Source organism: Brachyistius frenatus, unplaced genomic scaffold, assembly GCF_029030835.1.
Source record: "Brachyistius frenatus isolate BFR_SWC_R1_liver_20210118 unplaced genomic scaffold, ASM2903083v1 Contig_2, whole genome shotgun sequence".
Taxonomy (NCBI): Eukaryota; Metazoa; Chordata; class Actinopteri; family Embiotocidae; genus Brachyistius; species Brachyistius frenatus.
This window is the reverse complement of record NW_027210601.1, coordinates 6,194,975-6,267,063: the sequence shown is the minus strand read 5'-3', so window position 1 is coordinate 6,267,063 and position 72,089 is coordinate 6,194,975. Positions and strand designations below refer to the sequence as shown.

General features: G+C 39.9%; 1 protein-coding gene across 1 annotated transcript; it reads left to right on the top strand.

Annotated features, from left to right (window-relative positions):
- The first annotated feature begins 21,046 nt into the window (after positions 1-21,046).
- triqk (triple QxxK/R motif containing) lies at positions 21,047-45,392 on the top strand. Its single transcript, XM_069696402.1, has 4 exons — positions 21,047-21,227; positions 24,451-24,525; positions 34,840-34,925; positions 42,886-45,392. The coding sequence occupies exons 2-4, from the start codon at positions 24,465-24,467 to the stop codon at positions 42,991-42,993; spliced, it is 255 nt and encodes an 84-aa protein (XP_069552503.1). The 5' UTR covers positions 21,047-21,227; positions 24,451-24,464; the 3' UTR covers positions 42,994-45,392.
- Positions 45,393-72,089: the final 26,697 nt, after the last annotated feature.

Genomic DNA, 72,089 nt, shown 5'->3' with positions numbered 1-72,089 from the left:
GAAAAAACAGATGTTAATCAAAAGCTGCGACAAACAGATTTTGAGTTTAGTTTTTGAGTGGCCAGCATCGTCTAAAGTCTCAGCTCTTCTGGCAGTTTGTTCCACAGTCCAGCAGAGTAGAAGCTAAACACAGCTTCACAATGGCTCAATTTCACTCTGGGAACAACCAGTAATTTTGTCAAGTAAAGTATTTTTCAATGATATGACACATTGCCAGTGCTGTTTCCTAAGTCAGTAAGAGGAAAAACATGTATAAAATACATTGTGCAGCACAGTGTACATTAAAACCCGAAGCCTGAATAGAGTCCTCGGCCTCTGCTCTTTTCTGAACAAACCCACTCAGTGAACGGCGCAGCCAGACACACAGTAAGGTTTGTTTGTGTACTAAAAACAGCACCACAATTTTCTGCAATCAGACACTGTGTATGGGCCATGGCACCTGGGGTGCTCTGTGTGTGCTCCTACCCTGCGGTGAAATTGCTGTCAACACTTTTTCCCCCTCCTTTCAGCAACGGTAGACTCTGGTAAGCAGCCTTGCTCTGTCCACTATCCCCACCCCTCCCCCACTGAGAGGAACACCATGCTACATTGACAACTCCACATTTACAACCTTCAGATCTACAATGCTCATTGAGAAAACGGTTGTGGTTTTCTTTAAATCTTGTTTTTCTGTCTGTACCACGCTGTCTTTCGTTTTGTGCGAGTGTTTGTCGCTCACACTTGGTGGGACTTGGCTGCAGAAAACCAGTAGTTCGAGAGCAAATTGGTTTTACAACTTGCTTCGGATTGGAAGTGAATTAGAAAGAAGTGTCCTGTGAATTTGTACCATGATTTTTATTTGCTACTGTATGAACTGCCCTGTTAACAGAAGATGCTACTTTACTGCAGGCAGCTGCAACCAACATTAATATAATAAAGGAAAACAAATGCTATGATGTCCAGCATTAAAATTGAATCAGTGTCTTGACCACAACAATATTCAGCTTGTTTAAATTTCATAAGAGACAATTAATTAGCTGCTAACTTTGTCCCGACAACCTGTACAATTCTGTGGCTTTGACATGTGTGAGTGGAAGAGCAAATCATTGATTCAGACCATTAGTAAGATAATGTAGACAGCTGTCAGGGAGAGAGAGGGAGAGACAGATAGGTAAAGAAAGAGAGAGATCCCCACTTTGCATTACACCACAGTCCCTCTCCCTCCCCCTCCCTTAGGACAGTGTGGAAGTGGTGTCATGAATAATGTATAAGCGCTTAATTTATGGCCAAACTTTAAATAGCGCTGAAACACAGGAGGCGCCACTGTATGAAAATCCATCTTGTTACATTATTTGCTTAGCTTGTATGCTTTCAAACCCATCTAAAGCAGTCATTAAACAATATCCCATCATTGAGTTTTGGATGTTTTTTAATTCCTGCATATTATTATGGTCTTATAAACACCACTTTCTGTTCACTAACATCGTCCCAAGTGAACTGCCTGGTTAACGAAACTGCAGAGGAGTTGTTAAAGTGACATTAAATGGCAAATTCCAATGATCTTGTGTGCATATAATGACACAGCACCATAAAGATCACAGTGTAGCAGCACTTCAATACTGAGAGTATCAAGACATCGATGTAAAATCAATAGTACATCCCTTAAGTGTCGATTCGAGTTCATGATTCCCACCTCTTCGTGAAATCAAGTGTTTTTTATTTTACTTGTCAGCTCATGGTAACTTTTATTTCTGGAGGCTATGGAGCATGCAGAAACTAAAATGTGATATGCAGTGCATGAAAAGCAGCAACAGGGAGCTGATTGCAGTCTGTGCAGCCTACCTTCAGCCATCCGCTGCTCCTCTCCTCCATGGTAATGAGGCGATGAATGGCAGCATGTCTACAGGCAGGGGAAGCAGACGCGCCATACAGCTGTGGACTCCTACGCATGAGACACACATACACGTTTCTTTCCATCCCTCAGGCTCCCACCTGAGGGCCTGGTACTTAAATGTCAGAGAGGTGGAGGTATAGTAGGCTGGATTGGTAGAGACTCTGGTATCCTACTGTGGCGGCAGGGAGGGAAGAGGAAAGGAGGGGGAGGTGTGACCGTGGCAAGTGTGTGTTGTTGTCTTTAGTTCTTTTGTCTTTCTTGAAGAGTAAAACAACGTATGTTCTATATTGTGTCTTTTATGTGTCCGTAATGCCGAGCTGGTTGATTATTCCTAACGTATGTCCACGTTTGTGTAAAGGGTCGTGAAGACGGTAGATATCCTGCCACCAAACCAGCGTTCTTCATAAGACAGCGTGATCTTATTTACCTTTCACTTGATCCAATTCAAATGATGGATGCTGTCAGAACGTCAATTAAATTCAGAGCCAAGATGACCTACACCGACTGGAGGAAATTTACAACCCTTTACTTTCCTGTCATTTGCCGTCACATCAGGCTTTCCGGGCAATTGTTTGACATATGGTGACAAAGTGCTTTGCGCTCAACCTGCATTCTGTGGAGATCTTCATTTAACATTGTTTTGATCTGGTGGATCCTCAGCTTCCTAGTATGGATTTCCACTTCTCTCCCACATAGGCACAACCTAGAACAAAACATGGAGAACCTCATGCTCTGGGTGCTCTGCCACACAGCAGGAATCCTGTCATTATCCTCTTGTAATTGTAAGGGTAGGTGGGAAATGAAGCTATCAGTGAGCTGCCAGCAAGACAACAAAAGGCCTTAACCTACAGCAACAACTAGGAAAATTGTGACCTCACAAAGAGCAGAGAAGGCCCAGAGAGAGACCGTGAGTTTGAATCTAGGAATGATACAGTTAAAATGTGACTCATAAAATGAAGCATGATTTAGCAGCATATTGCTGGCCTGCAGGGGATATTATGAGAGAGATTACCTACTACTGAGACCAAGGTGATGTCATCTTCAACGTGACACACACACACACACACTTGCTGGGTCCTTTTGTTGGCAACCAAACAGGAATGTCAGCACCTCATCAAGCTGACCAATGTGACGAGTTTTGACGTCAAAGTTTATAGTGTATGTATTGTAGAGTGGAGTTGAAGTAATTCTAATAACAATCTGCAGTATAGAGGTACAATAATAGAAGTGCATTTGAGCGATTCTCACTGTGACTGACAGACTACTGAACTGCCGTATAAACGAATTGCTAACCATTCCCGAGGCTTAAAAGGTTTTACTGTATAATCCATGTGTGTTCAGACAGAACGCAAAGCAAACTTTCAGACTGATTGCAGAACTCACCACAAACTAGACTTTTCTGTGTTGTTTTGGAATTTTCATTTAACTTTCACAGCTACATTGACTATACACAGAATTTACTTTTGCTTTCCTCATGTAAAATTGACATTTAAAAAAAAACATTTATGCAGTCTTCTGATGTGTGCACAGAGCAGCCACGAGCCCACCATCTACCAGTGGTGGTAATGAAATTGCACATCACCGATAACGGGGTGAGAAAAACACTGCAAACTGTGGTCAACCCTTTTTAAGTCGGATTTGTTTCTTTTCAGTTTAACAGTTTGGAGTTAGACAGTTTTATCTGAGCAAGTTTCAAATATGTAATCGTGAGCATGTACGGTACTCAGAGCTGCCCACTAACAATGTGTTCCCATTCGCATGGTGAAAACCTGTCTGTGTATTTTTATTTATTAAGTATTCAGCTGCTGGCATCTACAATTTCCCTTCCTTACCCTCTGCCCTCTTACATCCAAACCACCAGCTATTCCGTATGCATCGTTTGGTTTTGAATGGATAGTTTGTTGAATCTTTCAAATGTCCTTCTGAGTCTCAGTATTACATTTATTTTCACCAGCTTGATCAGTGCAACAATATCAGGCAGTATGCACATCCACTTGTAATACAAACCTTTTTCATACAAAAGCAAAGACATAAAAACACAAATGAAAACTAGATAAACATGACCTTGAAAAAATATTTTCTCAAACTCGTCTACAAACCTTTTGAATATGAACCTGGGCAGATGTTACATGTAAAAATCTGTCTTTCTTTATTTTTCAGGGAGTATTGACATAAAAGCTGGAGAAGAGATGCACCTTCTTAACACAAGCACTGCATAATCACTACAACAGGAAGCAATGGGATGATAAGCAAATCAAAGGAACAGATGGAAACTTTAGCGGTTCAACATTGAATACAATGATAACAGCGCTACATGACAAACCTGTCCATCAGGGGAAAAAAAAAATCCTCTCTTCTTACAAGCACTCTTTTAGGTAAATATCGCATCAAAAGAAACACCCACCATAAATCAAACATCTCAAAAGTCATCATATTTTATACACAGCTCATTTTTTTCGCCCCTCTGTCTCTCAGTGATGCAGTAAAAACATAGGATTCTCTGAGGGGAAACCTGTGATCTCAAAGAAATATTTTTTTTTTTCATGCTGCGAAGCAACTCATCTGAGATGCTTCAGAAAATTGCTTCTATTCCCCGTCAGTGAAAAATGTCTAAAAGACTGTATACAGCTTGCTGCATTTGAAAATGAATCCCCTGTGGCCTTTTTGGCCACTCCTAAATCCCTTAGTTACTTTCATTGTTTGTGTTGGCGTTAATATTTCATAAAGATGTTTCAATATTTATTCATCTTTTTTCTCCACATAGATAACTGTCTCACTAACTCCCTTGTATCATACATTTTAATGCACTGAGTGATCGCGTCCCGCAAGCGATGTGTGCAAGTTTTTCTACCCCTCCCTCTGTGGTATAAGCATCTTCATTAATAAAACATAATAGATGCCTCTGCCAAGAATCACTCCCTTTCAATGAATATAGCGTACAATAGGCTGGCATAAACACTCTTATCTTTTTAAATGAAAATGACGTACATCTGCTGGGGTGGCGATCAAATTATCAAAAACATTCAAATTTCATATTGAAAATGTTGTGTTATTTATAAAATCACAAGTTATGTGTTTTATTGTGGTTTTTTTTAATACTCTTTGAATTAGATGTTGAAAAATAAATGATATGAAAATATGGCCAGCCATTATAAAGTTGTATGCAATATGATGTCAAGTCATGGTTGAAGAGGCATTTAGCACAGTGTTCCTAAAAAGTCAAAAGTAAACATAGTGGATCAAGAAAAGATGCCCTTGTGCGTATTATACTGTACCAGCATATATATTGATTTATTAATTTATAGTATGTATGTAAAGTAAACATTTTTTGTTGTAGCTTGTTGAGCTATTTCAACATGTTTGGGTACATAATTGGGTACTTTAATTACATAGTTTATTTTCTTTTGAACCCCATTAGCTCCTGCAGCAGTGGTTGCTGGGGTCCAGAATATAAACTGATTACTTGTATATAAAATATAGATTTGTTAAATAACTATTAATTATAGGATAGCTTAAGTAGTAATTTATTTTTGTTCATTTTGTGGCAGTTGACAACCTGTACACACAACACTAACATATTAACACTTTTTAAGTTGATATTGTAAACTTGTTAGCAGACACCAGTTCACCAGCACTAGCTGGGTGCTGAGCACCATGCTGTTTTGTATTTTTTAGATATTTTATGTTCATGTGCTTGGGTGTATGGGCATGAGCACTTAGTGGTGGTAATGGTGGTGTACTCCGTGGTTAGAATTAATTGCCCTCGCCTAATCACCTCTCTTGGCTTTGATGATCAGAAAGTAGGGTGAGCACAAGCATGACATTTTCTGTTAGCTGCATTTTGGTACTGGATTGAGCCTTTTGCAACCTTTGTGCCATTGCTTTTTCTTTGCACTGATTCACAGAAACAACTGTTGTGTATAATCGGTTTCGCAGTGTGTTGTGTTTAAGAAAAATCAAGCCAATGCGGAAGTGCCAAAAGTTCCTCAGAGGCCACAAGAGGTTGGCTCCATTAGCAAGTCTTAGTTTTCACAACTTTACAGTGGAAGTAAACATGTTTACAGTCTGGTACAAATGATGTTATTGCTCTCGATAGCTAAATTCCCTCTTCATGACAACTGTACGGAAGGCACATTTTCAGAAAAATTCTTGAAACATTTTCCTGCGTCTGAAAATGATAATGATTAGAGGGGTGAAATTTATACAAACAGTATAGTTGTGACCCAGAAAATCAACACAATGAGCTGAAAGACGCTAAATCGCTTCATAGAGGTGGGAACAACAGTTGGGTGCTAATTTTCTATAGATTCGTTGTTATGAGCAAGCTTTGTCACATGACACGTAAACCTGTAAGCCATCGTTAAAAAAAAGTATCAACTTTAGTGGCTTAGACACATTTGACCTTTGATGTTCATAGTGAATTACAGAAGTAGAAGGATACATTTTCATCAAAATGTAATTATTGTTGGAAAATAATACATAATTGCTTTTCTCTAGCAATATTTATTTTGAGCCTGAAACTTTACACGTGTGTTTCAGTAAAGATGCAACATAAAGTTTTTGGCTGGACCAGGGATTAGCTAGGTGAGTCTGCTCCAGGTAAAGCTAGAGTAGTCAAACTGGGCACATTGATATTTGCACGGTCCTGGATCGTCTCCCTTTCTTTCTCTGTTTGCCATCATTCCTCTCTCCTGCTCTTTTCATGTTTGCTTATCCCGCCATCCCATGAATTCTTCACAGTTGTTGTTTTCTGTAAAACACACCTGACTGGTTAAAATCTTCTATTCCTAGTTGTTAAAATGCAACACAACACGCCAGCAGCACATGTTACAGCAGAGCTTTGCCATCTCTTCAATATTTAACTTCTTGCCTTCATACATGGCTTGTTGGAGCTAAATCTTTCATACTTGCTCAACAGCCCACATCACAATGTCTGACACAGGTTTACATCCAAATATAGCAGAACCGCAACTCATATGATAAATTATTAAACTTTTTAATTCCAGAAAAGTGCAGATGCATCTTCTATGGAGGGAGGGTCTTTAAAAGGAGGGGACTCAAATACATTTTTCTTTGCCAGACTAAGCTGAACAGTGTAAGTTCAAATAATGGGATTTGGACACATTTTAAATTAGGTCTTAATAGGTAAGTAGAAATACCTGCCCTTTCGAAATGAATGGTTGTCAACTTCACCTAAGAACCCCTTTGATCACCACGCTTATTAAATCTTAAAAAAAAAAAAAAATCAAGATTATAATGACAGGCTTATTGTTAAGAATTAATCCTTTTAATGCCTAAGCACTAATCATGCAGGAAACTTTTGACACAAATGGTCACTCTCCTGACACAAGGGTTACTGGAGAACTGAAAAGGAGTTGATTGTAAATTATCTGCGGCCACTATGGCTTAAATCAAAAGGAACTCAATCACCATTTCTATTTGTGCAGCACCCACCAACTCCTTTTTCCATGGCCATTAGCCCAAGAGATCTGCTCTGACCTCCTTCGCTCTGTAAAAACTTCAGGAAGCTGAAGAGTGAAGATTGAAGTTGGACGGTAGTTTACTGCAGCATGCCTGTCAGACAGTCTTAGGGAAGGGCAGACCCTCGGGGGCTGCAGGCAGCAGCGTTACCCTGCTGCTTCCTCCAAATAATCGGCTGGCGAGGGATTATTTTGTGCTGGAGATGGATTGTTGAACAGGTCAATCTAGTGTACATTTTTTTTCAGACAACTGAGCTGGGTATTTTATTTATTTATTGTTATTTTCTTTTTTTTATTTGACCTTTGCTTACAAAAGATTGTCTCATGAGATGAAACCCACTTTTTGGAGCGAGTGTTGACCGAAAATGCAGCACAAATACGTTACAGAAACCAACACAAGCAGACAGAGATGACAGAAACACAGAAAATATAAAGAAAAAGCATAAAGGCAACACAAAAACATGACTGTCTAAATAAAAACTTTACTGCCTGCAAATCACAAAGAAGTCTTTGAAATTATTACATTCATTAAAATGAATAACCTTTATACATTTTTAGCAGTTTAGATCAACTTTTCTCATGGATGTATGTTTGTTCCCTTTATTAAAAACAGGTGCAGTTTTGACACTTTTTAGTAGCTAGTGGAAGTGACTACAGACATTATCAAACTAATTTCTCAACAACAGGCATAAAAAAAGTAATGCAAAAAAAAGTATGAAAATAATGTAATGCATTGTCATGGTCTGTTTTGTGTCTTTCTGTTTGATTTCTAATTAAAAGATAATTATTGTATTCATCTTTTTCAATGATGAATTTCAGGGGGATGTTAATTTGGAAATAGCCGGCTGCAATGTACAATAAAATGGACTTTAATAAAAAAATTGTCAACAATCTTTCTCTCTATGTGAGTCCATAATTAACCAAAGTTCAAACCAATACAACTGAGACCCAGTCGAAAAAAAAGAACATTAATATTTCAATTTTTCTCTTATTAATTTAATCACATTTCATATGCTGATTTGAATTGGCCATGCTCCACCACTCAGAGTTGACTCTAATCCCAATCTAATTACTAATTATATGGTTGGAGGTTGATTGGACCAAGCCTCCCAGCCAAGGCCAATTTGACTCCCTCTGATGTTGAGCACCTTTCATGTGCGATGTCTCTCAGGTTTTGAGGACACAGTGTTTGTTCACTTTTGTGTGTGTGTGTGTGTGTGTGTGTGTGTGTGTGTGTGTGTGTGTGTGTGTGTGTGTGTGTGTGTGTGTGTGTGTGTGTGTGTGTGTGTGTGTGTGTGTGTGTGTGTGTGTGTGTGTGCACATGTCTGTGTTTTAATCAAATCATTATTCAGCACCCTCAGTCAACAAAAATGTTTTCCTGCTGCTTGGAACTGACAAAAAATTTAAACAACAAATTAAAAGATCTAAACTGAGGAATGTGCTATTAAATGATCTGAAAACAGATTTGTTCTGGGTCAATAACAGTGCCCAGTTTTATCACTAATAAATTATTTACAACAATAACTGATCATTTTAGATAAAACAGAGAGGTTATTACCACTGCAGCTATACCTTTCATTTTTCATATTTCGTCAGGAAGAGTTTTGACAGTCAGAGATGCAAACACTCCAATTAAGAGCTCTGACAAATACAATTTACCTGCTGCATGATAAAGGTAATATAATATTGAGTGTTATTTTGCAGCTAAATGTAATTAGATAGAAATAACAATTTCCCTCGTGGGATCTATTGAGTCCATCCATCTATCTATCCATCCATCCATCCATATGGAACACAATTTAAGTTACTACTGCTATTATTAACGTGTGTTCGTGGGTATGTGTTTGTAGTTGAGCAACTTGCTTCACCAATGAGCACAAAAACTGTTGTTATCTTTCAGGGTTACAGGACTGAGGTCAGGGTAACAGTGGACTGTGATGCAATTTCCTGTGTCAGGCAGATGAGGGTTTAGATCCTTCTTTGAATTGCCTGGTTGAGACAATGGTATCAGGCTGCAGCCAAGATGGGAAGACTAACAAGTATTTGGCACCACTGACAAATGGAATAAATTATGCATTTCAGTGTGTGTGTATTTATAATTTACAGTCTGTGTGTGCATGTGCCCAGGTGAGTGTAAAATCTTTCTTTCAAAGTGCTTTCCACTGCCGGTCAATTTGTTTCTAATGGTTGATGAGAACATGATCATTATTACAGCTGAATTCAAAAGAGTTTGTTCTCCTCCTACAAATGTTTCTCTTGCAGTGAAAAACACTTAATCAAAATTCTGGACTTGCAGATTACAACATATTTCAATTTGCAAAACTTTAACTGCGAGAGACCTGCTATTATAGAGATGATTATGCTGGTAAATAAAGGTAATACATAATTAAAATTAGATGACTATATATGTTTAATAGCTTATAGGCATGGAAATAGTCAAGACCCAGTTAATACTGCACTTTAGATAATCTGCTCTTTTTGAAGACAGTTTGAAGGTCCTGGGAAGCTACATGAATACCCATGTTGTTAGTTTGTTTGGTTTCATATAACATGTAATATATAACATCAGCAACAGTTCTCAATACATGTCATGTAATTAATTCATATTAAGGTCTCCGCATTGTCCAGAGTAAATCGCGGAATGTTTCTGATGTACTTCGTTGTTGGATGTTTTTAACATAATTCCTCCATACTGTGAGCAGCATAAAGAACATGCCATTGTAAAATGAATAAAATCAGTGGATGCCAGTAATGTAAGATAAACGCTTGTCTAAAACACTGTGGTATCCTTTGTGTTTTTCATTTTCAATCCGTTATGTCACAAATAGGCTCAGAGAAAGTGACAAGTAGGGAGTTCACGCAATAGATTCAATTAAATCACTTCAATTGAATAAATAAAAAATAAAAAAATAAAATACAAACCAGACATGGAGTGTGGTAATCATTAACAGTGAATGGATGTGCAACATATGTGCTGTGGAGTTGTTGAAGATCCAAACACAAAAGAAAGTTGATGCCTGATGGAGAAGAGAGAACACATGTACCAGCTTTTATTGCCTTGGACCTCCAGGTGAACTGCATCCACCAACCAATTGCAGCCAATTGCCTTTCAGCGTAGAACTTCTTCTAAGAGCTGTCAAAAAAATAGAATAGTTGAAAACACAGCCTCATGAAGAGTCATTAACATCTGACCTGAGCCTTTGCTCTTCTTTTCCAATGTCAGTCAACCGATAACATAATGTACAAAAGAAAATCCTGTTTTCATTTTTCAAACACCTAAGGACTAGTTAAGTGAATAGCATTTCATTTACAGCTTTAGTTTAAAGTAAAAAAAAAAAATAATAAAAAAAAAATCGGAAAATAAAAACAAATAGGAGCCTCTTTCCTGATCCTCGTTCTCTCTTTTCTCCTCCTGGAAGCACAAGTTGAAAACACTGCAGTGTCATTGCAGTGTCTGGTGTGCCAACCTGCAACTGTGACTCTGAAACACATTCGAGTGCCCACATAACTCAGACTCCTCTGAATTGTGTTCACTGCAAAGGAGGGTGGAGGAATGCTGTAGGTACCATATTGTGAAAGTGTGACTTGTGAATGACTGCAGGAGGGCTAGGGATAAAACATTTTTTACCACCAGAGCGCTGTTTCCAAACATTTCTCTTATTGCCACAAAACTTATAATACTTTTATTTATGGGTCTGTAATTTCCTAATAGTATTCTAATAATTTCTTTTGAAGTTTCTCATAAATAACCATATCATTTTATATTAAATGAAGGAAAACATTGAAATCTACTATCCTCCATTTAAGTCTGAGCAAATATTCATTTTATATTGGAAACTTTATTTTTGTTCTACGTTTAATTATATGTTCAGCTGCAGTTAAATTTGGGCATGTTCAGCCAAATTGCTGTGAACAGAACTCTTTGCAGGTTACGCTGGCAGCTAATTGGAATTCATAATCTGGAAATGTACCATGTAACACTGTTTCTATTTTCCTTATACCTGCATAAATAATTTAAGCAAACATCTGAATACATTTTGGGGAATAATTAATAAAATACAGATCTGTAAAATAAAGTAGTCTGCTATGACCTTACAATTTTTGTTACCCGTTGTACTGACAAACACCCTGGGCTGTAACTTATTTATGGATCTAGAATTCAGAAATTCTATTATTTCTTTTTTAGCTTTCACTATATGTACACTTAAATAATCTATAGAGATAGAGTATATAATACAACAATCATCTTTCCCATGAAGTTGCAGCCTGGCTTTGAAAGTGTAGCTTGAGCTCGATGTTCGGCTCTGCCCCGAACTTGGACTTCCCTAGGAAACAATGGTAACTGTATTAATGTTGCAACTTTGGGAGGAAATTAATTCTTCAGCTGTCTTTGTTTCACTCCTGTTTTCTTGTTTAAACTTCAAAATCAAAACATTTCAGATTTTTGTCTCAGTTTTGGATCAAAAGGGCAACTCAAATATAGAAATCCCAAAAGTTACAAAAATAACGAGAGGAGAAACAATGGAAAATAATGTGGACACAGCTGCACCAGGAGTTCGACTTTGTTGACATAACCTCTAATAAAGGTTTTATATCACTGTTTGGATATGTAGGGCTCCATGGGTTTGTGTGTGTGGCTGTTACTGCTCGAAGCTCACAGCAATGTGTGTATTTGAAAATGTCATCTCAATTAGTTGTTGAGCCTCGAGTCGTGAGAGCCCTGACAGGGCAGTAATGAATGGCTTCACAGTGGGACTAAAAGATACCACGGCAACCGCGAGGAATGACTAGAATATTCTATTTCCTCTTAACAACTTCCTACTACAGTAATTGTGTTCAGGACAGACGGATAACTGTGGACAGTTGATCTGTATGTCACTGGGAAACAGAAAATAGAGAAGCTGTTGTTGTGGTAAAATGTACATTATATCTTCATCATCTTTTATCTTTACTGTTGTGTTTTGAGGTGCAGGGAGAGCTCAAACAATATTTTCAAACTCCGGCTTTGGCACTGTTGCTATTTTTAATTTCTGCCTAAAAATTCTCTGTGTTGTCACTGTTCGCAGCCTCACAAGCGGCAACGTTTTGTGTTACGTTTTTAGGACGCCATAGTATCTGCAATCAGACAAAGATTTCAAATTGTGCTCATTCCCCCTCGATGATGGTATAGATTCAAGGCTACTGTAATGGAGGCTTTGCATGCAGACAATTAGAATCGAACATAATTAAACTGTCTTTTATCTATCACAGTCATTACATAGACCACATCTGACGACAGAATGTGGACATTAAGCAAGTCACATTAAAATGTAATTGACTGGTAAATAACATAAACAAATAAATTATCTCCACAGCTGTGCAGCTCAAGTCAAAGAAGAAGCAAGAAAAAGACTGTTGCCATGGCCTCGACTGCAGAGGCATTGAGCAGTGTATCTTTAAAGCACATTTCTTCTGAGGGTTTCTTGCTATTGTTGCAATGATTGCTACCTCTTCCAACTTCGTTTTTTCCATTTTTCTTCCATTAAGATGAGTGTTTGTAACCATCGGTTAATATAACCATGTGCGTCGCTGCTCTTGACTCCATCCCCTGCAGCTGTAACTTGTGGTGATGTAAGTGTGTGAAGCAAAGAGGTTGCCAGAGGAAACTGTCAGTAGTGACTTTTGACAGCTTGCGTGATGGAGGCTTCCAACAGAGTCATGGGCTTGTTAATGACTGCACCACACAATGGGCCTGATTTAAATGCACCAATCAACCCTTATCTAAATATCAGACTTGATTATTAAGTAGTTCCATATCAGTAGCACTGATTGAAAACATTTCATCATTAATTATTCCAGTAGTTTTAGCTCAGGGAGAAATCGTGTTTCTAAATATAACATTTTTTAGGAGTATCTTTTTTTTTTTTCTATTCAGACGTAATTAAAGTTTGGTTCATTACCATTTTGGACATTTACATTAAAACTGTGAATTCATTGTAATGTATATCAGCCGTAAAGGAGGTTTTTCATTTCATTCGTGGTCAAATTGATAATTTTACCGATGGAAAATAGCGAAATAAGAGAATTATAAATACACACTTGCATGTCCTGAATCTTAAAGAAATTAACAAAAAATAGATAGTTATAAAAGTAATAAAGTGTAGACTAAAGCTGTAATATAATATATATTTTAACCACAATTTGATATATTTGTTCTGAACTGCGGGGGTTGTTTTGGATTTTAAGGGGAACAACCTGTTGTCACAGAGTAAGTAACAACTATTTTGAAATTCACACCGGTATCTTGATCTTTATCTTCCATTAAACATTAAGAAGATATAAATTAATATGACTGACTTGTGACTTTGTTTTATGTTTTCCTCAGAAACCATATTTATTCACCCTTCACCATGACATTACCCAGCCGTGGTGCAGCCAATAAAAACAGCATTCCTGTCTGTGTATTTCCCGTGTTTGTGCTTTGCTCCTTCATACAATGCTGGCCCCGGCAAAACTGATCTGACATCTCCAAATTGCATGGCGATGAAACCATATCACAGTGTTCAGATTTCAATTCTACTCCTTGGGGAAATATTGTTTCAAGCCATTACTCTTCATCAAGGGGACGTCATACCCACTCTATGGAGCTATTGTCCTCCGTGGCCCATGTTTTCAGCTGTGCCCCTGAGACAATGGTGTACGTGATGTACAAGCTGCTGAACTCCTGTCATGTAGCCACAAAAGACCACAGGGCAACGATCAAAATCCTTAAATGGTGCTTGCATAGATATTTCATCATTATTTCGAGAGTAAGCTGCATCAAACACCATTCACTGATGAGGTGATCATATGCTGAAACATTGTCGCTTACAAAGTATTTATAAAAAAGCAGAGTGTCATGAATCACTTGGATACTGTGATCTTCCCCACAGTCTATGCTGAATATGCTCAGTTGCAGTGCGACTGGCACAGCATCAATGATCCATGCCTGTTCCCCATTCATCTTTGCTGCTCACTCTGTGTACAGAATGCCACAAATTACAGCCCTGGTGGATTCATGCTGCTCTAATCCTCAGCAAAACTGCGAGGGGTTATATGGGGAACCCTGCCAGTTACCTTGGGGGGCGAATGATCTCTCCGACCTACCCCTACTAACCCCAGTGGTCGTACCACAACGAGAAAAGATCTATCTCTGCTTATTATTACTTGCACCTCCCACCAGTGGCACAGAAGATGAATCATACCTGTCAATCTTTATCCCTGGTGCAGGGAGGCCATGTTTGTTTATATTGATCGGCAGCATATGTGGCACAGCTGTTGCTGTAGGAGGCTGATGCTGGCAGAGGTTTGTTCACGCTTTCCCTTGGCAACAGTACAGTTGGCAGGCAAGACAGCAAACAGTGCGCACTCGACTAATCAATACAAACAATGAAGCAGCAAATCAAGAATAACATTAGAGCAGACAGAAATGAGGGGGAGAATAAAGCTTCTGATTATTTGGTGCTCAGAAAGTAGTTGGCATTGGGATCCGGAAAAATGGGTTTTCATTAACTATTCTTTGTGTTATTCTCACCTCTCTCATGTGTTTAAGGGACCCTGAACAATGCACGCTCTGTAATATCTATGTAGTTTAGTCAAATGTGTCTTCCATCTCTAAATTTTCTGTAGTAATAGCAGACAAAAGTTGGACTGACCTTATGCTTATGTGCTTTCTCAGTAAGTACAAATCACAATAGCTGATCCACTTCTGACTATGATGGGGTCAAAAATACCTTCAACTTTTATTCCCACCTCAGAGATAAACTACCCTTGCAAAATTAAAATGCTATATCCATGGAGGTCTATAGAAAATACAACAATTTTAGGAAATCAGTGATGCACAAATCTTCCTGGTCAACTGTCTGCGCAAAGATTTAACAAACCATAGAAACTCAGAATCACATGAATGTGTGAAATTGTAAGTGCAAGTGTAGGCAAATTACTCAAGGTGCAGCATCTGGCAATGATTAGTGGCTATTAATTGGTGTTAACTGGTGCTACTAGTGTTTACAGAGTTGAAGGATAATTAGCTGGGGGTCAAGTCGGGGCTGAAATTAACATGTCAGAACTCTGCAGCTGTCTCATGACAACTAGGCAAGGTAGTGGTGGGGTGTACCAAATTCTGTTGGCAGGGCAGCATGGGATTATGTGAAGAGTTGTGTGTGCGTGTGTGAGAGATGTGGATTATTGCAGGTATTTTATTTCGTGAGTGAGTCTGTGTGTTTGTGTGGATGTGTGTATTTTGGGGACAAATAGAGAATTAATGGAGTGTTTATGTGTCTGTGCTGGTGTGGATCACTGCATGAGTCAAAGTGACAAAAATTAAGCACCTAAAGAATAGCTCTCAGCAGGACTAGGACTTGACTTGCCAGAGTAAACAGTGAGGAGAAATACTCTACCTGGTCAGCTAGTCTGCAGTATGACCATTGAGGTGAGCAGAAATCCAGTTACAGCACCTGCACAAACACTGAAACTAAAACTCAATGTGGTTCAGTTACCACTAGTGTTGGGGGGATCACATGTGATTAGATTACAAAATAAAAGTAATTGTATTTGTTACAGTCATAATCTAATTGAATTACAGTTATTATTCAATGTGTTGGTAATTACAAAGGGGTTATATCTAAAGATATTATTTCAGGTAAAAAGCCGTGTAATATAATATTCACTTCACAATCTTTTGCTGTTCAAGAATGTCTTATGTATGCATCAAGACAGGCTCTATTAATTTGGCGGCATGCGCTCAAATTTTGTTTCTGATTGTTCTTTTGCATGCTTGAAGAACTTACATTGAAGAAAGATTTTGATATCCTCTCCTGTGAAGTTAAGAAAATTACTTTAAGTAACCAGGATGGTCAGCATGAATATTTACATTTGACAACTTGTTTTGATTACTTTGGATACATGTCTGCATGGGTGTTGGTTGGCTGTTTGTCCATTTGCAATTGAGATAGTTAGTTTTGCTCTGTTTTATTATTGCAGATGGAAATTAGCTGGTAACTTAATTTGGTATAAACTTTATACTTTATACTATAAAGCATCTTTCCTGTTTTTAAAATGTTATGTATTTTGCATATGGTCTCTGTCACAAATTCATTAAACTAAACAACATTTAAAGTTCGACAGTAATTAGTGATGAGCACTGGTGGCAGGTTTACACTGAATAGCTTTCTGGTTATTTAGAACTGTTGAGCTTCATTTTCTAGTCTAAAACATTTCTTATTAAAAGGTAATCAAATGTAATCAGTTGCATTACTTTAATGAAGTAATTAAAATAGAATTTCTTTTTAACAAGGTAACCAGTAATTTGTAACCTCATACATTTCAAAAGTAATCTTCCCAACTTCGGTAACACCACACAGCTGGGGACATATTAATAGCGGAGAAAATGAATGAACTAACATACTTTATGTTTTCATTCTTCACAAAGACATTTCACAAAACAGATACATACTTGCTCGGTAAAGCCTGTTTTCTATATATATTGATTCGTGATTTTATGATCATCTCTTACATGGAGCTTTACCATTCTTCTCAAGTCTTCGACAGCTGCTGCAGATCACAGAGGGGTGTCTGCTGTGATAGCCCTGACACTTCCAAACCATCCGCACACAGAGGATAACTGCCTGCCATCAGAGTCTCTGGGCTCTGATAGGATAATGACTGAAGCGAAACGGGACTAAATTTATCGTGCGATAACTTATCTCTCTCGGTCTGTGGGACTTTTATTTTTCTTATATGAGGCCTTGCGTTTCATAAACCCCAAATTCATTTCACTCTGTATCTGTGCTGATACAGTTTCCCCGTCAATGAGAGGGAACTCTGGGTCTGGGAGATAGAGAGGGGAGAGAATTCACCGCACACTGCAGACATTGCGGGAAAACTGAGATAAGAATATTAAACAGGAGAAAGAATTGTGTCTTCTCCTCCAAACCAATAACATGACTGCAGATAGAAATGAAAAGGGAACACTCAACTTTGGGCTCTAAGAATTCATATGACAAATGTTAGAGGGCACAATGTGTTTCTGAGTATTTCTGGATTGAATTGTAAAACACTGTTTTGTGGAATTTTTTCAGTGCAATGATGCAGCCTCTTTTGCATTACTATCTATTAAGCCAATCTGAATAAACTATAACTCAGATACATCAGGTTTCTTATATGTTCCTATGAAAGTAAAAACATTTTCCATATAGGCATAATGTGACTGCTGCTACAAACCACATCTACAAAGCAGGCGAGCCCTAAACAGCATAAAATGTAGGGAAATAAACTGGATTCATTTTCAAAACATCAAAGCGACGCAGATGAATGGCAGGAGTTGTTGAAGTGTCTCTGAAAATGTATAAGGAATTCATATCTTAATACCTCAGAACTGATATTGAACAGCTTGAGAGCGATAGTGACTTCAATCTCTCACACAGTCTGACACATAATAAATCCATAACATCTCTATTATTACACAGTGTGTTGTGCCCTTCATGCCATTTTAAAAACACAACTATTTTCTTCTTTTAACAACATCTTCAACTGGTGGATTAACGTCAATGTCTACATGAATGTAGTTTCTTCATTGTTAATCACTTCTTTGCTTTGACATGAAAATGTAGAAAGACAATTTTACTGTTTACACCTGACAGTCAGAAAATTAATCAGTCCCCGCAATGATGACTGCAAATTGCTCAAGATTATGTTGACACATCTTCATTGCAGCATATAGTAAGAGGCGACGGCAGCAGCACTGCCATTTAGCCAGCCAATGGCCCCAGGGGATTCTTCGTCTCTTGCATTCTTTTTAATGTCTCGCAATTAAAGGCCGACTAACTACCGGAGAGGAGGAAAGACGGAGAGAGAGAGAGAGAGAGAGAGAGAGAGAGAGAGAGAGAGAGAGAGAGAGAGAGAGAGAGAGGACTGGGTGTAAAAGAGAGAGGTTCAAAGGGACAGACAGGGAGGGAGAGACAGAGAAGACAGAAGAGAGACACTGACAGGCATACGCACAAATAGATCTGACTGCAAACTACAAACTAGAAGATTTTTTTTAGGAAAACAGCCAAAGCTTAACTCTATTTTGTACTGTTTCTGCAGTCCAGTCACTGACAGCTGCAGCCATTTGTAAAGCTGAAATTCTATTTAATTTAATAAGCGGTGCTCAATCATTGTTGAAATTTTTCACCTAACAGACCCTGAGGGAAACCCACTCATCTTCTATCTATATGTTTCAGTGATGTGCACACGCCATACTCTACGGCTGAACATCGGGTAAATCCATCCTGCCTAGTTTTCATTCACAGTAGCAGTTGATGCTAATGCTTTCCATATCTATCAGTGTGACAGGCACAGCACGTTGGTTTGTTTCACTCAACGGGATAAATTAATCACACACTATTAGTATAACAAGAGAACATTTGAGCTCTGCATTAACTACACTCATGCAGGTTTTGGCCATATTAAGACAATAGTTTCAGGCGGCTTGTTGAGGCTATTTGTTAACAAGCTTAACTTCACTGTCACAGCAGCTTTTGGGCTCGCACAGTTGTATCTATGTCTGTTTGTGTTTACTGTTTGAAATCATGAAATGTAAAAAGATCCCTGTATTTCATGTAATTGCAGGGTCACAGTTAGAAAAGCCTTTTGCAATTTGCTGTGTCCTGGGTAGTATTTCCAGATACAAATATCATTACTAACACACATCATTTGAATATCGAAGGGGCAGTGTTTAAGTGCTCACTATTAATGGCAGCTGCATGTAAAGTAAAGCCTAGTACAGGCACATTACAGACAGATTACATCTATTAGTTACTGCTGTGCCGCATACAAATGGCATGCCCATGGGAGAGCAGACAATCATTTTAAACTTCAATAAGTTACAAGCGGTGGCAAGTCTACTCATAATCAGCACAAAGCCCCAGGCAGCGATGAGGCTGGATGCAATTAGGAGAGAATAAAATTCTACACAGTAAACAAATGAAAAAAAAAAAAAAAAAGAGACTGATGAAAAAGAAATGAGCATTGTGGAGTGATATTGCCTATCTTTGATGTTGTCGGCTGTTGCTTCTTTTAATTGTTGCAGCTGGATGGTATTGTTTTCCACAAGGATGTCATTGGTAATAATCTGACAAGGCAAGAATTACTCGAGGCCAAAATGCCAAACTGACGAGATTATTTTTATCAATAAAACACATCTGTGTCATTCTAATGTTTAACTTTTAAGAAGTCACCATCCTTGCATGTGACATTGAGATGTATACAGTGGTCTTTGTGATAATCTTTTGCAGTGGTGAAAATGTATTCTACTAAAGACACAAAGAGCTTTGGTAGAAATACCCCAAAATACTCAATCACAAGTAAAAACCTGCGCGAAAAATCCTACTTAAGCAAAAATACAGAAGTATTAGTTAAAGTATGAAAGTAAAAGTGCTGTTTTGGTCCCCTTAAGTGATATATGATTATGTATAAAACATCATTAGATCATTAATACTTATGCATCAGTGTTAGAGCAGCATGTTACATATAGCTGCTGCAGGTGGAGCTAGTTTGAACTACTTTATATCCAGGGACAGCAGATAAATCTGAGGGCTCAGATGATTACAGGGAGAGGAAAGAATAAAAAACTAAATTTTGATTCACAAATCTGTTTTGTTTTTTTTTTAAATTTTTTTAGACCTTTTCTCTAATATTTGCTTTTCAGTGAGATATTGGATCATTGGAACTTTTATTGAAATGAAAAACGTGAGAAGATTAGAAGGAAAAATCTCTGCTTGTTGGAGCTATTAACAAATATGAAATGTGACTTTGATTACACACTGCTTTTTGTAAGATGTCAGAAGCCAAAAATAGGTTGGAAACAATTGGTTAAATGCATAACAATATGATGTCATTTAAAAGCTTGTTACATTATCCATTGTGTCAAATCTTCATTTTTACAGTAAGTAAAGCTGTAAAATAAATGAAGAGCAGTTGAAAGTCCATTTCCCACTGAAATGTAGTGGAGTGGAAGGATAAAGTACAATAACACAGAAATACCTATAAAGTGAAGTAAAATTATGTTAAAATTGTACAGTACTTGTTTTTTCAAAAATCTGTCAATTATAATGAGTCTGTTCAATTGAGCTAACTTCTACTACTTTTCACACTGCTGGTAGCAACAACGCACCACTTTTTAAATTTTTTTTTATTATAAACTGATCACATGTCTTGTAAGTAAACTGTTGACCCACAAAGTAGCAAATAATGTTGATGTAATAGAAAAAAAAAAAACCAGTAAGGATACTTTTCAATGCTAATCTTTTGTGTTTTCTATTTCTATCTTTTACAGTTTTCTGTATCACTATAATTTTCATTACATATCAGAAATGTACCCAAAACTGGCTCGGTTTGTAACGTCCAGAAAGACTGAGTTATCCACCGTCATTATAAATGCAATACAGTACTACACCTCACAGTTTCAGGAGCCAGGATGATCTGGAGTGGGATTGTCCGACTCAGCACAGATCAGACCCGCACATCCGTGAACTCCGGTTTACAGACACGTACCCCAGAGTTCCCGGATGTGCTGGTTTGCTCTATGCTCCTGCAGGATTTTGTTCGAGTTTCCCGCCTGCCTTCCTGCTATTCGTCAACTCGAAAAACAACCACGTCTGATTGGACAAAACGGCTGTCTATCATCGTTGTTGACGCGTAAACCAGGAAGTGTTTGTGGAAGAAGCGTTGTGTTGGCATTTTGGAGAGATTTGGATCAAAGTACCATAAAACGGTCAATTCCGCCGGTCTACGTGTCCACGAACGGCAGCCAGGCGTTTCGTAATGCAGAAAAACTTGCACTAAACGACACACTCTCTCGAAAAAACAAGAACTGTGTAAGTATCTACGTGAATGCAATGAATGAAAGCTGCTTGACATGTCCACTGGAAGGTTTGACGTTTTGTTGAATTTTATATACGCCATATATTTGTTCAAAAGCTAACATCAAAGTTCTGCAAATTTAAACGTCAGTCCTGCAAATGCCTTTGCAGGATTATTTTCCTGTACATGTTCCAGAGAGAGAAAAAAGGGGAAATCCATCCGAAGTGATTTTTAGAAACCTGACATCTGTAGTCTTGACAAAAGTCTGGTGTAGTTGGTCATGTCTTCAATGCTGGCCGATACAGAGCTTTACTAAATGTTCCCAAATGCTGTCTGTGTTGGGAAGGTCACTTTTGATTCAAAATGTCATGTGTTTATTTTACTTACTTCATCAGTGTAATATAATTTATTGCATTTGATTACTTTTCTGAGAAAACTTTTAATTAATAAAGCTGGACAGTTCTAAATAATAAATGCAAACCAGTCTGCGTAAACCTCCATACAGCGCTCGACACTGTTTACCGTCAAACCCTAAATATAATTTCTTAAATGTAAAATGAATTAAGATAGAAATTTTATGATTTTTTTTTTTTTTTTAAACCACAACCACCAAAATAAATCACGCCTGACTGCGGTAAAAGAAGAATGCTCCTACACCTTCAAATCAAGTCTGCATTCAGGTCAACCCCGTGTGGGTACTGTTCACAGCTTATTAACCCTGGTTCCTGAATAAATCTTAAAATATCTCTTCGTCTTATCTGATGACATGGCCAAAAGCCTCAGCGTGGTTGCGCTGCAAATTGAAACAAGCGAATCAATCAAAAACAAGACTCCAAATTGAAACTCGTACTTCCCAGAGAATGGAGCCCGTCTGAACCTACACAGAACACACATTTCTGTGCGGCAAAAAGATGCAAAGCAACAGAATGAATGTTTATGCTACACATAAGCATTTTACAGAAAATATTCTAATGTTTAGTTTTATTTATTTTCTTCATTTTCTTCATTTTACTAAAACAACTCTAAATATTTTCTCACTATCATGTAGAGCAGAAAGTTCAATCAACATTTCAAAGCTTTTTTAACGAACCTGAAAACACTATAATTTTTTTAAGAAAGAATGTTTAATTGCAAGCCTACAATAAAGCTACTGCAGGAGTTCCTGCTCAGTGGTCTTGTTTTTGTAATGCCTGAAAGCCTTGTGTATTTGGGATCTTGAGGAAACTCTAGACTGTGTACTCGGGTCAATGGATCTTTTTCACAGTGAGACACTTTGTCATTGTAAGGAAAGCAGCAGTGCACTGATGATGGCTTACTTCCGTTGAAAAGTAAGCCATGAAAGTGAACCAACACGCATAAAAGCAGGACCAAGTAGAATGCAGAAATCTTTAATATACCTGTTTTTCCCTACAGTGACAAGTCAAAATGTCTGCAGTTATAAAGGTCTGTTCTTTTTTTTTTTTTTTTAGTGCAGTTTATTTGTGAGCATCTGATATATTTACTATTTACTAAAAGGAAACTTGGGTGTTTAGTGTGTCACAAGTAAATCAGAATCAGAAATACTTGATTGATCCACGAGGTGAAATTGGGTCACAGTTGGGTTACAGTTCCTCACATTGTAAAATAAAAAAGTTAAAAATAAAGAATTATAAGAAAAAACCGAATTCTTCCAAACAGTCAACTATTAGGGGACAGCTCAAATTGTTTTCATTGATTATTTTCTATCTTATGTTTTCCAACAGGCAGCGCATTGCACTGCTTTTTCAAATCCCCCATCGATGCAAATGCAAAATATACTGTCGCACTTTTCTGCAAGGGTGTTTCAAGTCAGTGGACTGCATGACATGATAAAGGCTTCAAATGTGTTTTAAGCACGTAAGGTAGAATATTGTGATGTGGCGGCGCAGAACAACAGCAGCTCAGAGAACCTACTCTGTCCAACTGTAAACATTTCATTTGGCCGATTCCCTCTCTTCCTTTTGTCTTTCTTTCACTTCCTTTAATTTGCTGACTCTGGTTTCCAGCCGCAGGAGAACAATAGCGGCGCATACATCCTCTTTCTCTGCTTGGCACGAACAGTGTTTCGAAATGTAGCTGAAAACAGTGTTTTTAGTGTAAGGTACGATTCAGGTATCCCAAAGGCAGCAGCAGTCTCCCACGAGAGGGTATCAGTCAGCACCGGCAGCCAGCCACGCTCCTTGAACATGCTAATTCAGTCTCTCTCCTGTATTCCCCAGCTGCACCTCGAGACTCTCCACCACTCTTGTTCTTCTCGGATACGCATAGAATCCTTTTCCTATTCACCTCTCTGTTCCCCTCATGTGCACACCTGCACGCAGAATTTCCCTTCCGTCACGCTCAAACATGGTCTTTCTTTGTGATAATCAATCCCCATTAAACTAACGGGGTGTGGGAGATATTAGATGGGTGCTAATCTTTTATTTTCATCAGACCTTTTAGCCCCAGAACAGGTCAGACATTTCAGTATCATCAGAAAGCACAGGTGTGCCTTTCGACTCACGCTCACATTTCCCACTATTTTAAACAAAGAGCTACAATATTGATTGATGCCGTGTGTTGTGAGGGAGCCTGTCTGGAATTTAGAGCAGAGAGCTCACTGAGAAACAAGGATGTCGGATGGATACGAGACACAAACACACTGAGTTTTAGTTCCTTGTAAAGAAAAGTATTATACAGGTGAAGTTATTCTGGCCACTGGACATCCACACACACGCACACGCACGCACAGCACCTTTAGACGTGTATCCATACACACACAAGTATAGTGCCGCCCTTGCATAGCGACGTGGAGCCTGAGGAAACTATTTATATAATTCCTCACTCGTTCTCTTTGTATCTCACCTCTGAGCTGTCAGGGTAATCAAAGAGAACTCGTGGTGTGAAGGGAAATGTTGTTAGACTAAATGAGATGGATAGGAAATGCACATACTGAGAACATAACACACATGGAAGGCAGTGAGAATTAATTTAATTATGTCTAGCAGATGTATGTGAAAGATAAACCATCTGCCTGATCAAAACTGACTACTTCTCTCTCTATATAGGATTTTGCATTTACTCGAATCCTTCCTGCAGATTTCACAACTTATCTCAGGCTACAGTAACAGGAACAGAGCTATGTCTGTATTTGATTCAACTAAATGACTAGGTGTGATACTACTGTGATACTACTATTCTCCCTCTCAGTTGGTTGTTTTTCTTCTCACTTCCAGTCAGGCTGAGGAAGGAGAATGGGGAAGAAGGATGCCAGTGCGACCAGATTACCAGTCGATCAATACAGAAAGCAGATTGGTGAGTCTTTTAGCATCCTAGTGTGGAGCAATAGCAGAGTTCTCAAGTGTAATTAAATGACATTAGTTATTACCAGTTGATTTGATATGTTGACACTAGTTGGAAGCAGATTAAAAGAAATGATTGCTTTTCTTTGTTACAAAACATAAAAGAAATTCTCTGGGTATTTGTCATTAATATGTCATCTTGTGTACAAGATCTTGTGTACAAGATGACAGACAGTTTAATCTAAAAGATAATCAATATGTTAACTGACAATTAGAACAATAAATTCTGTAAATTAATTCATGGTGCTTTTCTGACAGTTGACATTGATCTTCTACGTGTTGTGTAACTCCCATTTCAACAAAAAACATAACTCACTGCTTGATGTGGGCAAAATTACCACAACACAGTAATCAATGCTGCCTCATAGAAACAAGCTAATATCACACATAATAAATCACACACAATGCTGTGTCACAGGGAGGTATTTGGTGGTAGTTTCACATTTATCCCAAACCACCCGACTCTTTTGTGAGCAGTGAGATGGAACTTTTTCTAGTTTGCATTGGATTTAAAAGAACCTTAAACCAGATTCAGTGGATTAGAACCACTATAAAAACCTGCGGAGGTAATTACACTTTTCACATGAACAATCTAAGGTGACAAGCAGTGAATCCCACGCTTAAAAACCTGCCCATTTAATATCATGTCAGAAGCTGTTCTGTCAAAGTTTAACGCCACTCTAATCCCGCAGTATTTGGTTTCCCCATCCCTCCCCCACCCCACCCCTTACATCTCAAAGGCCTAACTAAAGCAATATGGTTGGAATCAATCAAAAGTTCAGTCGCCGTCAGCGTGCCAGCCGTGGCTGCTTGAAGATCACAGCTTGTATCATGTCTTTTTTGTTTTTGTTATTCTCTTGTGGAGCAAAACCAAAAAGTTGCCAGTGGCAAAGCTGGATAATTGTGAGCAGCTATGACTGATGCAAATACAAAGGGAAGCTCTGTTGGCCTTACAGGCTTAAAGGTTTTACTTTGAATCCCAGGAGTTACATACTGTTGCATTAAATGGAGCGAGGCGCTTCAATAATGCTCCTATTTTTTCGGCCCTAGATCAATGACTTCTATCACCAGGAACCTGTGCAAGGAATAAATTCCTGGTGATGGTACAACAATTGTAGCTATAAAGGGTGATATGAAGTGTGCCTTAATCCAGAAGATTAAAATAACAGGACATCTAAGATTACATCCACTCATCCTCTGGTACCTTAAACCACCTGTTTGACTGGTTCTAAAAAAATGAAGACACTTTCAGTCAGAAGTTACAGTGACACAGGTCAGAAGACTGATGTTACAAAACTGCTGCATCAGGGCAGTTTGAATTAAACAATTCTGGATAAAATAAGAATCACAATTTTCTTGCTTAGCATTAAGATCATGATTCTCTCTAATTAATTTTTTTTTCAAAAATAAAACGCAATAAATATCCCTCAAATATGATGGTTCCTGATATAGAACCTGCACATCAACTTTAGACAACAGAGAGGGAACACTCTTGTTTTTAATTTAAATGCAGAAACTTCATGAATCTTACACTGAACATAAAAACAATCAACATTCATCTCTCATCTTTCCTTACTTGCGCAACCTTCGAAGAATTACTTTTCTGTGCGTCTCTTACTCACTCTGTTCCTCACTGCTGGTTTCGACTGCTGTGCATGACGTGAAACGTCGCCTTGTAGTTTCGGAGCGTTTGGTTTCATGCTGCTGATGTCCTAAAATGATAATGCAGCAGAATCGGACGTTGTCCTTTTAGAAATGCATATCATCAATATGACGACTCCGTACATTTTCTGGCTGTTGCAAATCCAGCAGGCACATTGGTTTGCGAATCTTTCACAACACGCTTCTCTGTGACACATTTTTGAAGCAGAAGATCTAATCCACAAGTTATAAGATAGTCACCTACACCAACAACTCATACCACATATAAGAGCACGGAGGGTTTTGGGCACATGTCGAGGGAAGAGGTCAAACTTTAAAGGGGAGAACGAAGATCAAATAATATTTAACTGGCTCAAGAGACAAACCAAAAGCACATCTCACAATCTTATCTTGTGGCTTTTCCAATTAGCTGTCTGATTTTAAAGATACTGGCGATGTTTTTGATCACTCGTCTGAAGTGAACATTAATCAGGAGGATTCTAAAACCCTGCTACCCATCTTACATGTGTTATCACTGCATACAAATAACTCTCATCAGAAGGATGTGGAAGCCCTGAAGTTGTTTTCTTGAATAGAAAACTGGGGATAAAAAAAAAATAAGGCAGTTTCTAGTGTAATTTGCAAAAATACCAAAGAATACTCAACTTTCATGTCGGTGTGGAACTGGGAAATTCTACATGTCGTATATGTCACTTTCTGTGGTGCGGCTCACAACCGGGCTCTTTAGAAAATGTTTTATTGTACACATTAGTGCCGTTAGAGGGCAATAAGTAAAGTTCGCCAATAGCCAGGCATTCTCAAGAAGCTGTTCACCATTATGTCTTTACTATGTCAATTATAGCGCTGTTTTGTGCCTCCCAGTGGATGATTGTTTGTTGGCCCCTGGTGGTTTGCTTCTTCAGATTATTTCAGGTTTTATATTTCTTGGTGTTAAAAGGACTCGTGGTGTTTTCGGCTTAATGTTTTCTGCTGGTTCATGTTTCCGTTTAACTTTTATTTTCATTGTTAGTTTTTTTTTTATCCAATTGCTTTTTTTCTTTTCATTTTATTTCATTTAAAGGAAAAAGAGTGGCATTATTTGCTTTTCTGTTGGCATGTTATAGCCTAGAGAGATGTTTCTCTTTTTTTTTTTTACTCTACCAGGAGGGAGTGACTGTTGCATATGTTTTCATACTGGGAGAGAAGAATATGATTATTCAGCCTCCAGATATCCCGTAACCATCTACCATTATGTAAAACATGGCAGGTCCAATAAATGAGAGACAGACATAACACAACAAGCTCATTTCCCACTGTCACATCCCCTACCAAGGTGCATGAAATCTTTTTTCCCCTTCTGCATTCAATGTTTTTTCTTCAGCACATCTCATCAATTCAGAAATATGTAACACACTTGTCAGACGCACTTTGGGCCCCGTCTCTACCAACGCATTCTTCCAACCCCTCAATTTCTACCGTTTTTCCTTCTTTTTGAAAAGAATGGCCATCAGGCAATTTCAGTAAACCGCTGTTTAACAGCAAAGGTGGAACACAGAACACAGAAAGTGTGTGTGTGTGTGTGTGGGGTGGGGAGGGGGGTGAGGGGTGGAGAAAAAGGAAGTCTTCAAAGATAGCATGGGGCTCGTTCTTCTGAGAGCTGCAATGGGCCACATGTGGTAATTTGGAATTGTGATAGCAGCAGTCCAGGCTGTTTGTTGAGCTGTACCATCATCTCTGCTGGAGTGCTTTTGTCATGTCAGATGGCTATCAAAGGGCCACCGTTGACACTCGCTTTTTAAATACCATTATTAAGCCTGTTATAATTGAGTGCCCTCAGGATAGGTAAAGCTGCAGCGTTCTTACACTTTCACCTTGCAGAAAAGATCACAGCTACGAAATTGTATTGTTTTAGGTATATCACTCCCATCTATCGGCACGTTACAATACATTACCAACGTATAACCGTTTTCCTCTTTTCATTATATCATGGACAATCTCCATTTACAAGCTTTTTGGGGCTGCCCCCAAAATAGTCGACTAAGCGTTAGTCGATGAGAAAAGTCTTTGTCGATCAAGTTTTCATTAATTGTTTAGTCGCAGGGTGGAAAACTCAATATATGCACCCTGTCAACGTCATTTTAAAGAAATATCTGTTCCTGCTCGAGCCTTCCCCAATAGGAAGGTGGCCTTGTGTGTGTAACCAGGAGGTGATGTATGTCCATTCAACCCTTGTTGTGGGATGTGAGCGACTCTCGTATGTAAGAAGTGAAATTAACAGCACGTAGCCACATACACTGTGAAGTGCACACAGACAGCAGGGATGAAGTTACTGGAGTCAGTCATGAAGTGTTGCGCACCATGTTGGCTGATCCAGAAAATAAAATAAATTCCCAGCTTATGTCACGGTACAACGTGTCTCTGCCTTTCCTCAACACGGGTTGCTCTGACTCATTTGAAACCATTATCGCTTTTGCCGTTAGTGTCGTCAGTAACGGTTGGCTTGCTTCCTGTGTGCCCTTATAAAATTTGCGTTTTAAACGCTGATTATAAAAAAAAATATATATTTTCTGCACTGTAGCACAATGTTACTTATCATATTCGTTGTTAGCCCTGAAACAAACTATTTTTGGATGTCCCATAAAATATATTAAAAAAAAAAAAGTTTTTATTAATATCATGAAATGTGCATCGACTAATCAACTGTTGGCTCGAACTAATAGTCAACTAAGAGAATCTGTAGTTGGGAGGAACCCTAATGTTGTTTTTGTTTTTTTTACTTTAAAGCTCACACACACTGTAAAATTGAGCTTTTCATCTCCTCAACTGACAGAACAAGAAATACATATCTCCCATGTACCTGGCATCAGTCCTCCAGTTCTACCACCCTTCATTCTGGCAGATGCCAGCGATGCGCACCATGTGGTCACTGACCATTTGGCTGCCTTGCCAGATACACACAGAAGCAAAGCAAAGCATGAGAAACTGTCAGACACGCTGTCAGTGTGTTTCCAGAATCGTTCCAGGGCTCTCGGAGAGTACTGGACAGTGGGCTGTCGGTCCAAATTAAGCACGTGGTGCATATGTACATTAAATCTTTTTGGTGCATATGTAAGACAGCTCGTCCCCCATAGACACAAACATTCAGAGTTCCTCAGGTGTGTTTGTGCTTCTCTTGACTCGCCTCTTTGGTATCATGTTGCCTTCATGATAAATGGTGTACCGTAGCTATTTAAACACTGCAGTCGTGGCAGTTTAATTTCTAGCCTCTGTAAAAGTTCTTACTTTTACTTCAATTCAAACATCTATCAATTTGCATAATTAATTGAATGTTTCTTCAGCTGTCCTGGTTTGAGGTCGCATATCTGCCTCCAGCAGAGAAGCACTGGTCTTTTGTCATTTTTGAAACAAGGCACATTTTAGATAATGAATGGATAAATGGCTTCAGGGTAATTCTGTTGTTTGCTCCTTTAAAAACGTCTAAGTATTCAGTTCTTCAAGCCGTCATAAAAGGATTGACCAGAGGAGACAAGGTTGCATATGTTTCACCAATTTCCAATCAGAGACGCCTAATAAAGCATATTTTTACATTTTAAATATATTTTCCTGCTACACCCTCAGACAGAGCACCGGCGCTGCTGCTGCTCTGCTAATGTGCTGTTCGCTCTTCTATGTAGATGTGGGCTTTAGACCGGTGGAGCCATTCTTGCAGTGTGTGGTGTACTGGGTTGGTAATGCAGTTTATTATTGTGGTTCTGTAGCTGATTGTCCACTTTATTTGACATATCAATACATCTACAGAGATATAAAACGCGAAGGCAGCAACTTGGGGAAACATCTGGTGCGGCAGCGTCAGAAAACGTCATGTTAGTAGCGCTTTTATTTCTTGTGATTGCAACAAACGATTCAAATGTCCTTTTATGACGTGATGCATGACTGAAATGTTGGCAGCTAAATTGTACTTGTTACCAGCATGAGGTAATATATATTATATCATATTTGGAAGCTTTGTTCTGTCCTGGGATCAGTTCTTCCATGAAACTGTCAGAGCTTCTTCCCTGCCTGTCAAACCCATCAGAATTTTAACAGTGTGTAAAGGAATATTTGAATCTCTATACAGTAAAACCCATTAATGTGTTTTTTTTTCTAAGACAAAATAATTCACAAGGTTAACTTAATATTTTCTTAGGATTGCAGCATCTGATCCAATCTCACCAAAGGGAGCCAACTATAGTCAACAGTTAACAGGGAAACTAATTCACGTAGCGGCTTTTCTCTTGACTCTACCCTCTTTGCCTGTCTCTTCCTCCTGAAGTAATCTTCAATACACCGCTTCTGTTAATAATGTGATTTAAGCTTGTCTTGTTCTTTAATCCAGACCTCACCTGACCTCAACACCACTAAACATTTAAAGGGGCACTTGAAGACTGAGAAAACAAAGTATTTCTGACATCACAAGAAGTTCGTTGATGCATCTCAAATTGTCAAATAATGCTGGGGTAATATGCTTCATCAGGTTTTGCATACACCTGGGTGTACCAAATTCTAAGATATTCTAAAAGTCGTAAATTTTTCAGGAATTAAACTTTTTACTCAAATTAGTTAAGATGACATCATCATCTGTAATGAAAAAGTCTGCATTGAGATATTTGTTTTGAATGAGTCTTTTGGTCTCTGACTTTTGGACCCTGCTGAATGATACAGACCTAATTATTACTTTTTTTTATTTCAACTTCTAAAGTTTCTTATCATTCAGGCAAACTGAGATATTCTTAGATGTCTAAACCTTTCCTATCTTTAATTTAATGGGCAATTTGTGTGACACAAATCACATACACCCCTCCTTCTCTCGAGTGCTCAATCACATGTGTCTAATTTGAGCTAATACCCCCTACCTGTCTCATTATGCTAAGCAGAATAATAGCTCAAGATAAAAACTAATATCTCCCCTTGTCTTCATCAAACACCATTTATAGGAAAAGGCAATGACAAACACTCAAGAACAATCCAATGCAACACTGGGAACATTACATCTAATGGGATGTTTGTGGAGGCGGAGTCCGCTTTCACTTCCCCCTTTTCCTCTTGACATGAAATCAGTGGTGACTTCAATGAAAGGCGCACTCAGGGAAACCTCACAGCAGGCACTCGGGGCCGCTTTACAAGGGTTAATGTTCCTCTGAGTCACGGCATTGTTGTTGCTGTACAGGAGGACAGTGATGCCTTTTGAGTGCGGCAGGCAGAAGCAGGGAGGGATGGGAGGACGGCGTGGAGCCCGGCGCAGGTAGATAATTGGTGACAGAAAGTGTCTACAGCACTGGTGCTGCAAGGGAAACGGCATTGACAAATAGGAGTGCTCATAAGCCCAATGCAATATCACTTTGTGTGCGCAGGCTCCAGACCCACACAAACAAACCACAGGTGAAAGCCAACATTCTGTAACACAACAACATTTTAATATCTTGCACAGCATGATGTAATTTTCTAGCAGATATTCTCCATGTCAATGATCTTACTTGGTGTAATTATTCTGATTTAGCTCCAGTTAAGTTCTGATTCTAACCAGATGGTTATGGGCGTATTGGGTTGTGATGGATTTTTGCACTTTTGAGTATTGTTGGGCATTGGCTGCTGATGTGATACCTTAACGACACAGATTGCAAAACAAACCGAGCTATCGTCAAAACACAAAGAAGGAATGGTTCAGTTGTGGACTTCGATTTCAAATCTGCAAAACAGATTTCTAAAATTTGTAATCTCTGATCAACCTGGTTTGAACATTTGGTTTTTATTACTATATATTGGGAAGATATCCTCGATATATATAAAAAAAAAAAAACATTTGTAGAATGTAAGTGTTGCCCTTGGCTTAAAAAGCATAAGCAAAAAAAAAAAGAAGATGCATAAAGCTCCACTCACACGGGCATGTGAAATGAAAAATCAATTAATTTCAATAGAATTTTTGCGACCAGTAGATTTGCACAAGAGGGGGGGGGGGGGGGTTGTAGTAAACTGTGGATCTTATTAGCCATTTTTCCCTATTCACTATTATTTAACCACTTCTATTAAACTGTTCCACATTAGAGGGATGATTTACAGACAGGAGTTCATAGGGCAAATACATCTTTTGAATAAACTGTGTGAAATTATTATTCTGATAGCTACCAAGGAAATGAGCTTGCTAACTGAAATTTAACATCCTTATTAGCTTGGCGTGCTTTTCCCCCCCTCTCCGTTATTGAATTATGGACAACCCCGAGAACAAAATGACAGTCAACGGCCCAGCATGGAGAAAATTGAAGTAACGCTGACAGCTTCTGTGATTGGCCGATGCTCTGCCCATTGTCCATTTGTTATTAAACATATTTAGGACCACATTCCTGAAAGGATGCTGACGAATATAACCGTTCTGGTGTGACTTGAATGAGTTCAATTAAACGACAGGCTTTAAACTGGATTAACAAATATATGTTCATGCTGTATCACTCGTAAACAATTCTCTGTTCATCATTGTACACTCCTTACAACGTATTTGGATTTCTGTTTTTTTTTTTTTTTCTTGGATATTGGTTTTGCCGTATTATTCGTGCCTCCTGTAGCGTCATCACATCCAGCTATTTGCAAGTCTGAAAATCTTTGCAGCATTTGTGTGAATGGTGAGCAACCTGAGGTGCCCTCCAACCAAATTTTCCTCTCCACTTTCTGACAAGTGGAGGAGACATTTAGTGCCCCCCCTAATGAATTCCCACTAGCTCGCTGTCTGCTCCTGGCAACATGCTCCCCATTTCTATTAGCCCTCCGCGGAGTCAGTGGGAGGTGAGGGAGGAGTTCAGGACCAGGAGCGATGGAGGGAGAAAGAGATAGGAGATTGGAACTGAATGTGAGATCTCAAAAGAGGAAGCAGGCAGAGCGAGATGGTTGAAAAAGAGAAAGTGTGGAGTGAGATGGAGCAAATACTTAACACCGGGCTAATGGTCATCTCCTCTGTCCTCTGTGGCTGTCCCTGGAAGAGAGAAACCTGTGCTCATGATATCAAAGGGAGTGTTGCTCTGTCTGTTTTCACACACACACACACACACACACACACACACACACACACACACACACACACACACACACACACACACACACACACACACACACACACACACACACACACACACACACACACACACACACCGATCTACTCCTTCCTTTACCACTGGTCCATCTCTTTTCTCGCCTGCACCCTTTTCACATTGATATAGACATTTTCTTTCCTTCCCTTGTTTCCTTCTCCAATATAAATAAGACTTAATGGGCTGCAAGTAAAAACATCTGACATCCGCACGTCACATCAGCAATTTAGAAACCTCGAAGCTGACCGCGGGACCTTTGTCTCTCTATGTTGTACATATATTTCTCATTTGCATGTCTGTTCTTATGAAGTGCATTGATTTGCTAGTCCTCAGTTTAATGTTAACCAACCGAACTGCACATCTAACCTCAGCTCTAAACACGAATCTTTGCTTAATCACAACTAGATTTAACCCTGACCTTAAGTTTCAAAATAACATCTTTTAAAGACTTGTTTCCCTGTTCACAATCTGAGCATAGGAATAGTTCCCACAAAGATAGAAGAGCCTACGCGCACGCGCGCGCGCACACACACACACACACACACACACACACACACACACACACACACACACACACACACACACACACACACACACACACACACACACACACACACACACTGTTCAGCAAGCTGTTGCCTTTCCACCCTATTGTTAGCAAAGTTTCTTTTCCTGCAGTGTGTTGTTTCTAATTAGACCAAGACAGCCGGCTCTGCCTCATGTGACACACACACACACACACACACACACACACACACACACACACACACACACACACACACACACACACACACACACACACACACAAACAAACAGACAGACACTACACGTTCGCTTTGCCAGGTGTCCAGTTTGCCCACAAGTCTCACCCTCGAGAGTTGAGCCCACGGGATGTCAAATATGTGTGCATATACTGTGTGCAGCTCAGCCCAGAAAAGATTTATTGTATTGTGCGGACTGTGACTTGTGGGTAAATCTAATTGTAGAAATTGTTATTTTTGTTTACTTATTTTCCTCGTGTTATTTTGTTAACCACCCGTTTGCTGCATTTGATCTTTGAGTTGCAGCAAAACTTTAAAGAATAGTTTGAGATTTTGGCAGAAATGCTTTGTTGATTTCACAGTCTGCGTGACATGAGAAGAACAGTACCTTTCTCATATCAACTAATTTTGAACCTACATTCAGGAGATGTTTAATTTAAAGACGGGAAACAAGAGGAAACAACTAGCCTGGTCCTCTAAAAGTAACAAAGACTGCCTACCAGCCCAAATACACATTTTATCTTGTTTGTTTAAAATTTAAAAAAAATAAAAACCCAAAGGGTAAAAACAACAAGTGTGTCGGTTTGTGAGGGTCTATTTCTTAGCTAGGTGTTGTAACTCTTTGGAGTCACTGCTTTCCTGGCACCGACAAGTGAAAGTTGTGACATAGAATTAACCATTTCAAGGTCGTTAGATTTTTCTACCCTAATTATATTCTCATCATTTATTATTTTCTTTTCTTTCTTTTAGGTAAACAGGACTTCAAAAAGTCAAAGTCGGTCTTAAAGGCAACACAGCTGAGAGCTGAAGCAAAGAAGAGTTTGTCTGGATTCAAGGTGAGACTCACTTTATCTTCAGGACTACTGGAGCTATCTACATGTATTCCACTCTGTCTGCTTGCCTGCCTGTTTTGGCCCATCTGTGATTCTGCTTGTCTGTCTGTCTGTCTGTCTGGCAACCATCTTTTGTCTATCTGTCTAACTAACTGTTTGAGAGCGTGTCTCAGTAGATAATTTTCATTATCCGAGACACGCAGCTGTCTTACTGCAGGAACTTACTGCAGGCCCTTTGGGAATCTATCAATCTGCAGTAGATCTAGCTGTAATTATTTGACTTGGCCTCAAGGTTATTCTTCGAATGCTGTACAAGTGTTAAAAACTATCTTCAAGGAAAAAAAAGAAAAAGAAAACGGTATTGTCTTCCATAGAATGAAGTTTACAATAGTGTATTGTGTCTTTTAAAGAAGACATGACTCGCAGCTTTCCATCTTGCAGTTTTAAAATTTAAGCATGTTCTTACTCACCACATTACTTTTTAATGGTAAGAGAAGAATGGAGAGGGACAAGGAGAGTCAAGGAGGGACAGTGGAAAATACAGCAATCCTGGAACAAAAAGGAATGAGAAACTGATTAGATGGATAGAGAAGGTAATGTGAAGGTAAAGCGGGGTGGGGGTGCTGCTGGGGTGCGTCTCTCCCTGTTGCTTTGTCACACTGCAGCGATTAGGAGCCGTTGTGCCGGCAAAGATGGATGAGTCTACGTTTATCACTCTAATGGCAAATGTGGCACTGCTGCTAATGTTTTTGGCTTACCAACTGAATGAGGAAAATATTTCCAAAATATATATATAAAATATATAATATAATTATATATATTTTATATATATTATATATACAGTGGGTACAGAAAGTATTCAGACCCCTTTAAATTTTTCACTCTTTGTTTCATTGCAGCCATTTGCTAAAATCAAAAAAGTTCATTTTATTTCTCATTAATGTACACTCAGCACCCCATCTTGACAGAAAAAAACAGAAATGTAGAAATTTGTGCAAATTTATTAAAAAAGAAAAACTGAAATATCACATGGTCATAAGTATTCAGACCCTTTGCTCAGTATTGAGTAGAAGCACCCTTTTGAGCTAGTACAGCCATGAGTCTTCTTGGGAATGATGCAACAAGCTTTTCACACCTGGATTTGGGGATCCTTTGCCATTCTTCCTTGCAGATCCTCTCCAGTTTCGTCAGGTTGGATGGTGAACGTTGGTGGACAGCCATTTTCAGATCTCTCCAGAGATGCTCAATTGGGTTTAGGTCAGGGCTCTGGCTGGGCCAGTCAAGAATGGTCACAGAGTTGTTCTGAAGCCACTCCTTTGTTATTTTAGCTGTGTGCTTAGGGTCATTGTCTTGTTGGAAGGTGAACCTTCGGCCCAGTCTGAGGTCCAGAGCACTCTGGAAGAGGTTTTCTTCCAGGATATCTCTGTACTTGGCCGCATTCATCTTTCCTTCAATTGCAACCAGTCGTCCTGTCCCTGCAGCTGAAAAACACCCCCATAGCATGATGCTGCCACCACCATGTTTCACTGTTGGGATTGTATTGGGCAGGTGATGAGCAGTGCCTGGTTTTCTCCACACATACCACTTAGAATTAACGCCAAAAAGTTCAATCTTGGTCTCATCAGACCAGAGAATCTTATTTCTCATAATCTGGGAGTCCTTCATGTGTTTTTTGGCAAACTCTATGCGGGCTTTCATATGTCTTGCACTGAGGAGAGGCTTCCGTCGGGCCACTCTGCCATAAAGCCCCGACTGGTGGAGGGCTGCAGTGATAGTTGACTTTGTGGAACTTTCTCCCATCTCCCTACTGCATCTCTGGAGCTCAGCCACAGTGATCTTTGGGTTCTTCTTTACCTCTCTCACCAAGGCTCTTCTCCCACGATTGCTCAGTTTGGCTGGACGGCCAGGTCTAGGAAGAGTTCTGGTCGTCCCAAACTTCTTCCATTTAAGGATTATGGAGGCCACTGTGCTTTTGGGAACCTTGAGTGCTGCAGAAATTATTTTGTAACCTTGGCCAGATCTGTGCCTTGCCACAACTCTGTCTCTGAGCTCCTTGGACAGTTCCTTCGACCTCATGATTCTCATTTGCTCTGACATGCACTGTGAGGTCTTATATAGACAGGTGTGTGCCTTTCCTAATCAAGTCCAATCAGTTTAATTAAACACAGCTGGACTCCAATGAAGGAGTAGAACCATATCAAGGAGGATCAGAAGAAATGGACAGCATGTGAGTTAAATATGAGTGTCACAGCAAAGGGTCTGAATACTTATGATCATGTGATATTTCAGTTTTTCTTTTTTAATAAATTTGCACACATTTCTACATTTCTGTTTTTTTCTGTCAAGATGGGGTGCTGAGTGTACATTAATGAGAAATAAAATGAACTTTTTTGATTTTAGCAAATGGCTGCAATGAAACAAAGAGTGAAAAATTTAAAGGGGTCTGAATACTTTCCTGTATACTGTATATATACACCATATAGAGGAAGCTCCAACCAGTGAAATAGCTTGCGAGTCTGCTGCCACTGGTTTTTAAATCATCCTTAAAATGGAGAATTCTCAGTGATATTTATAGTTGTTTTTAAGTGAAAGTAATTTGTAAGAACATATAATTTAGACACGTTTCTTTTGCATGTTTATTTTCCTCTGTGCCATGAATGTTGGATCTGTTTACGGCACATTAAAAGAACCCAAAAGGCTTCAGTTCCTCGTCAAGCTTCAGTTGCCATGAAGTGCACAGAGATGAACAAATCACAGTAAGGATTAAACACTGGGTGAAATGGTCAGGTTTTTAAATATGCATCTCTTAGACATGCAAGGCCTCATTAAACATGTCTTTAATCCAATTAGATTAGTCCATATCTTGAAATATTGATATTGGTCATGAATAATTCATGTTTTTCATGCCCAAGATGAGGGGAATTTTCAGAGGTCGGATTAAAAATACCTCTGGGACGAGGATATTAAACTGACTTAGACCTCTTGGCCCCGATTTCGATTGAAATTCAGCCCAAATGTAATGGATATTTGGTCATGCTTGCTTTCCCATCAAGTCCTTTTAGAGTGCTATGAAGCTGAAGAAGTGATTTTTACACAGCTGTCTGGTGACAGTGGAAAGCCACTCTTCACTGTCTCTTAGCCTTTGGTTGATAGCTAAGATTTGGCTTCGGTTTTTATAGGCCCACTTTGTTCTCTTCTCTTCTCTTCTCTTCTCTTCTCTTCTCTTCTCTTCTCTTCTCTTCTCTTCTCTTCTCTTCTCTTCTCTTCTCTTCTCTTCTCTTCTCTTCTCTTCTCTTCTCTTCTCTTCTCTTCTCTTCTCTTCTCATTAGGTAATCACTTTCTGACATTTCCAAAAGCTGTGAATGGGGAGACCTATTTTGTCACCTTGAGCGACAGAAAAGTTCCCAGATGTCAACTTGAGTGGCACAACAATCCAATGTTCTCAAACGTCAGTGAACGCTGATTGGGAACTTTTCTGCCACTCCAGTTGACTATTGGGAAACATGGTCGACCCGTTCAAAGGACTTTCAAATGGCAGATATTTTAGTCTTTACTAATATGTGGACCTTTTGAAAAATGATCCGAATCCTTCCGTTTCCTTTCCTTCTCTCCCCTTCTCTTTTTTTTTTCACTGTATCTTTGGTTGAGATTCTGGTCTCAGATGCAGCTGGCATCTCAGAAGGGCCAGCAGACTTGCGGGCACAGAGAATCTAGCAGCTGCCAGGGCAGGCTGTCTCGGGGCTGTCCTAGTAACTGTGCAGTCTGGATAAGTTGGCAGAGAAAAGGAGAGACACTGTGAAAGAAAAAGTAAGAGAGGGCGAACTTCTGTTCCCACAACAGTGATCATTTGTCGGGGTTGCTCAAAAAAGGAAACCAGCCACCTGTTGTGTCCATGCAGGTCCTCATAAACACGTTTTGTCATCGTGTGTTTATGGAAGTAATGTGTTGTTGCCTGAATACAAGTCTGCAGCTCCTCCAAACACTGGATGTTGTGGGGTCACGTGGTCTGCAGTCTCTCCTCAGGTTGCCTGGAGAAGAAGCAGCGCCTTCAAAGTAGCTCCAACACATTATATTGCAACACAGGAAACAAGCCTGCTGCCTCGTCTAATTGGCACACTAGCCTTCTGTTCAGTTCTGCACTGTTTTCCCTCAGTCTTATTTAGCTGCTGAGCCTAGAAAGTTGGGGGGGGGGGGGGGTTGCTTATGGAATTGGCAAAGGATGGAGACTACAGATAATGACTCTGGGTATCTTCCAGCTGTCATTTGTGACTGTGTTGTGTGGCGAGCAACACCATATAGAACGGAATTTTTAAGCATTATTATTTGGCATTCCCCCCCCCCTTTATTTGACAGCAGGAGGGGGAGATACAGTAGGTGGTTTATGACATGCAGCAAGGTTCAGGTCGGCCAGGATCCTTAACAATGGACGCTGCAATTTTTTGCCTTTTTGTAACTCCATCCAATTTCTTCTATTCAGGTTTTCAAGCAACATTTGTATGTTCATACAACACGCTATGTAGCTATTTTTGTCTTGAGGGGGAAATTTTGATGATCAGGAACCAAAATTATTGAGCAGCATCCAGAGTCACAGCTAATAAACCATGAGGGTGGCTGTGATGAAAACCTGGATCCAAACCATAGCATCTGCTTAGCTTCTGACTGAAGCAGACTTTTGGATCAGTTTTTTGTGTTAGCCATTAGGTTTATGAGTCTCATTCACACGCTTGGGTTTGTTAGGAGGCGTGTTGACAGATATGCACGGGGGGGGGGGGGCTTTACAGCCTTTTCAGTTGTTTAATGTACAATAAGTGTAATGAAAAGACTCAGTGAGATGTGATAGTGATGATAAGGCGTTTCCTGTTCACACAAACGTTTTACGTAAGTGTCCCTAAAGTTTGCAAATAGGCGCCAGAAGAAGGAGCTTTAATTATGGAAAAGGCATATTTGTTCAATTTATGGTTCCCCCCCCCTCTTGTATATATTACATTTTTTGTTTATTGTTTTTATAGGATTATATTAAATATATTTCGGTATACTGGTTGGACAACATTATCTGAAGACCTCACTCTGGCCTCAGGGAAATCATCAACAGATAAATCACTGCTGGAAATTATTAAAAGCTTTACGAAAGATATTGAATGGAGTGTGGAAGTATGAGGATGTGTGCTATCAGTGATGAAGGAAGATACAATATGTGTTTGTTGATTACTGCACAATAAAGAAATACTGCATTAATTTGGTCACCTCTTATGAAGCAAATAAAACAACCAAATTACCAAAACCTTGGATTTAATCGGTCATGAAATATCCTCTAACGGCTGGTTATTTATTGCGGTGTCTTGTACAGATGGGACATGCTTACTAACTACAGCTCGAATGTTCCAACATTGGTTTGTAGCTCGTGTCTGTCTGCCACCCACATAGAGCCACTAACACGCTGAATCTGAGTTGCTTAGCAGGCAGACTGAATTGCACATACGCACACACATAGACGCACAAAAAACAAACCCAGGAGGGGAATAAAAATCGGACCAGATGAGGGGATGTCTGCTGAGCTGTGGCTTGTCGCCAGGGTGACAGGGACCGAGCTCCCAGCATACCGAGTGTGCTGCAGCTGCTGCCGGTGCTGAGGGAGCCACATGATGAAGATGATGATGTGTTTGGGCCACATCCAGAGGTCTCCATCAAAATGTGGGCAGAGAGAGGCTTTGTGTGTGTGTGTGTGTGTGTGTGTGTGTGTGTGTGTGTGTGTGTGTGTGTGTGTGTGTGTGTGTGTGTGTGTGTGTGTGTGTGTGTGTGTGTGTGTGAGGCAAGAGTCAACACAGTGGGCTGCTCTCCTCGAAAACAATGATCTCAATCAAGTGCAGGTGCTTTCTACAACTCACGTGATCTCACTGAAACCCCTCCAGCTTGTTTTCATAGACAAGTCACTGTAGCCAGCTGTTGTCTTGCTCTCTGAAACCTGATGCAAAGATGGTGAGGAAAAAGAATCTGCATGGCAATTTTGTGCTTCTTTATGTTCTTGGCGATTCAATGAAACGCTTACCTATGTTAGAAGCTCACTTTCTTTGTGATATTGTCGACAGAATTACAAACGCTTCTCTTTGTCATATGTTTCAAAGCTGCCAGAGAACACAAGAGAAAGTCGAAAACAATCAAGCCTCTGTGATTTGATAACGGTTCTCTTTTCTCCGAGGCCTCGGCAAAAATAGAAAAGTAAATCAAGCAGTGGAAGCCTGGCAGTTAATATATGAAACTAAAGTGCATGAAATTTAAAAGTTTTCCAATTAAGCAAGGACTTTAAGCTGTTTGGAGGCTGCTGGGATGTAGATAAATGTGGGCTGAGGCTAATGAAGACCAATGCTGCTGATGACTAGGCACTACAACATGCACACAGATAGCTGTGGATGCTGTGACGCCTTTTAATTGTCACCCCCCACCCCCATCGCCGTCATCAGAGAGGAATTATTATTAGCCCCCCACCACCCCTCATTTGTGCCGAGCCTTATCTCTCACTTGTTTTCTCTTTCATTCTCACTCTTGTTTTTCATTCTGCTGTTTGGCCGGTGGGTTGAATTTGCATTCGTGTGTGTGTGTGTGTGTGTGTGTGTGTGTGTGTGTGTGTGTGTGTGTGTGTCTGTGTGCGCGCATACTGAACTGATTTTTTTTCTCAAATTATTATTCATATGTTTTTGTTGTTTTTTTGTATTGTTGCTTTCAATTTTTTTTTTTTTTTATGTCTGTCACGGTGCTATATTTTGTGTTGTTGCTTTTTTTGGCTTTTGTGATTTTCCCTCATTCAAAGTTAATGAATGCGGTAAAATACGCAGCATAATGGGCCGTTATGGACTGATTTACTCAAGCGTGGTTAATGTCGTTTTTTTTCACCCCCCAAGTGTAAAAATCCATAAGTAGAAGCGTAAATATCTGCTTGAATTGGAATCGCATTATGAATGAGTTTGTGTCGGATTGCAATCGTATGTTTTGAATTCACTTGTCATGTCACCTTTGTTGTGGCCCAGTTTGCAATTCAAAACTCATTTCCACATTCAAATCAAATATTTCTTTTCGAATAACCTCCAATCAGACCGTGCTCTGCACTCTTTTAAAGCCCTCCAAGCTCTCCAGTGTTGATTAGAAAGTTTGCTGCTAATGAGTTCTCTTGATAAAGAATAACTGGCATTGTTCAATACTCTGAGTGCCCCTAATGAAACTCCAGCTGATGAAGATTGTAATCGTGAGCACCACATAATGAACAAGCGCTCCAAATTCCCATTTTCAAGTTGAATACCACTCCTTTGGAAAGCCTCATTTTGTTTGATAATTAACCAATAGAAAATAAAAAAATAAATAAAAATAAAAGGCCATTTTGTTGAACAAAGTTGAACTTCTCAGTAAAACTGGCACGAGGACTCGGGTGGCTGATTGCAGACCAATTCTAATACGGAGGTCACTCAATACCCGACTTCTGAAATGTGACACTGAAAGGCGTTTTTCTTAAGATGCTGCTCCAATTGTCTTTTCCTCAAGAGAAAACCTCAAAAAACAAGTGATTCATTCTTTGTGAATATGTGATGATTAAACTCAACTATACAAACCCCATATAGATGTTTATTGTTTTTGGAAAGAGTGTCCATAAGCCTTTCTTTGACCTGGTGTTAATATATTATCTACAGTGTTTTATGTTTTTTAAATTATGCAATTTTACTGAAATATATATATATATATATATATACTTTTTTTTTTTTTCGAAATGTACACATTTCTTTTTGTATAAACTTTATACAGAAAGTTACTGCACATAGGTTTTGGAAATAGTCCAACCTAAAAGATGTTGGGTGTCAGAACCTGAAAGATGTTGGGTGTCAGGACCTAAACAGAATGTCGGGCAGGACAACTGAAGAACTGAATAGAAGAACACTGTGAAAATTATATCTAAAAACTTTTTCTTTTCCCTTCTCAGGATGCTTTCCTGGTCATCGCAGGAATCCTGTTCTTTGTGCTCTGTGTTTATGCCTTCTTCTACCTTAACCTGAGCACCGAGATTAACCTGGACGTGGACGCGGATTAATAAGTGGTGGACATTGCGCCGAAAGCTTTCCTGTTTTTCCAATTCATACACGAGAGCAAGAGGTGGGAGTAAAAAAAAAGAAAAAAAAAAAGTACAAGCTATAAGGTCCTAATGGACCAAAACAAACTCGGTTCAGTTTGGGACTGGTCAACACAGTCTGACACACTTTTTCCACAATTTGTCACATGCTGACAAAGAACTGTCTCTTTGGGAGAAAAGGTAATACATCCATAATTCAGGGTTTTTGGGATTGTTTTGTAAATAATTAGGTTTGATTACATGTTTTTCTTAGCTGTCATTTTCTGAGGAATTTGCACAATGTAATGAGACTGCAATTATTACTATACTTTCATATATATTTCATTTACACGTACATAAAAGCATAATTCAGTTTCCATAAATTTTAACAATTTTTTTGAAAATCTGGAAAAGAAAATGTTCTCTCCCTCCCCCCCATTCAATATTGTTTTGTGAATTTTTGTAAAACAAAAATCAAATAAAATCAAGCTCAGCATTAGATGGCTCTACTTCTCCAGCCAGGTGCACTATACCCACAGAAGAAGAGAGCTCTATGAGATGATTTGTTAAAAGAGCGCCATTCAAACCTCAAACAAAGGAAAACACAATATGAGGAAAACGTGAACGTAACCTTGGCGATGGCGAATACAGCGGACAATGGAAATTGAGTTTTTAACATGTAATACTACAGTGAAAGTTTTTTTTCTCTTAAATGTCATTTTACTCTCATGATTCCTGTAAGTCATCATTTATTCGGATGTATTTGCTTCTTTGCATTGACCTTTTATCACTACACCAACTTTTACAGTTCCCTGAAGCATAACGGAGTTTTTTTTTGCAATACTTTGAGACTTTTTTGATTTTCTTTTCTTTATTTCCTTTTTTTTTTTTTTTATTTTTTTTGCACAAATTGAAAATGCGCATAAAAACAGGTGGATGGAAACGCACCAGGTGACCTCCTGTTTAACATTCTGCTGCAAATTCCACATTCGGCAAAGAAAACAAGCCTCTTTTTCCACAAGTGAGCCAAACTACAGTCGGGACTAAGCTGTGTTAATCATATTCTGCAGAGTCACGTCCCACTGTTTTCCCCACTAATATAAAAATGTAAATCTCCCGCAGAAGCTCCCGTCACATTGAGACAAACACTTGCCTCACATTCCAGTGCACAAACCTCTCGTCGCAGATATCTGGAGATCACAAAGTGTGAGATTAAAATCCACAAAGCCCTCGCCCTGATTGAACATGTGTGCCGAATACAGAGCAGCACATTGCACCTGCCTCACATACAGGCAGCATGGACACAGACATCCACAAGGATGAGCATTATAAGGAGCATCTGATTCTTCCACTTAAATGGAAATTATGGAGATGAATGAGGACTGAATAGAAGTGAGACTACATGTTTCTCATAACCAATCTATCTTCTGCATATTGTCCTCTTAAGGATGTGATGTGTCTCCATAGAGAAATATGGAGGTTTGTCAGTGCTTCTCTTTTTTTTTTTTTTCCTGGCACTTCTATCTTTTTTCACTAAGCCTGCAAGATGCAAGGATTGACCTTCTATCAACCATTTCAGTCCAAGTGCTTCCACTGTTTGAGAGATTGTTTGTTAGCGAAAGAGTGCAGAGTTAAGGGCTTTTTACTATAGTCCATATACATTTATTTTGTTGAAAACATGTTTGAAAATTTTTTTTTTTTCATGCTGTCACCACTTTTTATTCCCATTGACTGCACATCAAAAGCACATCCATAGGGAAATCATTTCACATATGAGAATTTCTTATATTAATGCAATGCATAAAAGGCCAATGCTAAATACACAAGAGGCCCTGTGACGTCTTCCATTCCTAACATGTTTTATTTTCTTTTAGCAAGTCTTAAAAAAGAAAGTCTTATGTCTGTGCCAGACTGTTGTCACCGATATGATTCCTGAAATGCAAGACAGATTTTGAGCTTCCAGTTTCTGCCTTTTCTCCTCTTTTCTCCCATGACCTCACGACCTCTAGTAAAAGACTACACGTCAAAGAAACCATTATGATAAGCACGCAGCCGTACCCTCAGCCAGTTGCTTTTATCTGGCCTTGGTACATCCAGACCCCCTCCTCCAGCACTGAGTCACTCACATGTGTAACAATAGATAGCCCAGCCTAATAGACCTTCATACATGACACCTGTTATCTAAAAGGTCACCATTACCAACTACAAGAGCCTTGACATCAGCACAATGGAAAGGATCTCGGCAGCATGACCTATTTATTCAGACCCGTGTTTGGCCAGATGAGATGCAAGATATTTTCCACAACCGTTTAATGTAAAGTTCTTTTGTGTCATTATTATTTTTCCAGGATAATGTGTGACAAATAAATTATAACTCTGTTTGTCTGTTTGTCAAATTGCATTTAATATGAAAATTATATTTTGCTTCGTGAGGAAATGCAATGTTACGCCAAATTATAAAAGATTAAAAGACCTTTTCAGTTTTTATAAATTTATTTTGAATTATTATTTTTTTGTGATTTTAAGTTGAAACCAATCTACATCAACTTCTACCTACATGACAAAAAAAACGGCGTTATATCAACCCAGTATCACGCCACATTATGTAATACTTCTCCTGGCCACTAGAGGGTATTGTGTCGGTGTGAGAGTTGGCTTTGCTTTGGCGCGAAAATAGACGCACGTCACATGACGCGGGTCATGGAAGCGATGAATGTCATGTGATCGAGGTCATTTGACGACATACAAAAGTGTTTAAAGTCTACATGGGGAGGAAAGTTGGAGAACTGCAATACAGCGACGTGGATTTCTTAAAAAAAAAAACATTTTTGATGTCTAACCCCAACCATGTGGTTTTGTTTTCCCAAAGGTAGCCATGTTTTCACGCCTAGGCAAAACCGTGACACTGACGCGCTGTCCTCTGTGGGACTGGTGGGTGTATCGCACACTTTGGCGTGACACGCGTCTCGTCGAATAGGTTTAGGGGTTTGACTTTAATGCAGGCAGAAAAAGTGTCACGTCCATCAGCATGTCGTTCAGAAGAAAAAAACCCATCATGAAGCCATTTATGCAGCAAAATGGTTCCTTTAATTGCAATAATTAAATTGTATAAAGGCTGGATTATATGTCAGCTGATCAGGCAGTGTGTACTTTAGATAACACTTTTGTATTACTGCCAGTAAGGTTTTATGCTTCTCATCCCTGCAGGTTTATATTTAGCTGTTAAATGTAGACGTAATCATTCCTTTGAGTCTTACAAGTTAATGAATAAAGAAAACCCAGTGACCACTTAACACTTACTTTTATGGACTAAAAAGCTTGTTTCTTTTCGATTGCTTTAATTTGTAGCTATAAACAACATTGTGTTCTATCAGTAACGGGTTGTTAAATTGTATTGACTGTGTCTTCGTTGGTCTTTGTGTCATGTTACAGCCTCCTCAGTAAGAGCAGGGCTGTTTGCAAGTGAGTAGGTTGAACCGTGAGGAGAGTGACGGGGAGAAGCTACATCTTTACAGGTGCTGCATTAGAATGGAAATACCGGTTCTTAGATTCACGGTAACTCACAACGGGGGACACAAGTGCGAAGTCATGTGACGTATCTCTGCTAATTGACGCTGCTCAATGGCTTGTGTTTGCACAGGAAATGAATCGGTCAGTAGCACTGCATGAGCATTTAGCAGGACCTTACCAGCGTTCCACTGGGGTTGAATACACTGACGTTTTACCTACCCTCCTGTGACGAATGAGCTGCGTGCCTAGCGCCCAAACTCTGCTCATTAGTCATGTAAGGTATGTCGCCAAGAGTAATTATACGAAGCCCGAAACTTGCGTTCGCACCAACGCACACACGGCCGCGGTGCACAATATGTAACGTGCTACACTTTCCCACACTTTCAGCAACAGGGAATGTTATCACGCATGCATTGGCTGTTTACCGAGACATGAATCATAATTATGACTGCTGGTGAATCGGACCCCGCAAATTGACAGCGTTCTAAGTTTGGTTTCCATGGTATTTGCGTTTGACATAAATAAACGCATGCATTTTGTCACATTTTCGAATCGCACCGTAACGTCATGTGAACATAAGTGGATGTTGGCCTCGATGTATTTTCTGCTTAGATTGTAAGACGGCGGTCACTTCTGTCTTAGTGCAATATTTGTGTGTGTGTGTGTGTGTGTGTGTGTGTGAGAGCAGAGGTCTTGCAGAGTTTATCCATCTGCGTGTGTGTGTGTGTGTGTGTGTGAGAGAGAGAGAGAAAAGTATTTTCAGTATTCAGCACCGTGCCTGCGTCCATGCTCCAGTGGAGCGCTCAGTCTCTCTGACGGACCGGTGAGAAGTGAGGAGGGTCAGTCCCACCAGAAGCTCATTTAGTCCCTATCTCCATCACACACACACACACACACACACACACACACACACACACACACACACACACACACACACACACACACACACACACACACACACAGTCTCTCTACAAGTCACACTGACAGGGAGGCTCATCGCTCGCTCTCTGTCTCTCTCTCTCTCTCCCTCACACAAACACACACTGCTGTGCTCCCATTAGGGAGATATAGAGAGAAGACAGGACTGATGATGCGTGTCACAAAGTACGACTGCTAGTCTCACACGTTATGTCTCCTCTCGCTTTCTCTCTCCCCATCTTCCCCCCTTTTTTTTTTTTTTTCCTTCCTCTCACAATTTTTTTTTTTTTTTTTGCATATCTTTCTCTGCTTTTGCTTTAAGAAATTCAAATATGTAGCTCATACCACGTAAGAAACTTTCGTGTGCACATGCGGAGTCGGAGGGTAATTTGAAGCAAAAATGTAAAATTTTGTCTTGGACACTGAACGCTTATGTTGCATATTTGGAAGCTGTAACTCATCGAGTTACTTTTAAGTTCTTTATTATTCTTTACGCAGTCAACGATAAAGACAAGTGCAGTACAAATATATGGATGTAAATCAACTACTCGGAGACCTGCATTGCTTTTTATACAGGTCTGTGTCCTATAAATAATCTTCCTACGCATAAATTATTTTTTTTTTAATAAAAATGCAGGTATCCTTCAATGTTAAAATAAACGGGTCAACGCTGAACTCGACGGTAATACTTTTGGTGTTTAATTCTCAGCCGACCTCAGTTGCGTCTGATATGAATGCATTAGCAGGATTGTGCTGTGCGGTGGATTAGAAACTCCCCCGTGCTTTGTGAGGTGTGTGGTAATGCCAGACTTAGTGGATTCTGCTGCAAATCACATCCTCCCATCGCCCTCTTAATCCCTGATGCGCTGTCTAATGACACAGAGACTGAAGAACTTGGCGGGGGATCAGAGAAAGGCAGGGAGGGCACGGGGAAAGTGACAGAAAAGTTGCAAACACTCAGAAAAGTAGTTGGCTGTCAGAGAGAGTCGCGAGATAGAAACTCGGGCTTATTCTTACTGACTGACACGGTCAATGTTTGGAATTTGAAAGAAATGTGCACGTGCGAGTTTGGGCTTTTTGAGTGTGTGTGTGTGTGTGTGTGTGTGTGTGTGTGTGTGTGTGTGTGTGTGTGTGTGTGTGTGTGTGTGTGTGTGTGTGTGTGTGTTACAACTGCTACGTCTATAATCAGTGTGTCAGGAGCGGATAGGGCAGGTGCTCAACAGGTGTGCTCTCTGATACCAATCCCTCTCCATTTGCCTGTCTGTCCCTCCATGTTTGCACACGCTCATTGTGTTCTTCATAGAGGAACACCTGGGCTCTGCTGCACCTGGGCTTGTTGCCCAGTCCTCTGTCTGACAGCGTGCGCGCACACACACACACGCACACACACACACACGCACGCACACACACACACACAGGAACACACTGGAATACAGCCAGTTCCTGTTACTGGCTAAAGCAGGAAGCAGCAGCTGACATCCTCTCCTCCAGTTCCCGTGGGACTCAACACCCTGAGTAAACCATCCAACTTGGATCCACTTGAGACTGATTTACCTGGGAATCAAGCCTTTTGTACACAGCAGTTAAATGGAGAAGGGGCGCACTGAGGACTCTGTTAGCACATTAAGCTAATAACTAGTGGGTACTTCTGCTGGATTCTCTGAGGCTGATTGTTTTGGGCATCCATTTGCTTTTGCCTTTCAAGTGTGGTTTATCATGCCAACAAACCTGCAGCAGGGCATCAGCATTATGGACTAGGCTTCAGTGGCAGATGCCAGACTCAACAATGGTGTTTCTGTTTAGATCGCATACCTTCCCAGGCAAAAGGAAATGACTATGTTTTAAATAAGAAACTAGACGCTTAATATTTTTTTGGTTTTCGAGACTTTAAAAATGTTGTTTGAAATGATCTTAAAAGATAAACAAAAAGCATGTAAATGAATACAAATGTTTGACACCAGATTACACAGATTTTTATTTTATTTTTTTCAAGATCTGCAGAACTCCTGCCCTTTGGCATGTTTGAAATATATCCAGCGAGCGAAGAGTTAGATCAGATCTGTTGTGTATCTCGCAATGGTGTGCTTGGCCATGCACTAGTGAGCGTAGAATTACCTGAGGGAATACCATCTTTTTTGGATGGTTGTGGTGCTTACTGAAATAAGTAAGGCGATCTCCCTCCTTCTCTCTCCGTGAATCACTCTTCCAGAGAGTAGGCAAGCAGCGACGGGCGCATTTCAGGTAGCGGCTCACTGGATTGTTGCTCAATCATCAGGCTCTTCAGTCACTACTCACTTTAGAAACAGTTCAATAACTCAATTATTTAAGTAACAATTAAGTTAGCGGACACAACATGGACTTAGTGCTTTATGCTGCCGATGTACAAATCTGGCTGATATTGAACAACATTAGCGTTAAAGTCATGCCCCTGGCCACCCACTTAACTTAAGTCCAGTGTTCACTCTCACTTTATCTGTGCTTTGGTCTTCATCATCACCTTAAGGAAATATCTAATGCTAATTTCTCAACTGCATCCAAGCGCCACACGTGTTTTACCGGAGCTTGTTAGTAACGTGTTCTGCACCGGCAGTCCAACTTCGATTACGTTTTTTTTCTTAAAACCTTTAGCTCTAACAGCAGATGATGAACAATGAGCCATTCTTTCATGTTCCCATTTTATAGGTATAGGGTCGACCTCGGTAGGATACCAAACCCCAGAGGAACGACACATTAGCCACATTAGCGGGGCAACCGACATCATTAGCGTTGACATTTTAATGGGCTGAAGCAGCATCGCTGTGTTTTGGCAACTGGAACAATGGAAGATGATACATGGTCCAAGAATATAGTGGCTATCAATCTTTGTCTTCACCTCTCCATCTTGTTTACTTGTTCCGTCTGTGGGTGAAACAAACCTGAACCGATATCACATGACACACGGGTAACGAGCCGGAACAGTCCCGGCATTTGAGGGACACAAGCTGTATGTCGCAGTCATGTGGCGGTGTCTTCGTGTGTTGGTTTGTGATTCCGTGGAAAGGTCTACCTATACGTGCTCATCACTCGACTTTCCCGGCAAGTCCACAGAAGTGGTCTCATGGGTTCCTTGGGGACCGGTTACTCTTTGCAATGGAAAGCCTGAGCAGCTCCGTGGAAGATTTTAAAGGTAGTACGAGGATTGTCATTGTCTTTCAAAGACCATGGGTTCTGAGTCACAGGACTCATGACCCGCTGGAAAAGGCGAGGGGGCACCAACACACATGTTCTTTCTCTCTCCCTGCTCCCCTCTTCTCTCTCTTTGTCCCACAAATGCACACACTATATGCTCTATTTGCACACCACTATCCAGTCTCTCCCTTTCTGGTCCCCTTGAGCCAGGGGTCACTAGAGGTCAGGGCAGATATCATTCAGTCAGAGGAACGTTGGAGGAAGAAAGAGTGCCATTCAGCAAGAACTTTTCTCTTTCTTTTTTTTTTTTTTTTAATTACCTCGGCCATTCGAGATGTTTTGTACCAGAAAATCCTCTGTCTAAGGGTATGACACAATGGGCAATGGCCAGTGTCCAAATATGTTTTCATGAATGCCAATATATGAGATTTTTTTGTTTTTCATCGATCAGAAAAATTGTGTAATTGAAGGCAGTAACAAGTTACATATTGTTTAAACAATGCAAAAGGGTTGTTGCTCCATGGATGGCAGTGGTTGTTTGGTCGGTCAGTCCAAACTGAAATATCTCAGAAACTGTTAGTGGGATCATGAAAATTTGAACAGATTTGAAATGCCTTCAAAGAAAACTTTGTACTAATTTTGGTGATCTTGTAACGATGACATTTCTGGTTCTGAAATGTTTTGACAGCTATTGGATGTATAGCCGTGGAAATCTTGTACATACACTAAATCCACTTGCTAACTTCCATACACTCTGTAAATTATGGGCAAATAAACACACAATCTAGCAGTCAAAATGACTGTATGTAAATGTGACAAATATCTGACTTTTGTCCCGATGAACGCCATTCTTCCATCTCAAGTAAAACTCAATCGTTTCAAACTCTACTATACTTAATTTCTTCCTTGGAAAGAACTACCAGGGAATGTTTTGTTCTGTGTATTTTACATACTGTGTATTTTTGTGTAGATTTAGGGTTTTTGATGTCCATGCTTTAAATTACGTCAGCAAATAAACATCAAACCAGTTGAACAAAATTATGATTACAGCATGAAGAGTTAATTGTCATCATTCAAGCTTCATAAATTCTGAAATATTCCTTGGTAGTACATTAAGGGCTCCAAATGAGTTACACCCTACAAAGCTGCTTATATCAAGATGTGTATCACAGAATCAACATCACCCGACAGGCGACTGTCAGGGCCATCTGTGTACACAGCGGCACATCAAGTGACATGGCAGTTTACACAGGTGTCTATACTCCAAACGAGAGAACAAAAACTCCCAATGATATTTGCATTCAACTTCTAAATATCCTCCCCAACGCCCCACCCTCCCCCACACACACACACACACACACACACACACACACACACACACACACACACACACACACACACACACACACACACACACACACACACACACACACACACACACACACACACACACACACAGAACACACACGAGAGAGTGGACAGTGAGCTAACAGGCCTTGGGGCTAACATGGCATATTGATTGATTCACAACATCAACTCAAAACCTAGTTTTGACCCGCTACTGCTTGCCCTGTTAAAGTTACTACATTACGCATCAATATAAACTCCACACTTCCTGTATCCTTTTGAAAATTAAAAGCTGCTTCAGTAGACAGACACCCTTCTTTAAAGAGGCTTTTTATTGTGAAACATTTACAGGAACATATTGTAACTAAAATTGGACAATCACACTTTTGATGAGTAATCCACAACAGCCCTACTATGATTATATGTTGGTCACACACATCATTGATTAGTGTAAGTAAATGTGCCACCACAGTGGTTACACAACTTTAAAAACAAGCCACATCTTAACCATCACAGATGTGCTACTTCAACAAACAGGACTACCCCCTAGATGGGATTAGAGAATACACACCTGCAGCCTTCTCACTTTTACTCAAACACACTATGGCTGGCTATTGAGCTTAGAGTCTGTTCATCTGTGTACTGTCATCTCCTACTTCAGAAGCCGCACCCTAACCAACTTCAGCGACCACCACAGAAATGTCGATCATACTCACATATGCATGATTACGTACTATATGTTTGGATGTTTCCCTTTCAGCAGTTGCAACACCAACATGCCTCCCTCCCTTTCAGTTTGGTTAGCTCCCAAATACTTCAATCCTTTTAATTATCTTTCTACCAAGAATAAGGCAGCTGGATTCCATAACAAACCCACAAAAGACTAAGAACGTCCCTGAATCCCAATATGACATTCTGTTAAGGACAAATAATGTGCAGCGTATAAATATTGATTCTTCCCAAATCTGGTAATAATTATTTGTTTCTGAAAGCCTCTGAGGAAAGTTACATTCTGCTGCAAATCACATTTGGCTTCATTGTCTGACTAAACCCGTATTTTGGTGGCAGCCAATGATTGCCAGTATTTAAATGTGGGATGAAAGTCATCTGGGATAAGATGTGAAACTTCCTTGAACCAAATAATAAATACATTTATTTTTATATTGTTGTCAAACCCCCAAAACAAAACAAAATCAACTTCAGATGACAAACAATAAGCACTGGATGCCAATAAAAGGAAAATATGGTTTTGACAGCTACTTGAATTAAAAAAAAAAAGCTGGTTTATTGTTGTTATATTCATTATTGTGGTAGGTAATGTTGAACAATATCCAAACAGTGAGTATAAAAGTTTGATAAATAAACATGCCTGCCCAAACAAATGGTGAGAACAATACAAAAAAAAATCAATGTAAAAATATGTGAATTTAAAAGAAAAAGCTTCTTGTCTTTTCATTTTTTGTTGCTTTGTTCTTCGTCGCAAAATATTCTCTGTGCTTCTAGACAGTTTCATGCAAGAGTTTTGAAATGTATAACGAGGGACCGATAATGCATGCCCTCCTCGCTTCATTTGCTGTTTTAATTTTACAATTGTGACTATTTTGTTGAAACTTTTTGTACCACCGACGCTCTTATAGTTGGTTTTTAGAACAATCATTTACTTACACACTTCAGCGAACTAAACGTTCATTAATGTTCCTCAGCGGGATAATGTGCCAGAAGTATTCATTGCAGGTTAGCCGGCTGAAGTCGCGTATTCGCAGTGTTTTCCTCCAAACAGCTCGCAGCTGAGTTTCATTGCCACCCCTCCACTTTTCCTCCTAAAAATAAACAAAGCAGCAGCTCAGACTTTGAAAATGGCTGTGCTCAGGCTCACACCAACCAATGTCTGTGCCTGAGTCTTAAACCGTTAACGTGAAATGTTTCCCAAAGCAAACTCCCACCACCTCAGCTGTATTGTATGAAACAGATTGGCCTTGCTCACCTTGTTCTCATCATTCCATCACCTTGACCGCAGAGAAACAACAACTGAAGAGAGGTCCCTGCAAATCATTTACAGGTGCCAACTAGTTGTTTTAGCAGATTCAGCAACTCCGTGTGTGCGTGCGTGACTTTGTGTGTACGCGTGTGCGTACGTGCACCCGCATGCATTTCTGCCTCCTGTGACTTATTAAGGTGGAGGCTTGCGTAGTTATGTGTGTGTCTGTTGCTGCTTCAGTCTGAGTTTTCCAGGATAACTCTCCTGCCCTCACCCTGTTCTCCTTCCCGGCCGCACATACACAACACATACGCTATTTACCGCCTTAAGGTATCCCCTCCTCTTCCCAGCTTACCCCGTCCCCACCCCTTTCAGTCCTAACACTAAAACTGACCATGACGTGCACAAAGACACACCCTCCCCTCCACCACCCCGACCCAACCTCTCCTCCCTCCACCACTGATTGTGTAAAATGGGGGCGAGCCAGACGGATCCCAGGCTTAGACACAAGCCAGTACCAGGGTGAATCAGGGAGCATCCCCTGCATACTTGCCCCCTGACTCACCCACAAGCCTGAGGTGAGCTCATCCATCGCCCCCTCCCCCGTCTCCCATGCACACTGTCCCTCCCCCTGTTCACTCATCTGTCTTTGCTTTTGACTGTTTTTCCTGTAATCACCAAACGCTAGCCTCTCCATGTGACAAACTTAATAAGTTTTGATACGACTTTCATTTGATTTGCTTCATAAAATCTTTTTGTTTTTCTTTCATACTTTTGCCTATCAATGTATTTTTGTCATAATGTCAGGGTAATGAGATGCAGAACTGTAAACTAATATCAGAGCATATGGAAGAATATTGTAATTAGCATGCACTACTAATTTGCAGATTTTACACTTTTTTTTATTTACTGTCGTCTTTGCAGTGTCACACTGTCTGTATAAAAGTAATAGCACACACTCTGTCATAATTTGATCTAAAGCAGTTTCTCTAATTTTTTCACAGTTTTTTTTACAAAATATTCAGCTCTTGTCCAGGGAGCTTAAAATAATTATCAATAATTACACCTCAATTTGTAATGCTGAGGGTTACAGGTTTAAACATATTTTATAAACAACGTCATAATATATTAAAGCAGATAATTATGACTCAGTGTCTTTGCATTTTAACTAGTCAGCTCATAAAAGTTGCCTCCTAAAATAGCTGTTTTGCTGCTGCGGGAAATTTACTTATTTTAAAGAAAACCATATTGCAAACTCAAACTGAACATAAAATACAAAAAAAAATAGCAAGATAAGTTTCCCCCACTGCATTGCTTCATATCTGCAGTATAGAGATGTACGTAGGGGCTGCCAAGCTGATTATGTAATATGTAATCCGTCCACGTCACACTGAAATCGGGCATTAATCAATTGACACTAATTGGATATCAATTAGCTTGACCCTTTGTTGGTCTGAATGATGGTAACTGGCACTCTTGGCACGTGACAGAGAAAACAAAGAGCAGACTGTTCGCTTACTTCCCTGTGGCTCTGTGGATTCAGTCAGTTCATCACCACTGAAATGTGAGAGTTGTTATGGAATCTCTGTATTATTTATATATACGTATATAGAAACGTACTTTCAGCATGTGAAAATGGTCCTCAGAATCCAACATTGTAGTAAGTACTAATTTGTGAGGCCTGTTGTTGCACTCATTAGTTTGTTAAAAAGACAAGTGCAAACTAGGGAAGGCAAAATGGAGAAGAAGAATATATGCCATTTTTACCCAGTTGCAGTTCAGTTCAATTTTCAACTGGAGCTGTGTAAGGCCCTCTGTTGCAAATTGTCTGCGGCGCATTTGATGATCTATTCATCTCGTTTAACGCTGTTACTCTGAAAGGAATGAATTGCATTTGCGAAAAGGAATGGATTATGGCATATTCGCACATGTTGCGCACACACAAAAAGCACTTAAGAGGACCCCTGGAACTGCCACTGGAGGAAAAGGCGAAACGATTTCACCCACTGTTCCCATTATTTTTGCTGTGACTCTCATTTGAGAATCTGACACCCGGAGTACTTCTTACAAATCAGATTAATCTGCAGTCACAGTTACGTAGATTCTGAAGGAGTTTACGTACAGGTGCAGCCTTCAACAGGTTAGTAACATTAGTACATTACTGCCTGCCAAAGGATTCATATATCAACTTTTCTCCTTTCAGAGATCACGTGAAAAAAAAACATCTGACAAATGACTCAAGAAAATTTGCTTTCCTACATTGAAATCGCAGGAATCATACAGCAGCTGCAACATCACTATAAGTATGACTTTCCATTTTGTAAATCATGTAAATGATTAGAGGACATGTTTATTACCTGCATTCTTTGTCTTGCAGATGTAATTTACGTTATCAGTTGTTTGTGTACGACATACACCATTTTGACTGTATATTTCAAGAAAAATGAATGAAACATCAATCAGACTTTATTTGTGAACTGTGCGCGCGCACACACACACACACACACACACACACACACACACACACACACACACACACACACAGCAAACCAGAAGAAGGAATTAGAGTTCAATAAAGTATTAAAATAAAGTTTACAGTTATGCCAACTCATAAAACCAACTAAAATGCAAAAAATTAATTCGGAAATAAATCAATAAAATTCACTTAAAAGTTAAATAAAACACAAATGTAGAGTAAGCAGCTATATAAATACAATAAATTCAAATCAAATTCAAATAAACTATTAAGATAAAATGTATAAATTGAATAAATACATAAAATAACAATAGTTACGCAATCGTCATGCATCCCATGATCTTTCGATGTCCCCTCACGTCTTAGCAAGAGTCAGCAAATTGCGTTACAGTGCTTGTTAATCGTGTTTTTTTCAGGCAGAGAGGGAGGTGAGTTCAAGCAAGGCTGTAACGCTGCACAAGAGTCTCGTGTCCTTTATGGATGTGCGTGTCGGCTTCTCTGTGAGGGCAGGAGTGGCATGAGCTGCCGTGTACCTGCAGACAAGCACTCAGCGCTCGTAGGTATCTGTAAGTACACTTTCTTTTACAGGGGTCTTTACATAAGCACAAGTGATGACATTTCAACCCTTTTCTTTCTTTCGTGTGTCTTTTTCTGTGTTTTTCTGTGCAAGAGTGTGTGTGTGTGTGTGTGTGTGTGTGTGTGTGTGTGTGTGTGTGTGTGCGTGCGTGCGTGTGCAGCTTTGCACACTGCCAAATATAATTACGACTTCCCAGGGCTACTTCCTACTGTCTGGCCTGGCTCTCCCAGCAGGGGTAGATTGGGAGAAAATAAGGGCTTATTCACTGGACTATAAAAAGAGCTGTAAACAATCCCACATTGTAGCTACTGGGAGGAAACACAGAGCTGGCAGCATGAGAGAGACGCTCGGCTGCACTGGCTGGCCGGTTCACTCTGAGATCGGTTACTTAACTGGCTATCTGGTTAGTCGTGTTGTTGGGGAGTTGCCTTACAGTTTGGCGATGCACCGATCTCGGCATGCTTCTGTAATGTCTCTGCCAGGCACTGAGGCACTTTATACAGAAGGAGGAAGAAAACGAGAGGAGAGAGATATTGTTTGAATCTGGCCTGACCATCATAACCTCAAACCCTACTTTCAGCCACAATGACAGTTTTCCCAGCATGCCCATGTTCAAACTGAAGTGGTACATAATTTTAGCTTTAGCTGTTGTTATTCTGCACAGACTGAGTCACAGACTTAATTATAGCTGCTACGCAATGACGCCGTTGGCTACATTTGTTTGAATGATGTAGGACAAGTTTACACTGTGATTGTTTCTGAGAAGCATTAAAGCTGTTGCTTGATAAAAGAAGCATCAATTTCATGATGTTGTTAAAGCTACAATGAGCGAAAGAAGTTTATATGTTTATGAAATTACTTTAGACTTAAATTGGGAAGTTAACTTAGTGCATTTAAGTTCATGAATTTAAAGTCCTTGCATACTGTGATCGACTTGGTCAACACTACATAGGAAGTGGGAATTTATTTCCTCAGCATAGATGTCAAACCCCGTCATCCTTACATGTTCTATTTGTAATCAGGATGGGTGCTGATGCACGGTAGTACATAAACATAATCATATGAGGTGCACAGAGAAGGGTGGTGGAGTAGGACTGAGCTTTGGGTCACTGCTTATTGTAGGATGTATGACTTGTGGGCATTTAGACTGTGCAAATTTTGCATTTGCCACTTCTGTTATAGAGATTTGGGGAAAAGAGGACTTGTGCAAAAAAAACAAAAAACATATTGAGGCATGCAGAGCAAGCTTCCCTCTCAGCTTTCCAAACAAAGCACATTTTTACATGACTCATTTCCAATACTTCGTGTCTGACTCCAAAAGAAAATAAACACAGAGAGTAGCCACCTTAAATTGACTTCTGCATAGGTATCTACATCCGAGCCAGCACAGGTTGCCAGCTGACCTAATCATCCAGAATAATACTACTCTTGAGATGTAACATGTTTATTTCTAGGTATTTCTTTACTTGGACCTACATCATTTTTTTTCTGAGATTCCAGTGTAATTTGGCTTCATGGCGGGTTGAGGAATATAACCAAATGTAAGTGTTGGTGGGAAACACACATTTACTCAAATATCTACAGTGGCGATTGCAAAGTTTTGGCAATCTATTGAGCCATATATGGGAAATACAATGAGCTGGAATATAGTGAAATTGTCCTTTAATTAATTACTTTAATTAATTTGGTTGGAAATTTAAACTCTCCATGTATCTGATGAATAATTCCATTTTATAATTTAATAAAGAAAGTAATGTTGGTAGTTGATTCTTTTGGACTTACATTTAACATACATAACTTCTGCATTTTTAGGACCATGACTTGGTATCTGCAATTCTGTGTTCCTTTTAACAGCCTCATCTTTGCATTGAATAGAAATAGCAGGACAGGCGCACTCCTTGTTCTATTTAGCAGTAGTCCTTTATGACTTTGTTTGTTTACGTTGGTCAGAAGTTTTTCACAGTACAGCATTTGTGTCATCACCTCCCTGGAGAGCAGCACTTAAAGCATCATCTCTTGCTCATCAACAACCAGAGCTGCAGTGAATTAATATGCCTGTATGGCTTGTAACCACGTCCGGCACATAATAATTACGCAAAAGGCATTTACCTAGTAATGGCACATAATTTCTCCCATCAAGATTCCTCTCAGAGATGTCCTGTTCTGTGGCTTATTGATTCGGCTCTAATGACTGTCTGGGCAGAAAGACGTTTCACAAATGTTACAGGCAGTGTTGTGTGTGTCGCGTGTATCAGTAATAATTTTGTAAATAACTCTGGGCTTTTTATGGAGTTCAATTTGCTAGTGTACTACCGTCCATCCAGCCATCCATTTCCATTTAATAACCTGTTCTTGCTTAGAAACATACACTCTATGCATACGGACTGTACAAAGTGTTCAGACCTCTTCACCTTTTGCAGAAATTATGCAAATTTGATCAATTAAAAAATAAATATACGAACTCAAAGCAAAAAGTGAAGGACTCTGCATGGTTTCTGAAGCAACTGTATAAAGCAAGTTCAGATCTATCCACTCATTTTCACGTCACTTGTACAATCAAGCAGGAACCTACCCTGACTTCACCCATTGGTTTGGAAACTGTCGTTTTGAAGCCAAAATTTTGGCCTTTCAGCCATTGCCATCTTGTTTTTTTGGAGCCAGAAATGACGACAGGACAAGCTGGGGAGAAGCGAGCGGAGGATATGACTCGATCTGACCTGAGGACAATATGTCCACCCACATGTAGCAAAAAGCTGATTGTACACTGCATTGGTTTGACTTTTCAAACCCAGAAGCTCCATCCATTTTTTTTTTTTTTTTTTTTTTTTAATCACTCTGGTTATATTCTTAAGGAGTTCTCTTTTGTGGCAACCATGGCAATAAGCAATAATTACACCTGTGGTTTTGGAATTTACTTTCAAGAGATCCAGACTGTCGCCTGTGTTACATTGTTGTCTTGGGGTTTGCTCCTGTTTTTCAAGTTTCATTGTCCGTGGTCATCACTCGAGTAACTTTTTACTCACAACACTAGCAAAGACCAGAAAAACGGTACGCAACTTCTCCTTCCTCTTCTTTTCAGTACACCACTTCAAACACGAGATCTTTCATCTCATCAGTGAGCGACAGTGTTACGTCATATAAATATCACGGGAAATCTTCAGGGTTATTACTTTATTGTTGGCATTATTTAAGAAACATTACATCTGATTAATTTGCTTTCTTTCGGACATTGTTTTAATGCTAATATTTATGTTATAATTCTCCTCAAGTTTCAGTTACATCTGATCATCAAAACATGGGCTTGACAAAAAGCAATATCAACAAATTAGAGATTTTTGAAACTAATTAATTGCTGTTACTGACAACCGCTGACCATGAAGTGACCAATTAAAAAGAAGAAATGCTCATCGCTCAAACCTGCTTCTTTTTTTTTTTTAAATGTAAAGGGCAAATCAAGCAACATACAGTAAAACTCATTGCATTTGTGTGCCTGTGGTTCCATTGGGTACACACACACACACACACACCAGGCACCCACACAATGACAAGCAGCTCATTAAAACAACCTGTATATTTTTGCCAAGTCTTCTCAGCATTGGGGACATTATTCTGAGATACACACCTCTGTCTGGGAGCAGAGGGATATCATTTACTGTTGCACAACTTTGAGGAGCCACTTATGCGTGAAAGGCAGATGTGTCTCTGCTGTAAACAAGAGAGGGGGGACGGCAAGTGGTGCAGAGCCATGCCAAGAGATCTTCTCGGACTGCCAGGGGGCTGCAATGCAAGACTTCATGAAAGGAAACAATGCTCTGCTTGAAAGCACAACAGTACATGTTTATGTAATGTTTTGCCAATATTTACCGGTGGCACATTGGCTGTATGACTCTAAAACTATTAGAAATTAGGAGAGATCCTCTTTGAATAAAGCATGCAGTCAGCATGAAATCTGCACATCTGCAGACTTTCATCACCTCCTGTCCACCGATGACTTCAAAGCAGCAAACAGATTTTTAAGCAAATTTTATTATTTTTTTGGATGAATCCTTTCTTTATTTAGCTTTACAAGAGACTAGACTGCAACCGTAACCATACAAAGCATGCGTTCCCTCCCCACAAAACAAGTCATTTCAATCATAAATCATTCCCCATTATCAATGTGAAAATATAGATCTACATAATGTTCAGTGCAATGAGATTTCACTGCTATAAACTGTGTCCTCCCTCTCTCTTTAAGGTAATTTCAGTGATGTGCTGTTTATCGGGACCTTTAAATAGAGTAGACTTTGTTATTGCTCTCTGCAATTCAAAATGTACTTAATCACATCTTTCCTCAAGCTCTTTCCTTCTGTCTGGTCCTACATTGAGTCCAGTGTTTCCCACATTCATCCCTTTTCCTTTGGATGATTTGTGATGCATGTTGCTTCATCAGCAATCCAGAGGCAAAGTGGTAGTTCAGTCCATCACTGCACATTTTTTTTAACACGGCTTCATTTTTCCAGTAACAGGCACAAGATACACAGGCCACTTCATTTGCAGCAATCTAAAATATTACAGCAGTTTTCCTAACTATAGAAATGCTCTTGTCATTTGAAAGAATCTATAGTATTTCAGACTAAGTGCAGGCTCAGTCGTGTTTTTGGGAGATGCGTGATATGTCGGATGGCTCTGGAAGCCTGGATAGTGACACAGGGAAGAGACGGTTCTGTTGAGAGTGACCCCACAAAGAATAGGAACCATAATTACTGCCTGCTCTATGTTTCACAATATCACAGTACTGAGAAATGTTGGTCCCCGAAACATTGTTGATAAAGACTGAACTCAGTGGACCAATTATCCAAGACCGTGCAGTGTTTCAAGAGATCTTTATGCTAGAAATCCTCTTGTTTCATTTTAATTTATAAATTAACCTGACTTTCAGGTGTTTTAGGATTATTTTCTCAGGTTTAACAAAGATATTCCATAGATAGTTTAATAGAGAAAACTCATCCTACGTGTAACTTGTGGAGTGCACCTTTAAACTGCATGAATTTGTTTTATTTTATTATAATTCTTTGATTTATTATTTATATCAAATAAAGCATTTCGGGAAATTTAAGGAGGATGATACGTTTTCTAATAAACTCACTTGGTGCATCAAACAATAAGAAAACCGAAGTGTGTTTACGGTGAATTAGTTTCAGCTAATTTCAGCTGTATATTAGCTGCACAACGGCCATTTGTGTGGGATTTGTAGACAGGATTCAATATGTAGTGCATGATCAAAATAATTTTTAATTTAAAAAACAAAAAACAAAAAACATCAGCGTATCTCTCCTTTGACTGAGACTTTGATCTATTGTAAACAGACTTTACATTTTCTACATTCATTTTTAATTGAAGTCAAATTATTTTCTTAGCTTTGTATTTCATGCAACAGTCACCACAGACCCACTTTCAAAAACCACAGGTGTCAGTCTGAGAGGACTCTTGAGCATCCGTCTTGCGCCATGAGCGCTCAAGCACACAGTCATCAGAGCCTTGTTCAACAAAAGCCACTATCAACTATTTTATACTGTAAGCTTTAGATACCCATTCATTCGAGCTTCAATCAATGTTTCACGTTGCTATATCCTGCTCTCTGTGTCTACTTATTCCAACAGGAGCAGATATTTTTAGAATATACCATCAGTTTTCTATCTCTATATTATATTTTCTATTTTGAGTGATGATTTTACATTTGGTTTTCTCCTTTACTTGAGTCACAAGTTCATATTCTGTGAGCGTTGTCAGAGTCACAGTGTAAAAGTGTTCCAAGAACTACAAAGATCCCTCATATCACATGTATTTGACCTGATTTCATGACTATCGTGTTTAGATCTACAAAATATTTTAAAAGCATAGCAATGTCCTACTCGCAGAAATTGTTTGAATAGTTTTGCCCGTGATTTGATTAGGTCCTCTCAGTTGTAATAAAATGTTTGAATTAGGGAGAGTACTTATGCATTCAGTTCAGTGCCAATTTCTTGGCAGGCTTCTCTTTTGCTTTATTTATTAATAAAGCAGTCATTTTCCCTCTTTCTTTGTAATTATGTGTTTGAAAAACCCATAAATTTCAATTAATAAGTGCTGCTCAGTGGCCATAAACTTCACAGCATGGCTCTGACAGGTAGTTGTTGTCATTACAGATAATTTGGTTTGATGTTTGACCCCACAGAAATATTTTTGCATTTGTTCTAATGCCACAAACTTGGCACAAAGACCCCATAAATAATCAAAGGCAACATTTTACTTTTTGAGAATCTCTTTAATCCTTGTTGGATAGAAAGCTGTTGTTTTCCTAGCTTTTCTAATTGAATACCCCACTGGTCTTTCTAAAAGAGGCTTATACTCCATAATAGAGATTGATAACTCGGCTCAGTAGGTGCAAACTTAATTGATAGTATCATCATAATGTTCCACAGCATTCTTGGTGAAAAGCTGAATCTGATCATGTTTGTGTACGGGTTTCCTGTGTGTCTGTGTTTGCATGTGTGTGAGCACTTGTTTGTATGGCACTGCATGAACATGAGTGAGGGCGAGAGGGAGAGGTGTGTGTTTGTGTGAGACAGAGTGTATAAACGGCTGGCAACATGCATTAAGAGAGAATTGCGGTGTGAATGGTGATTTTGTGTGTGTGTGTGTGTGTGTGTGTGTGTGTTCTCAGCTCTGTACGCAAGAATGTACGAGTGGGAGTAAGCGCGGTGCGTGCGTGTAGTGTTAATGAGGCCGCATGCTTGCTTGTGTTTGTATGTGTGTGTGTGTGTGTGTGTGTGTGTGTGTGTGTGTGTGTGTGTGTGTGTGTGTGTGTGTGTGTGTGTGTGTGTGTGTGTGTGTGTGTGTGTGTCTGTATACGTGTGTGTACACACATCTCATCTGCATGGCGCCATGCCCCATCGCTTCCATTGGGGTGTGTGAGAACAAAGACTTTCCATTTCCAGCGCTGCTGTGCCTGCAGGGAAAAGCCTGATCATAATTAGCTGAATGATGAGTCTCCACCATGCACCACACAGCAGGCCTGTGGCTGCCTCTCTTTCTTTCTCACTCTTCTCTCCATTTTCTCTACTTCTTTCTCATTTTTCTATTTCTGGCATTTCTTTCTATTCATTAAGTTTCACATGTGCTGAATATTGCTCATCATCTATCATCTCTTCTCTTCTCTCAGTCGGACTCGGACCCCCTCTCTTTCTCTTTGCCTTTATCATTCGTTCGCTTCATCTAATTCAAAGGAAGTAAATGAAGAGACTCATCTATTTTTCTCTCTCTTTCCTTTCTTCCTCTCTCTCTCTCGGCTCCTCTGACACAATCACATTTTCATGTTCCATTTCCTCTGAAGCTTGGAAAAGTAGTGATGGGACAAGATTGACTTCAAAATGTCTTGTGTGAGATCAGACCCGGACATGGACAAGAGTACAAAGAAAGATCTGCCAAAGCACTGAACGGAAAAGTCTGATGATACTTACAATGTTTGAATCATTATTCAACAATACGTTATTGTATCATCTAGAGGTATTGTTTTCAGTAAGTATCTATTAAATAATAAGAGAATATGTGTACAAAGATCAACACTCTTCAGATGCTGTAAATGTTCATTTCTAAGCTCTCCTTGTGACAATAGTGGCTGTGTAATTAGAGTTGACCTTTAGGATCATATGCAGTAATTATGATTTACAGTTACAAGGGCTGTGTATTGGCTGTCATTTTGTTACCTCACATAGATTACTATGTTGTTATATTACATGATGGAAAACATTTCTGCTTTCATGAATGTCTTTATTAATACAGTAAAAATGGTCCGTTATCTTTTAACCCCCCTGAAAATCAAACATATCATTTAAAAACATATGGCGACTTGGTGCAAAAACAATTCTTTGAGATTTATCCCACAACGAGAGATAAGACACTTCCATATTGTTTCCCCAGTCTTTCCTTGATCGTATCAGTTAATTCAGTCTGCCAATAATTCCCAGCATTGTAATATGATTTTTTTTTTCTCAGTGTTTACGACTCAAGGAGCCCAATTTTCCTGCTCACCTCCGTGGTGACTGGTGACACGTTTGTTGACTGTATCATGACTTAGGGATCAGCTGTGTTTCATTATGCTGGGGATTATTAATGACATCTGTTCTGAACCAAACAGAGATGCCCTTCCTCCATGATAGAGAGTACTGGAAAGCAATACATGCTCTGTTAGCTAACAGATGAATGAGGATATTGTAAATAATCTAAGCTCCATTTGAATCGAGTCAAAATCCTTGCATCTGGTGAGCATCTGTATGTTCGCTTCCCAAGGTGTTGATATTCGATGCTATGTCATTATTAGGACATATTTTAAACCCCTTCTTATTTAGTGAGGATTCTGCAAAGGCTTTAGGTATTAGCTGAGTAGCGAGCATTCACCAAGAATGATTTTATGAATGTACTGTCGCTGTTTTCCTTCATGTGTGTGTGTGTGTGTGTGTGTGTGTGTGTGTGTGTGTGTGTGTGTGTGTGTGTGTGTGTGTGTGTGTGTGTGTGTGTGTGTGTGTGTGTGTGTGTGTGTGTGTGCGCGCAAAACGCCACATGGGCCAGGTTCTTTCAACCAAACCGATGGCGCTGGTGGACCACCACAACACTCTGCGAGGTGGCCTCTGGGCAGCTCAGTCATTCCCCACCTCTCACACAAACAGACACACTTCCACTCTCTCTCCACCTCTCATTTCCTCTCCCTCTCCCTCATCTCTCTCTCCGCACCACAACAGGCCGGGCAGATGGCAGCCCCTCGGCCCACCGTGCCAGGAAAAGCATGTGAATTAAAGGTTATACCCAGCAGGTCTGAAGAGCTGCCAGCATCATCGCGGTGCGGCAGAGGGAGGGGGGGGCCTGGCCCACCTGCCTTCCAGGCTCTGGGACATCTGGCTGGGGTTTTGTGGAATGATGAGCGTGCTGCCGCCAACCACCGCTACTGCCACCACGGCCGGCACCGCGCCGAAAGGAGAAGCCCACGTCTGTTCACTTTTTCAGCTCGCAAACGAACAAATGTGGGGGAGTCCGTCTGTCTGCTGGTCTGCGTGTGTTTGCACGTGTGCATTTGTGTTTGGTTTTTTTTTTACAATTAATGAGAGAGGATAGCTAGTGGAGATGATCTTGTATTTACAGGATGGGATGTGGTGGTTAGCTGGAGCCGCACATATGTTGGCAAAGCTTACAGCGAAGTGCAAGTTAAATCTCATCTGATCACGTTTTTCAAATCCAGCCTCGCTTTGTCAGCTAATTTTTCTTGAACAAAAACCCTCAAATATACATTCTATAAGGTGTCCTTGAAAAAGTTCACTTCTTAATGGATGGACTTTTTCAACCTCCAGACTTTGCCAGGTCCGTGAAGCGGTTGCCAGGTCAGGCCGTCTGTATACACTGACTGAAACAGACATGCCACTGGTGAAGGCTTAACAATACAGCCTGTCTCAAATCTGCCCTTAATTCCTTCTCAATATGTTTCCCCTTGTTTGCTTTAGCTGGGAGCGAAGTGAAACGTTAGGACCCCAAGTAGCTTCACAGATGTTGCAGCATATTTCAGGACCTGCCAGCACACAGAAGCTTTATCAGGGAGCAAGACATTACATCCACCTGAGGGAGTCAATGACAGTAATCATTAGAGGTGGTTTGATTGGACTCGTTTTTGGTTTGTGAGGTTTTAAAAATACAGAAGATTGGAGAACACTTTTAGTTACTGTAGATGGTAATGGCTTGTGGCTGCCTTATTATAATATAACAGTAATATATTACTATTTGCTTTTGGAAGGTTTTAAAACCCCTTTCACTTTCTTAATTGTCAGTGTTTATTAGGCAGGCTATTCTCTTTATATGTTGGAGATATATAATACAAATAGTCAAATTGTATTTTATTTATTACTGTTACAACTTTCACAAACTTATTTTAAACTTCACATTATTAAAGGGGTTACATTCAAATTCAGCATAACATATTTTCATAATTTTGGCCATTATTATTATCTGTAATAATAATACTGTACTAACCAAGTTTTGCTGAGATCTGGCAACAAATCAATTTTATAAGACAAGAAACATAAGAAGTCAGACAGTTGGTTTTAATTTGGAGTTAAAAACCAGGACAAATGGAAAAATTGTGACCAAAGTCTACCCAGAATTGTACTCAAACTTGTAAATAACCTTCACAGTTGATAGAACAACTTCTTGAGTAAAATGTTGTCATAACCAATAGAGACAATAGCAAAAACTATACGATGCAGTAAAGATGAATAATTCATTGAAGTACCTAAATCAGTGAATGAAAGAAAACTCTCAGCCAGATAAACAGCAAAATCCTTCAGTGAAAAGTCAGAATATGATCAAATATTATCTGTCAGACAGCTTGGATGTCTGATGGAGAGGCTTCAGTCGGCCACATCCACTGTGAGACATGTGTGATGTTATGCGATCCCTGGAAACAACACATGTGACTTATGTGTGACCCCTCCACTCCAGAGGTCAAAACCATCAGCGGTGTCAGAGGAAAACCAGACACCCAGTGAAGGTGTTAATGACTGCTCAGCCACAAACTCAACACAGTGTGGGGATGCTGGGCGTGTGCTCTGACTCCAGGGGAGAACTATCAACAGAGAAGAACTCTTATGAGGTGGTAGTGTGTGTTTTCATTGCTGCTAATGTGTTAATGTGCTTATCTGATTTAATAGACACAACACGTGCACCCTCATGTTCCCTCTCTCTTTCTCTTTTTCTCTTTAAAACTCCCTTCTGGCGCACACACACGCACACGCGCACACACACACACACACACACACACACACACACACACACACACACACAACACACACACACACACACACACACACACACACACACACACAAAACTTGGAGCAGTGTGTTAAAGCAGCTCCTAATGTCTGGGCCTCTAGACACAGCGCTGGACTCCCTCCCTCCCTGCCAGCTGCCAGCTCCTGACCCCCTGATACATCCTCCTCCACATGGCCCACACAGCTGGTGCAGAGCCCACACAATGTAGGCCGCTCTCCTGCCTTCACCGACACACGCACAACACAAGCATGCGTGTGTGGGCAGACACACAAACACATATGTTGGCGTATTCATGCAGACACAAACACACGCAGAAGTGCACACACAAATAGAGAGGGGAAAAAAAATAAAATGTAAGCAAATCGATACAAAACACAACTTATATTAACTTTCTCTCCCACCTCACACACACACACACACACACACACACACACACACACACACACACACACACACACACACACAGATGCACGCTCACCACACACATCTTCAACAACAGGCTGTCTCTCACTGTTTTCTATTTGCTAGCGAAGACGTGGAGGGCAGAGAGCAGCATCCCGGACACCGCGCTATTGTTCCACCAACTGTGGTAAAGTACTCACAACTCTCCAGTGTATGTTCCTCTATCCTCTACTCAGATCTGTCCGTGGTGGTATATGGTGTAGAGTTTTGCATGAAAGAATGACAAATAGTTGGACACGAGGTTGATGGGAAAAGCATGAGAGAGTGATTTTAGGCGGATGATTGATTTTAAAGAGAAGCCGGGCTGTGGAAAGTGTTTTGGGTGTATTATGTTGTCAGTGGCTTCTCGTGGTTTGTCCATAACTATTGCAGAACTCGTGTGTAATGACAGTGAAAAGGAGCAGAGAGCTTCGCAAAATTCAACAATATTTTTTTAAGGTAAGGTTGTTGTCATTGTTTAGACATCATTAGACAGCAGCCTGTGGCAAGTTTAAAAGCCACCGTTGTACACTTTCATTTCATTCTAGCACACCTCACCCTGCCCGAGGCTTTGTGCTCTTTGCGCAATCACGCGCGAAAACCTCCAGCGCTGCCTCCCCTATGACGATATGCAGACTGTGAATTGGACTGTGTGCTGCCGTCATCAGAAGCTGTCTTTTCAAAAATGACCACGCGACCGCTGACAGTGAGAATAAAAAAAATAAGCACAAATTTGATTTTGATTATGTGACAAAACTTGCAGTACTTTACTCACAAAGGTTACAATCATCTCATGTGCTCCATGCATGTTACGATGCTGCCCATCCGTTCGCGAACAACGGGAATTCAGTCAGACAATGTTTATTTCAACAACAGAACATAGTTTGAGTTTGGCGTCGAGGCCCCGGGTTCATCACTCCCCGTAGATGGCATTACGCAGATATATTTGGGGAGTGATGAGCAAATATCTTAACCCCCTTCCCCCCCGGAGCCTGCAGGTGGGGATGCTGTGGTGGTGGTGGGGTGGTGGTGGTGGTGGGGCTGAGCAAACTGGCAGCAGAACTGATGCAGGCAGCGGTGTCGTTCACGGGCAGAAAGGGGGAGATGGGAAATTTTCCAGATTAAATAGGCCGTCAAATTTGGGGGGGGTGTAAATCAGATGATTATGAAGTGTGCGGCATGTCACATGATGCAGAGCGGAGCAGCTCGAGTTGACTGGCCTGAACTCGCTCGCAGGCGTCGCTTTATTAGTCTCAGAACATTTTGATCCGCCCCCACATAACGGACAAAAAGAAACATATTTCTATTAGTTGTTACTGCTGTGCCACTTTACAGAGTCATTTCCATCATGATTTGTCTTTCCATCAGACCAGCTACGACACAGTACCTTCTGTATGACACAGCTGGTGGGAATCAAATTTCTAGCCCAAGGACATTTCAGCCTTCTGTTCTTGACCTCATGTCCTCTCATTTATGGGCAGAGTTGCTACCCTGTCCCCTTCGACATTAGGCTCAAAACTAAAAAAAAACTTTAAAAAAACACCTTTGTGCTGTAAAAATTCAGTTTTAAATCGTTAAGGTTTCTACATTCTCTTGTATTCATTCGAAAATGTTTCGTTCGCCGCTGCAGTCTATTCTGTTCTTTTGTTTTTGGGGCTAAAACAAAGGGAGTGTTTGGTTGTTGAAAAAGGGCAGCCTCGGGGCAGGTTATCAGGCTCCTAAACTTGAAGCTCGCCTGGTGGGCGTCAATATGGTGCCAGCGGGCTCACTTGATGAAAACCAGACAGTCTGGAGCTGAAATGTAAAACACTAGTGGGATGAAGGGATGGAGAGGAAAGATATACAGTACAGTGTATCAGAGAGAGGTGCGTTGGAATGGATAAGAGCAATGGGTATTGTAAAGGGAAATATGAGAGGCAATGTGATAAACATTTGGTGACCTGGCGTAAGGGAGATGAGTGGCGTGGGATGGATTTGGGAAGCTTCCAGAGTAGACAGAGTCGATTTTTTTTTTTTTTTTTTTTGCTGTGTTTAATGTCAAACAAGAGTTGGGATGAATATTCCACGGATTATCTCAGAGCTTTAAACACATCATTACAGTTTACACACAAATTTAACAGCAATAGCCAGCAAACCATTTTTAATCTCTTATTTGTTTGAACTCCAGATGAAGAAAAACAGCTTGAGCTTTGAAAGTATTGCATGCAAATTCAGTATAATTGTTTTCCCGTTCTCCTCATCACAGTCGAGTATCAGCTAGAACAGAGAGACATGCAGCCCGTCTTAATTGTCCAATTTGTTGCTGCAGTATGCCGCAGTTTGTGGAAATACTGTTTGCTGACTATGTTTGTATCGGCAGTTATCCGACTGAAGGTATGTATTTTCTTTCAGAAAAAAGTTGTGTTGGAGCGTTCACAACATCCTCCATGCTAATTAGGGCCCGAGCACCGAAGGTGCGAAAGCCCTATTGTTATTTAAGCGATTATTATTCTTTTTCTCCTCAGAAATAAATGGACTATTTGGAGGCTTTATCATATTCAAAAACTCAGTTTAAAATAGAAAAATGTTGTATTCTAATGGAGTCGCGAGTGGGCGTGGCCAAATGGCTCACTAGCGCCCCCATTTACCGACATACACGAAATCCAGTGGACACGTGTATCACACCTAGACCTACAAAAAAGTTACACTGCACCATTACGTCACCTCAACAGGAAGTCCGCCATTTTGAATTGAGTCGCCATTTTTGGCGATTCGCACATGTTGTACTTTAACGAACTCCTAGGGATTTTGTCGGACCGACTTGAAATTGAGCCTGTGCCCTCTTAACATGTTTGGAATTAAAAGTTATCATGAGAATTCGTTTTCATCGATCTGTGTGCCCCTGGCGGGGCGGCCAAAAAGTGACCCAAACTCGCGTCGGGCACCGAGTTTCATGAGTTTTTCAAGATGTTAAAGCCGCAAAAAACAGACTTTTTTTAAAAAATTTTTTTAAAGAAGAATAAGGAACAAGATCGAGAAAAAAAAATAAAACTGCAAGCGGGAATATGCCGACCCCGGCATGCTGCACGTCGCTGGATCGCTGACGTGAAGCTGTGAAGGCCCGCATATCACTGCTTGCAGTTTTAATTTTCGGATTGTACCGCCGATGAACTAAAAAGTTGATTTATACTATTGAAATGTTCACAAAATGTTAAGTTAAATACATTTAAAAAAAAAAAATTAAAAAAAAAAAGAATCTCACTTTTGATATTTAATTAAAATATATCAGATGTCTTCCTAAGAAAATAGTTCAGGAACGTACAGTATGTAAATATGACTGAACATGGCTGGGCCTGAAGGGTGTGCTTCATTTGTGAGGAGGGGAGAGCAGCTGCAGTGTGACAGAGTGCAGGTGTATTTAGGCGGCTGCTGGCTATCAGGCAGAGAGGTGGTGCAGACACACAGCACTGACAGGGAGCCCGGGACGACAAAGTGCTGTTGATAAGGAATGGAGACAGAGGATCATACGACGGGCGGCTGGATTCAAGCCTTCTTGACAGAGTTAATACACACTCGAGACACACACTTACACACCGATACATGAACTGTATATACACACAGTTATGTTTCCATCACATCGGAGGACGTTACTTCAATTTTCTGCAGACCTAACACTGACACTAACGTGACCAAAACTTGGTCATGGATGTGACTGTTTTTTCATATTTCGCACGACATGTTATGGTTTGACTTTTTTTTTGGTCATATTTCGGACGAAATGCTGTAGTATAACTATTTTTTTCATAGTTTGGGTGACATGCTATAGTGTAACTATTTTTTCATATTTCAGT

Coding starts and splice junctions, on each gene's coding strand:
- triqk (XM_069696402.1), top strand. CDS start 24,465: ATGGGGAAGAAGGATGCCAGTGCGACCAGATTACCAGTCGATCAATAC. Junction 24,526..34,839: donor TCAATACAGAAAGCAGATTG/GTGAGTCTTTTA, acceptor TCTTTCTTTTAG/GTAAACAGGACTTCAAAAAG. Junction 34,926..42,885: donor AGAGTTTGTCTGGATTCAAG/GTGAGACTCACT, acceptor TTCCCTTCTCAG/GATGCTTTCCTGGTCATCGC.